We start from the raw sequence: 72,089 nt of genomic DNA, 5'->3' as shown, positions 1-72,089 counted from the left end.
ACGCCAATCCTACCAACATGTGAACGAAGGAAAAACAAAAACAGAACAACCAAATACGACAGAAACAAAACTCTACTGGAGTAACATATGGGAAGAACGACGATAACACAATAGAAATGCCGAATTGCTAAAAGACATGAAAGAAGAGTTACAACAAATCGATCGAAGAAGGAACAGTGAATGAAATCAGCAAGGAAACCCTAAAGAAAACTGTAGGAAAAATTGCAAACTTGAGAGCACCAGGGCACGACGGGATACATGCATACTGGTTCAAAAAATTCACAACCTTACACAAAAGGCTAGCCCAAAACCTCAGAAGATGTATACAGGAAGCAAACGTGCCAGACTGGATTACAAAAGGTAGAATCACAGGGCTACAGAAGGATACAGAGAAAGGAACCGTCCCCAGCAATTATAGATCAATCACGTGCCTACCCACCATGTGGAAAATACTGACAGCATGACTGAGGGAACAAATCTACCACTCACTAAATAACCGTGGACTCATCCCCGACGAACAGAAAGAATGCCAAAAAGGGAAAAGAGGAATACATGATCTGTTATATGTTGATCAAAAGATCCTAAAGGAGGTAAAAAGGAAGAGGAAACATTTAGCCATGGCATGGATCGACTACAAAAAAGCGTACGACAGGATCCCCCAAGCATTGATAATAGAATGCCTAAAAATGTATGAAATATTAAGCGAGATCTCCAATGTAATAGAAAATTCAATGAAAACATGGAGACTGGAACTGACAGCAGGTGGACAACACATAACAGAAATTAACATACAAAGAGGCATCTTCCAAGGAGCCTCATTATCACCATGACTGTTCATCATAGCCATGGTTCCCTTGAATAGTATTTTGAGAAAGTGCCAAGCCGGATACAAGTTCCCCAATACAGAGGAAAAAAATTAACCACCTGATGTACATGGACGATCTGAAACTTTTTGCAAGGACCGAAAAGGAGCTAGAGACACTAATAAACATTACCAGAATCTTCAGCCAAGATATCCAAATGGAATTTGGAATGGAAAAGTGCGCACTACTAGTTATAAGAAAGGGAAAACTGGAAACGACAGAAGGCCTGGAACTACCCAACCAAACAGAAATGAGGGCTCTAGGGGAACAAGACGACTATAAATACTTGGGAATTCTGGAAGCGGACACCATCAGAGCAATAGAAATGAAAGAGAAAATTGGAAAGGAATACATCAGGTGAACAAGAAAACTCCTGGAAACGAAATTATATAGCAGAAACCTAAGAAAAGGTATAAATACATGGGCAGTGTGACTAGTGGGATATCTGGAGCGTTTATAGGATGGACAAAAGAAGAACTGAAACAGCTCGACCAGAAAACCAGGAAACTCATGACCATACATAATGCACTACACTCAAAGGACAATATTGACAGACTCTACGTGAAAAGAAAAGACAGCGGGAGAGGACTGATCTGTATAGAAGACTGTGTGAAGGACACAAAAAAAGAACTAGAAAAATACATAATGCAATACACTGAAAGGATAATTATGGCAGTGAGCGATACGGAGAAAACCAACAAAAAAAGATTCATAAGAATGACAAAAGATGAGAATAACGAAAACACTTGGACATGGATATGAAAAGGACATATAAACCGAGAAACTGAATCCCTAATAACTGCAGCACAAGATAACTCGATAAGAACCAACCATATCAAAGCAAGGATCGATAAAACACAAGAAAACAGCAAATGCAGACTCAGTGAACAAAGAGACGAAACGATAAACCATATAGTAAGTGAATGCAGCAAACTGGCCCAAAAAGAATACAAAAACAGGCATGACAAAGTGGTGAGGGCGGTGCACTGGGAATTGTGCAAACGGCTGCATTTTGAGCGTACAGATAAATGGTACAAGCATAAACCCGCAACAGCACTCGAAAACGAGAACCACAAAATCCTATGGGACATGGACATACAGACGGACAAACCCATCCAAGCAAGAAGACCAGATGTCGTAATAATTAACAAGAAAGAGAAATCCTGTCAAATCGTAGACTTTGCTGTCCCAGCTGACCACAGGTTGAGTATGAAAGAAAAAGAGAAACGAAGCAAATACACAGAACTAGTCAGATAGTTAAAAGGAACTTGGATGATGAAGAAAATCAAAATAGTACCGATAATAGTAGGAGCACTAGGAACAATCCCGAAAAGCCTGGAAAAAAGAATGTCAGAAATTGGAATCAGAGGAAGAGCTGCAAAAATACAACGCCTAACGATAAGGAAAACGGCTGAAATATTAAGGAAAACCCTTGAATGCGGAGAATAACACAAGACAATATAACGAAGAAGCGTTACAGGGAATGAAGAACACCAAAGCTACAGATCTACATGTTCTACACCCCCCATCATGCATCTCTCCATTGTTTCACACCGCCCCCCCCCCAAAAAAAAAGTGAAACTAAAGAGCCGAGAAGGGTCAAGGAGGATGGAAAGACCGAGGAGGGAGCACTGGCCAGACCTCCGCTGGACAAATGCGAAGAGATCTGGGATCTTGGGGAGGCTTAGTGACACTCAAATTCCAGTATAAACCAATGGACACTGCCAGCGAGAAATCAATGGTAAGAGGTTGTTGCGATGATACAAATTTATTTGCAAATGCTACCAAAGGAGGAGGAGAGAGCTGGACATCTGGGGAGACTTGTTGTCACTCGGCTTCCAGAGAACTCCACAGGCTCCAATCAGATCGTTTGCTGACTTGTGTGAAAGCTCCATGTGAGCCAATAATAATAATAATAAATAAACAAAATTTATTATAATGGGATAATAAATTTAACCATAAGAATATCTCCTAATATAAAAAAATAATAACGAAATAAACAAAATTAATAATGATAAAATATAGCCAATAAATATTAATAACAAAAAAATTTTGTCACATCTTACTGCGGTTCTAACCTCTATTTACAGTCCTAGTCTCTTTCGCCATCCTGAATATACGCTTGTTTTCTTTTTGAAAAGGGAAGGCATTTTCTCCCAAAATTAATCAAGGTTCCATACCATCAATGTCTTTATATACACCGGACCTACCAATAACTTGGTTACAAATAGTTATGTAATGAGAGGAGGAGTGATAAATGAATAAATAATTATTTTATTCAAACATACCCGTCTATTTGTTTGTTTGTTTGTTTGTTTCTCCTTTCTTTCCTTTTGTGGCTCCGGTTCTTTCTGCATTGCTCTTGGCTTTTTAAAACTTTTATATATATATATATATATATATATATATATATATATATATATATATATATATATATACAGAGAGAGAGAGAGAGAGAGAGCAAGTTGTAAAAATATATATGGCAACATACTACCTAACTCTACCTATCTAATGGGCACTGTTTAAGTGAATACTTAAAGTTTACGCATAAAATTATACTTTTGTATATTAATTTATGTGATTAAATGAAGTAGTCATATATATATATATATATATATATATATATATATATATATATATATATATATATAATCACGGGTTCATGCCACCCACAAGTGATGCGTCTTTGCAAAAGATAAGCTATGGAATATCGAATATACTAATGGTATTTTTCCCAGAGCTTTGCTTGACTTCAACGAACAACTTATACGCCTCAGCGACAAAACAAATCCCGGCACTGTTTGTACAAAAATGCAATATTTATTTGCAGGGGAGGTAACTGTATAAAATACAAGTAAAAATAAAGATTAGAAGATATTAATCCAGGAAGAGTTATACTTAATGATGTTGGCAAAGAACAATCAATCAAATATAATAAAATGAAACGTAGTATTATCCGTGGTGGCTAGTGGCTACGTTTAATAGGAGTGCTGCTTCGAAACTCTTTTACCCATGTACAGTTCTATTTTCTTTTTTTTTTTTTTTTTTGTTTTTTAGATAGGGGATGATTGTGTGTATTATGTGGACTAATGTTCTCATCTTGAGTGTTATTTTCACAACGTTTCAGTTAATGTAACCTCCAACTTTCTCTAAGCGTATAAGTCACCATGTTCGATATTGGAAAAGGAGGATAACTCTATACTTCCGAGGTTTCGTATTTAGGTTCTAGTTACAAGTATAAATTAAAAAGAAAAACAAACATATAAAAAAATTATACATAAACCTACATTTAACGAAACATTAACTTATTAGAGTCTTAAATATAACAAACCATTTTTTATTTGAGACATTCATTTGGAAATAAACTTCATTCTTCCTGTGATATTTTGCGAGAGAAGATTAATGATTTTCTCCTTCGCGTCTGAATAACTGTCAAGCAATATACACAGGTAACTATCCGTTATATAATAAATAAATGATTATATTGAAACTTAGAACCGCGGCATAGCGACCGAATCTGACGTCACTTTGAAGCCAGTGTTAATCTGAAAAAAAGTACCAGGGCTAACTGATAAAGCGAAAAATTAACTGAAACAATGTTGTTATTATTATTATGTTTATTCAATTTCGAGGGGCATTACAACATTTGTTATTGCACCGTCATATTAAAAAAGCAATACTATGCATTGCTATGAGGTATAAATTTATTAAAAAAAAGTATTGACTTTATTATTTAAAACTTTTTAAAAAGTTCTTTATCAAATTCTAAATTTGTCCAAAATTTTAATCAAATCATAAAAAAACGCTACTGATTTTATTATTTGAAAAATGTTTGTTATATTTCCAGTCGATTTATTAAAACCACTGATATAATTTTGGCAAAAAGAAAAATGATATAATAAAATATTTTAACACGACTAAAACAAATTAGCAGCAAATGATGACGTTTATAGATTCCTTCTACTCTAACCGTTTCTTCGCTTAAACTTCTAGACTTTGAAATTTCCTCCCTGTTTCCTGTGTCACTTACTGTACTAACATGCAGGTTTAAATGTACTGTGAATAGACATCTTGCTGCTCAACTTCCCACGGTCCCTTGTTAGACATTATCCCAAATCTTACGTTGCAAGTGGTAATATGTCTTGTTTTAGGTGGAAAAGCCTAACAAAAAATAGGAATTTATTTTACGGTAGTTTGAAAACTAAAAAGACTCACTATCAAATGTGTCTATTAATAATTAAAATGGCTGACTTGTTTCCTACATCATGACGTTTCCGATTTTTTAAGTAATTTTGCAATCATCAGAAAACTCATTGAGACGCAGAAATTAGGAACTCGTGTTTTCTTGGAAATTTTATAATAGTATAGTAAATTACGAGTAATCAACAAGTTCTCCATTATTCACCAAACATGAGATCACTTAGCAAGCGGGTACACTCCAACTTCACCTTAGACCCCATAAACTACTCTCTCCTAAACTGCAAACGAAAGCTATACTCGTAGATTTGAAAATCCCCCCTTCTTATGTTCGGGACATCATAAAACTAGACACCTTAAACTGTGTGTGTCTGATCTCACACCTACTGTACCTATAAAAAAAAAAAATGCTCCGCTGAGCTAGTCACTTGTTCTCTCCAAAATGTACAACAAATGCCTTGTCGAATCTTGTTTCCTTTATAGCTGGAAAATTACCTCTGTGTTACCATTATTCTAATATTTAAAAATTATGGTGACCCGTTCATTTATTGCCCCATCAGTCTCGCCCTTTCTTCACTAAAATCTTTGAGTCATTAATGTATCAATCACTAGTCTACCAATACGTAAATGGCAAACTTCTTTCTGATCAACAGTATGGATTTAGGCAAGCCTGTTCTTTTTTTTACAGGGGGGGTCACCACTCATCAAGGCCCGGAGGCCACTCGAGGATAAAGGTTTATAAGTGTACAGTAGTCATTGGGATAATATTGTTTCTACCGCAGGTATTTTAAGCACCATATCCGAACGCATAGACCATGCAGTGGACAAGGCAGTAGAATCTAAACTGATTCCCTTGATATATTCAAAGCCTTTATCAAGGTCTAATATGAATGGCTTCTCATGAAAATTGTATCATGCAGTGTTTTTGGACAACTTTTAACATAATCAGATCCTTCTTAGACAAGAGAAAAAATTCAGATTGTTCTCGATGACCGTACGTTTAAACAACATTATGTTAATGCGGCGTGTTGATACACGCCGCATTAACATAATGTTGTTTAAACGTGGGGATCGAGCCTTGGACAGTTATTATTCCTGATATTTATCAATAAACACCTTTTGTCTGATATGGATATGTTTGCTGATGGCACCACGCTTAGTAATAAACATGAGGAGAAAAATGATGTACACATAATCAATGTAATAGCAGAAAACCTCATAAACGACCATCTATATTTGTTTATTGGTCCCCCGATTTATCGAAGAGGGACCTATGTTTTCAGTGACATCCGTGCGTCCGTTAGTCCGGACGATTGCCAGATAACCTTCCATTAGTTTTTCCTGAAATGTTGTCACAAATTGTATTTCATTAAATAGATGGGCACAGTAAAAAAAAAAAAAATTATGAAAATTCCCGTTGCGTCCCCAGGGGCTCAAAAGAGGTCAAAAATATCCCAAAATGGCCCAAAATAATAAATTTTGACCCATAATTTTTTATCCATTATATTAGATATTTTTAAAACTTAGCCAAAATGTGGAGCCCATTGTTCTTAATATAAATCTAGTATGGGTAGCCCTGGCAAAGTTCTGGTTCGCGTCCCCGGGAACTTTCAGTGCTAAAATCGCCCATTTTTTGTGGTTCTTTTTTCATATTTCTCAACAAAAACTTATATAGTGTTTTTTCACGGTGGTGAACTCAAATACACATGTGCTAAGGTCTAAAACTGCACTATTATTTATTTACACTGGGATTGGGCGTCCCCAGGGTCGAAAAAGTGGCAAAAAAATGCCCCAAAATGGCCAAAAATGACACTTTTTGTCCCATAGCGTTTGATCCATCCATTAGATTTTCTTTAAACCTGGCCAAAATATGGGAGCCATAGTTCTTAATATAAATTCATTATGGATTACTTTGGCAACATTCTGGTTTGCATCCCTCTGGAACTTTTAGGGCTAAAAAAAAAACGTTTCTTTGGGGCTTTTTTTCATATTACTCAAAAACTTGATATGTATGTCTATATAGTAGTTTTCCATAGTGCTGAATTCAAATATGCATGTATTAAGGTGTGAAACTGCATCGTTTGACCAATTTCACTGGGATTAGGCGTTCCCAGGAGCTCAAAAGGGGTCACAAATGCCCCCAAATTACAAAAACTGACACTTTTTACCCCATAACTTTTGCCCCATGCATTAGATTTTCTGAAACTTGGCAAAAATGTGAAGACAACGTTGGTCCTTCACATTCTCACATTCATCATTTCTTCACTTTTTTTTATTGGCGTCATCTTACATGCAACATCAGAGGAAACCACGCACGCATGGCTTGCTAATATATAAATGATCATTTTTTTTTTATTCATGTTCAACCCACACAATTCATTTGCCACTGAGATGTAAGGGTTACTATGAATTAGGTACCATGACTATAGATACATTCTAAGTAGTGAGTTGAGCAGCGAGATTTTTGTTCACGTTACATTTAAATTTCTGTATGAAATATTTATCTGTAAATGCCAAAAAGTTGCTAATAATTTTTATCATGTATTTTTATTTTTCAATATCTTTAATATTTACATGTATTATTTCAGAAATCAATTTTTTATCCTTCATTATAATTGGCAAGTTCGTACTGTAAGTTGTTCCCAACTGTCAGCAGAAGCTAGCGATGACATAATCCCCAACTGGCTGACTTTTTGCCATTACATCTCATAGTTTATTTTGAATGTAAACGCTTCCTTCTAATCAACTTCGCCCATGTTTGGAAAATGTTACTTTTTTAATTACTATAACAACAAAACGATAACACTAATACACTTTTGTTATAACAAATAATATTTGATCTAGAGCTCATACTCTGAGAACGTCAACATACACGAATGCGATGTGCTGTCGTGACTTGCCAAACATTTATCCTTATATATAAAGTGTGGAACGATAAAATTGTCACCCTAAAAAAAAAACAACATGATTCTATTTCCGTTTGATGAAAGCAAGTTTTTTTTGTTTTGTTTTTTGCAGACCATCTACTACTTGCCCAGTTGTGTGCAAATCCCAAGAGCGATAGAAGCATTCTCTCATGTCTAAAAGTGACACAATGTACAACGAGCGAGATCGGAGATGCGCCGCTGTACAACTCATGCTCTCTACTGATCCAAGTTATGACAACAAGACCATTGCCAGCCCCCTCAAAATGCAAATCCAGACGGTTTAACGCTTCAAGGCACAGCTCAACAAAGTTTCCGGCCACGGTTATAGTCTTTGATGTAGTTTCAAGTGAGAACCACATCATGCAACCTCACATCTTCGAAGTCGGCTTGAAAGTCAACACCAAAGTGTGTCTGGATGTGCTGAAGAGCGTGGTGATCCCCTGGTGTAATGAGGTGGTCGTTTGCAGATCCTGTGTGTGGCAGCAGGACACGTCGCCAGCTCACAAGTCCAAAGAGACCCAAGCTTGACTACAGGAGTGCTACAACTTTGTACCTTTCTCTCACTGCCCCCTCCTCCCACAACCTGAACCCGCGGGACTACATCGTTCGGTCTTACGTTGAGAACAATGGCAGCATGATCTCTCACAATACCAATCCGCCAAGTATTCGCCGAGCTCCTGCCGGCGCTTATAGAAAAGGTATGTTCCTAGTTCTGAACCCGTATCGAGGCGGTGATTGTGGTTGAAGGCGGCTACATTGAATAGATGTCAGCTCTACTACATAATCAAGTTACCTGAATTGATTTTTTCAATAAAAGTTTTATAATAAAGATGTAGTGTGTGTGTTTTTTTTTTCTTTAGGGCGACACTTTTATCGTCACGCCCTCTATAAACAATGACGCCGTCACTAGTGATTCAATGTGACCTACGACTGTTTTTTTTTAATCCGATATTCAGTAAATTGCGATTTGTTAAATTGAATTTAACTGTATTATGAATCAAAGATTCCTATCTTTGCATAAAAGTGCGTGCATTTTCTTTTATTAAACTGGTTGAAAAATTTTCGAAAATCTTTTTTTTATTACATTTTCACCCCAAACAAGGGATGTTGCCACTTTGATGTACTGGGCTACTATCAAGAACCTAAGTTGCAGGGGTACTATGTAGAGAGTTTTGCAGTAAGATGTCTGTTCACATTACACTTGAACTTCTGCACGTCAGTACAGTTGGGAAAGCAGGAAACTGGAAGGGAATTGCAGTTCTGAGGAAGAAGCTATTAGAGTAAAAGGGATCTCAACTGTGTAAGTGTGGGACTTCGCTGCTTGTCGGGTTTGTCGGGGGTATTTTCGTCGAGGGAGTACAAGGGCTTGTAGTTCGTCAGAGCATCCACCATTAAAATACTGGTAAAACAGGCAAAGGGGTGCAATATTTCGTCGGTGCGGCAGGGGCTGAAGTTTAGATGACAGTTCGTGACCTATTAGGTTGGCGACTCTCTTTTGGACCCCGTCCAGGAGCTAGAGACTAGTAGCAGATGCACCAGCACAAATGTGAATATTATTTATTGGGCGAATATTATTTGTAGAGGTACATGATCTTACTTGAACTAATGATCGATTTAGAAATCGCACGAGTAAACATGTGTTGTTGTTCAATCAATCGATCCATTTTATTGGCAACAAAACATAGCAAAGTGCAGCAGGCCATGTGAGGAGACAAAAATAGTGCATCTAAATTACGTTTAAATGTTTATCCACGACGACTTTAAACCCGAATATAAAAGGAATTATAACGACTTTCTCTCGCAGGCAGTTCGAGAGAGTAGAAATACGGACGGAAGATGCTTTCTTTCATCTGATAAGACAAAAGCGATGCTGGTTCATCTCTTCCGTGAATAGATGTTGGGCTTAAAAATGTTTTGAAGATGAATTTAAATCCCCATTGATGTTTATGTATGCTATAATAATCCCCCTTCTCATATCCTTCGATTCTCAAGTGAGGATAGAATTAGCTGTTGATACTGTTCTTTGAAGGGTGAGTGCAAAAAAAAACGCCATTATCATTATTATTAATCACAACGCATGCACACTAGTAAAGATGTGTTTAGTTAGAAAGTTTTATATAAAAAAATATTCTTTTAAAAATATAATGAAAATATTAAACTATTCGATGAAGCGGGTTGTTAGCGGCTGCTTGTCTTAATTTTCGATGAAAAATACGGCTAGCGAAAGTTTGCATAAATGTGACATTGTTTCGGTTACAGACAGACGATTCTCAAACCTCATTATAAGTATAAACTATTCAACAATAACAGCATTAAATAAAATAAGGAAAATAGGACGTTTATGCTTTTCCTTCATTCTTTCTTTTTTCATAGTATAGTATATTTTATATCACCATTTGAATGTCTTATTAGAATGTTGTTTCATCCAAAACTAACGATACGTCACGGTTTATTTGACCAATGAGATACTAGAGTATTATACCGAATAAAGAATTTCACATCTGTATTTAAAAATCAAGATTTTACACCATTTTTCTAAAGGATTATTTTTGTTTTGTTTTTTTCCTAACTTTTTACTGTTTACTATCGATACACCTATGAGTCTTTCTAAATCTATTTAAAAAAAACTAACATCTATTTTTTTTTCTGACAAAACTATAGTGTTTAATATTTTCATTTAAATACTGAAATTAACAACTCATATTGGTTGCAGGTTTATACGACGTCTAGATATTTTTCTCAATTCTTGATATAAAATATGCCTCAACTTTCAACGTAACAAAGTCTTCATCAGGATTGGGAAGTATCTTCCGGGTAGACTTGTACAATCTGAAGTTCTAATTAATATAAAATAAATTGAATATGGATGAAAAATATGACCAGATTAATGGAAAATTTGTGTACATGCCTTGCATTTTTAACGGAGGTATTATTGTGTATTTGTATTTTTGCAAGTCATCTTTATGGGCTTTATTTTCAAGATAGTCTTGTATACAAAGATTTGGCGTATTGTATGACTAAAAATGAGCACTGCCTTGAAACAGGTGTAAACAACTATAATATATCTGTATATACTCTTTATTTTGAGTTGTCACTTTTCGGCTTTAATATGACAATGTCAAATTTTACTGCTGCATTTTCTACGTATAATAGTTACAATAAGTAGTATAATATCATTGTCCACCGTTTTCTCTGGTAAGCGTTTCTAGGACATATGTTATACTGTATGTGAAGTTTTATCTTACAAATGCTCCAGTGAATGTACTGTTAAATACCGAGCGAGTAAACCCACTAGTATGTAAAATTGAGAAAAACAGGGAATCAGAGATGTTAGGATTACTAAACAGTGAGAATTAATGGAAACTCATATGACGTCAGATGTCTCAAAGTTATAGTAAGAGTAAACGTTAGTTTCTTGGAAATAAATTACATGTTAACGTGCGAAATTGAGATATGCTGACAAGATATGATTAATCGGTGATCGTCTATCTCTCTCTGTCTCCTATACTCTGCTGGTTAAGGATTTGAAACGAAGATCAAATTGAATACACATTTTTAGTCTTCTATCAGTTTTGGATTGACTTAGTTACTTTCGAAAATGCACTCAAGTGTTTATTCAAGGAGGAAAGCACTCAGTCTGGAACGATCATAGAAGGGTGTGTTAACAAAAGATGGGGAACAACTGTGAACGTGTCACTTCTTGTTATAACAATAACGTGAAATCGACCATTTTTCAATCAAATCGATTGATTGTCTGCTCTAGTTCAAAGACCCATCGCGTTGCACCGCGAGAAAGCTTCACATGCCTCCCCGCAGTGACTTAATCCACAATACATTGCAGTCTACATTGCACTGTAGAGAACCTACTGTTGATTTTATAAAATTATTTTCATATATAATAACTTTATTCAACGTTTATAATGCAACAGTCAAGCGCCATGCTTCAATTGTGCTCTAAACAAAAAATATTCATTTGATGAATGATTCTGTTGATTTTATATGTTGGGCATTTCTGCTTGTTCTAATAAAACTTTTAAAATGCACTTATGATATTAAGCTGTGTAAAGTGTAAATGTTGGTCAAAATCGCCTGTTCCTTCTTTATCGGATTATTTTGAATATCAGTTATCGATATTTATCGAAGTCATTTCGATATAAAACCTATCGAAGAACACTGCCTGGCACACAAAGTACCGTCATGTGAAATTGCATTAAAATTGGCCCAACTGTTTTCGAGTCCATAGGAAACGAACTTACACACGCATAGTCAGTCAACGTTTCTTTCAATAGATTTTGTAATCTTCTGCTAGATTCGACCGTGTGTTAGTAATAAGACGCCCTTATCTTGTCTCAGCTGAAGAACGCGGTTTCTGTAGATTTATGACTATTTGTGTTGAACGCTACAAAAACATTTAACTAGCGACTTTACGTTTTTGTTTATTCTCAATAATTGTTAAATTCTAATTTACTACTTGTAATCTACAGGGTGTTGGGATGTTGAGTGAATAACCCGTTCACTTTTCACACGTGGGACGAGGAGATAGCGAAGGAAATGGCACAGAATGGCAAAGATTCCACTGAGATGAAGCGGTAGATAAACGCAAGGGTTGAAATGCGTGAAGTAGTAGGCGCAACACGTGTAGATGTAAGGTAGATAGCGATGGCCGTTTGATAATTGACCAACACTCTCGAGCTCGAATAACATCGTAACAGACTGAAATAGATAAGGACGAACTGAAATCAATACTTAAGGATTGAGTAGTATATACGAAAATGGACAGTCGTGAGCACATAAAAAGAGGGCCATAGAAGCACGGATATATATATATATATATATATATATATATATATATATATATATATATATATATATATATTTATGACAAAAATTTATATTCCAAAATACATGATACATGATGTTGACAATTTTTATATTTTATTCCTTTACATCAATTGATCCTTACAGTTATTGACAGTGTCTGTTTCGTAGCGCAAAATCAATCGCTTAATAATTATATCAATTAGTGAATCTATCATGCCCTTAACTCATCAGAAGAAATAGCAATACTCAATCCACTAAAAGGAATTAAAATGAGATACAACATGGTGAGAATCCGAAAATTTGGAAAAGAAGCTGCAGTTACCTTTATATTTTACCATTACGCCATCTTGGATATATATATATATATATATATATATATATATATATATATATATATAGTGGGGGGGCTTGAAAATATGTTTCTTTAATTATATTTGAGCTTTTATTTATACCACTCATTTAATTTATGAAGCTCGATATAATTACAAAGCATATAACAAATAAATGAGGACAGTCTATATTCCAAATTTAAAGCCGTTGACCATCTTAACATTTATTCCTTTAAGTTGCCGTGTTCATCCTCCGTTCTATCTCTACTTGGATCTTCCGACCACTCTGTTGTATCAGTTAAGATAAAAATGAAATGTAATAGGTCCTCAGATGTACCTCTCCATCGTACAGTATATCGATACTCAATGGCTTACTGGGATAGCTCCCGCACATTTATATCAGATCTACCTCTGCGTTTTATGCTTAAAAAGGATGTGTCCTCTATGGTATCAGACCTGACGGAATGGTTAGTTGTAGGTATAGATCGTTTAATACTCTCGTAAAAGTTCCAGCAAAAACCTAACAGCAAGCCGTGGTTCTCTCCACAATGTGCTGCTGCCGTTGCACACAGAAATAGCTTTTTCCATTGCTTCCAACGTAATAGAGGTTTTGAGACTAAAGCCGCCTTCAGGTCCGCCAGCAACCTCTGTAAAAAAGCAATAAAGAATGAGAGATTTTTATTCTCAGTTCCTCAAGACCAACGTCCCTGAACAGCGGCTAGGGTCCCATCAGTTTTGGCAACTAGCAAACAGAATCATGAAAAGAAGCGCGTGCTCTATCCCAACTATCATCAATGGACCTGAGGTAATCTCGTCAGCATTAGACAAAGACAAACTTTTTGCCAAGATCTTTGCAGCTAATTCTACCCTTTATGACCAAGGCCGTCAACCCCCAGTATTTCCTCGTGTATCTGAAAACACACTATGCGACATACAAATATCTGTACGTGAGGTTGCCAAGCTAATCAGAAACCTTGATTTCAGTAAAGCAACTGACCCTTCGACCAGAACTAGCGCCCATACTTACAAAGTTATTTAAGCGTTGTCTTAAGGAGAAATACCTCCCAACACCTTGAAAAATATCATAAGTATGCCCTGTATTTAAAATTCAGGTGATAAATGATCTCCCTCTCAGTACAGACCAATAAGTCTCCTGTGCATCATGAGTAAGCTGCTGAAATCCGTGTTAAATAGAGAAGTAGTCAACCATCTCAGCAAAAACAGCCTTCTTAGTGACGTGCAATATATTTAGTGTTCTGCTAGATCTACAACAGACGTGCTTACGGTTATATCTCATAGGATTAGCCTCCTATCTTGATATATCAAAGGCCCTTGATAAGGTGTGGCATAATGGACTACTTCATACGAGGAGCGTGCAATAAGTAATGCCCCTGACCCACTTCCCATAGCAGTAGAGCAACAAAACTTGGTACAGTTATTAGTCTTTTTCTACATAAGAACCACCCAGAGTTATGCATTTCTCCCATCGTTTGATGCAGCTATGGAGACCGTTTTTGTAGAATACCCCAGGTTGGTCCTCCAACCACGACGTAACTTCAGAAATCAAGGCTGCATCATCTGGGAAACGCTTTCCTTTCAAAAACAACTTCATGGCTGGGAAGGGGTGAAAGTCAGAGGGTGCAAGGTCAGGAGAGTAGGGACGATGTGGGAGGATTTCATAACTACACGCTCGTGCTTCTGATCTGGCGACATAGGAGTTGTGGATCGGAGCGTTGTCCTGCAGTAAAATAATGATACCATAAAGGACACATACTTTTTGGCATCGGTTGAAATGAATGGCTCTTGTCTTGAGGAGGCGTTATGTTTTCATAAGATTCTGGGCTTGACCTTTACTCTTTACCTGAAATGGAACACATATATCAAATCCATTGCCAAGGTTGCTGGTAAAATGGCGGGGTCCTTCTTCCGCTCCAGTATAATATCTCACTCCTGATGCAATTCTCTACCTATATAAAAGCCAGGTAAGGCCAACGACGGAGGACTGTTGCCACATCTGGACAGAAGCTGCTAGAAGCAACATCCTGCCTTGACAGAAATCAAAATAGACTTTGTAGCTTAGTGGAGGATACTCTTTTCTCTTCCTTGCAACCTCTTTCCCACAGAAGAAACGTTGCGAGCCTGTCTCTACTTTATCGTTATTTAACCCTAACCCTAACCCTAACCTGTCTCTACTTTATCGTTATTTTCATGGTAAATGCTTAGCTGACCTTCAATTCATAACCAAACTTTCACGAAAAACACTCGTCCTGCCCAAACCACTATCAATAATTTCCCACACTCTGTGTCTAAACCTAAATGTAGAGTCCATGAACAAAGCTTTTTTCTTAGAACTGATTGCCTGCTTTCCAGCTGACTACAATCTGATTGTCTTCAAGTCCAATGTAAACAAGTTCTTGATAAACCGCCCCCTCTAAGTAATCCAATTTACAAAATTCCCACTACTTATGTTTACTACGCTATAATCACATTGACTAATATATACCCATTAACCCTTCTTCTCGAGTGGCCTACGGGCCTTGATAAGTGGTGATTCCTGTGTAAAAATAATAACAACAAAAATGTAAGTTGACATGCACAATTCTTGACATAACTGTTTCGTAGCGCAAAATTCAAAGATAGCGTAATAAAATAAAAAAAGGAATTGCAACTTCTCTGTAAATTTTCGGATTTTGTAGTCATATCCATGTGCCTTTTTCTTTTAAAATTGATGTGCTTTCTTCTGATGATTTAAGGGCGAAATAAATTCTGGATTGTTATAAATAATTAAATTAATAATTCTGCGCTACGAGACAAAGGCTGTCAAATTTGTGCATGTCAACTTACTTAAAGAAATAAATTGTAAGATGGTTAACATCTTGAAATTTTAAATATAGATTTTGGTCATTTATTTGTTATATGCTCTATAATTACATCGAGCTTCATATATTAAAGAGTTGATATAAATAAAAGATGTAATATAATGTAAGAAACATATATATATATATATATATATATATATATATATATATATATATATATATATATACTAGCAGGGTGACCAGATGTTACCCTGGATTGAATGATGATCAACGAATGTTACATATTCCAATATTTTTATTGCCATCTAAATCGATGAAATCGCTTGATTTTCAACAAATCGATTGAGTGCCTGTTCTAGTTGAGGACCCATCACGATGCGCCGAGAGGAAGCTTCACATGCCTCCCGCATTGACTTAGTTAACAATACATTGTAGTCTACATTGTACTGTATAGAACCTACTGTTGATTTTATACAGTTATTTTCATATAGAATGGTTTGCATTAAAGTTTAAAATGCAACAGCCAAGTATCCTGTTTCAATTGTTCTCTAAACAGAAACATTCATTTCAAACGCACTTTTGTCATATCAAAATACAGGGGCCCGACAATATCTTTCGGACATTTTAGTATTTGACTTTCCGAGTACCATAGAGTGGCGAAATTCCTTCAATAGAATAGCATAAACATATACAAGACAATACATGTAATAAAAATGGAAGAAAATGGATTAGGAAAGGAAAAATATTTACTTTTAATCATTTACAACAAAACACGCGACATTATTTTTCGGACATCGTTGAAAAACTGTTAATAGTCTTTAATATCATCTTTCTTCTCAATAACTTTTACCAATCTCTATTCATAATGATCAAACATATGCACAATAACATCTCTACGTGTTTCTATAAGTTGTTTTTGGCATCTAGTATTCGTTTCCATAGTTGCGCCTCTTTCGTTATTTCAGGTCCATCATAGACAAGTTGCGCAAGCATTTCCCAAACATTTTCAGTTAAATTTAGATCTAAGCTTTTTGATGGCCATTCCAAAGGAGTCATATTCACTTTAGCCATCCATTCCTTCATGAGTTTTGACACATGGATGCTGAAAATGTTTTGCTGTGGAACGAAATCATTCCCCATCTCTCCTTTTATCCTTGGTAGGGCTTTCTCGTCCAGCAACTGTTTGTAGCTTTCGCTATTCTGTTGTCCTTTCAGCCACTCCAACCATATATTTCCATTAGCAAAGATCATACTCCAAACCATAACTCCTCCTCCTCCTCCTCCTCCCATCTGTCGTTTGTTCAGTACAACAGGCTCACCCCTTTTCGACCAAGTACACCATCCATCGGGCCCATCAAACTTAAAACGCTTCTCATCAGTAAATATAACCTTCTTAAAGTCAACATGCTTTGTTAACCACCTTTTAGCACTCTCCAGTCTTGCTCCTTTGTGCTTGTTAGTGTAATTTTTTTCTTAGCCTTTGCATACTTCAAACCAATCCTATGCAGTGTTCTTTATACTGTTCGGACGTTTACATTCAACTGACATTTCTCCTTCACTTTTCTTGCTGTAACTTTTTCTCCCGCTGCCAAAGCCGTGTAACAGTATTCTTCATTCTCCTTTCAGTCCTCTTGCCAATTGATCTTTTCCGTCCTCTCTTCTTTTTCCGCTCGGAGTTTGTCTTCAGCATGTATTCGACCGTTGATTTCGACAGCTTCAAATCCATGGCGATCCTTCTGATGCTGAGGCTATCTTCCCGCTTCTTCCGTGCCAAACAAACGACTTCTTTTGGAATGCATTTTACCTTATTAAACTTAATTGTTTTGCTAGTAGAATAGAACAGATAATTGATTCTAATGATGATAGCTAAGTGTACAAGCTTAAAATTTGCATACAGCAACATATATATTAACATAGCTCTTAATAAAATAGAATTTTTGTCATGTCTGAAAAATAGTGTCGTGCAAGTTTTCGCAAAAATCACAAAAAACTAAAATTATCAAAGCCAAACACAAAAAACGATTACGCTAGTAGTGGATTTTCACTCCTCAACTCCGTACTTACAATCGCAAAAGTTTTTGGCACTAGTAACCACCTTGAAGTACTTTTTTTCAGTGTCCGAAAAATATTGTCCGGCCCCTGTACCTACCGTTGACTTTATATGTCTGGCATTACTGGTTGTGCGGTGATAATGTCTTGAATTTTAGTTTCAAATGAAAAAGACAAGTATCATTGTAAAAGTACTTTAAACAGAAACACTCATTTCGAACGCGCCGCTGTCATATCAAAGAACCTACTGTTGATTTTATATGTTCAGCCTTTCGGCATGTGTGGCAATAAGACTTCTTAAATGCACTTGTGATGTTAGGCTGTGTAAGATGTTAACTTTGGTCAAATTCGCCTGTTCCTTCTTTCATCAGATTATTTGGATTATCGATTATCGATACTTATCGAAGATATTCCGATACAAAACCTATCTAAGAACACTGCCGAGCTCACTAAGTACCTTGGCGTGAAATTTCATAAAAATCGACCGAACTGTTTTCGAGTCCGTAGGGAACGAACACACATACAAACAGAAATGCTCCTTTCATATAATAAATAGATAGATAGATAGATAGATAGATAGATAATGTACCCTTTTATCAAAAATAAACATTCACTGCTTATCAAGGCCCTAAGGCCACTCGAGGATATGGGTTAATGAGTGTACAGTAATCAATGGAATACTATCGTAGTAGTCGTTATAAATGGAAATTTGGTAGATTGGATTACTTAAGGGGGCGGTTCATCAAAAAAAAATTTATGTTTGACTTAAAGACAACCAAGTTGTAGTCACCTGGGAAACAGGCAAACGGAAGAGAGTTCCACAGGCGTGCAGTTAATTGCACTGAAATATTGTCTAAGCGATAATAATAAAAAAAATGTAAACTAGACTAAATACCCGCATGTACGTGCACCTGTGAGTAAGTTTGACGCAAGGTTGTTACACTGGCTTTTATATAATACATATTCGCAGTGGATAGGCGATAATGAATTCATCAACGAGAATCCATTGTGTGCAGTGATTCCATTAAACTGATCTGATGAAGTGAAATGGGGCGTTAGGAGAATTTAAACATAGGCCAGAACTGCAATTAGAATATTTCCCTGTATATACAAGCAATTTCTACCGAAAAGAATCTAGTTGATTTCGATCGAAAAATATGCATAATTCGGAAAACATCAATAATAATAATAATAATAATAATAATAATAATAATAATAATAATAATAATAATAATAATAAATTGCTCGATGAATGTTTATAAACGATCGATATGTCCCTGCTTTGATCTTGGTTGATTATTATTCATGGGAACGCCTAACTTGGGCCTCTTTGTAGAGAGAAGAAAGATCTCCGAATTGGCGCAGACATTTGACATCAAAACGAACGGTAAAAGCGTTTCAAGTCTTGTTATTGCGAGCTTTTTGGTTAGATTTGCCCCGCCCGCTACTTCTGCCAGACGCCTCCCTTCACCCGTTTCGGCTGAGTGTCGTGTAACACATTGACCCGATACAGCCTAATTCTCTCCACCTAACGTGATCAGCGCGTGATTCGCTATGGAATTTAGAATTTTTATTTTATATCTTATCTAACTTAATTGAAGATAACTAGTTTGGACTATTAAGGATATATTGTACTTTGTTGAGATCGGACAAGGCTACTCTTTAACCAATGCTCGTCGGTCAATCCCAATTAACCTTTTCCTTTATGGTTCCTTGAACTTTGACGAACCTCAGTTAATTTGCTGCTGCTGCTGTTGTTGTTGTTGCTCTTGTTATGTTGCTATTGTTATTATTAATAACTAGGGTTGTGACAACAGCATATTCCTTTCATTGTTTTGACTCTTGAGTATATATATATCCGTTAGTATTTTATATGTTTTTATTAGTGTTGGGACAATTAATCGGAATCAGGAATCGAAAAAATCGGAAGATTTGAAGGTAACGGAATCAGTATCGGAATCGGAAAAATTGATGCCTATTTTCCGATGCCAAAACGATTCTTTTAATTGCCTTTTTTATTTGATTTTGCTTAAAGTAAAATCTTCCATTGCTGGTGATAAAATAACAAGCATTTATTAATTTCATGATATTTATATTTCAATATTTCATTTATTGATTTTATAATATTTATTTCTATTCTATCTTCTATCTTCTTCTCTTCTTCTTCTATCTATCTTCTTCTATTCTATCTATTCTATATAAATAAAATGAACTCATTTTTTCCCGTCTGATTTTGACATTAATAGGATTAAAAATCAAGATATTTCATGCAAATATAATATGCACAAACGGCAGAACAATATCTGAGGTGTGTTATAGGCTTATTATTTCTCAAATTCCTCGATAATCTTAGATTTCTATACTTTTTCTGCTGAGAAGTCACGGCCAAAATCGGTTAAGATCAATGGAAGTGGTAAAATATTTTCTCTCTAATAAATTCCTCCTCCCCCTGCCACCACTTAACACCGTTTGGGGATCGTTCACAAGGAACAGTTGAGAAGCGAACACCGGTTTGGATTCGTAGTTCTTTCATGTGGAGTTATTTAAAATCACTAAACTAAGCTGCAGTGCTCTGTGGCGTAGTGGTTAGCGTGCTGGACAATTCACATTATATTTTCACGTTCGCGCCGACCTACCGTAGTCGTTTTTTGTTTTTTGTTTTTTTGTTTTTTTTCCTAAACAACTGGAATGGACTTTTCTTGGTGGCCGAACTGTTAACGTTGCAGATGTTTTTTTTTGTTTGTTTTTTTTTCACACTTTATTTTCCTACTTTTACTCATGACTCCGGGTTTGATCCTTCCTACTTACCTACCATAACATTTTTTAAAACTCCCCCCCCGTCCCGGAAACAAACACTCGGGCAACGCCGGGTACCCCCGCTAGTATTTCAATATTTCATTTATTGATTTCATAATATTTATAAAATCGATAGATCATTCTCCACAAGTGTAGTTTTACGTTTAGGAAAATATTTGCATATTTCGCATGTGTTTTTTTTTTTTACGAAGATCGAGGAAAATAACAAGCTTATAGTTAAATAATTACAGCTTTATAAAGAATCGGAATGCAGTAATTGTATTGGAATTGGGAATTTAGCACGGAATCGGTAATTGTATCGGAATCGGGAAAAATATTGGAATCGTCCCATCACTAGTTTTTATATAGGCTGATGTGGTTCTCGGTTGATTGACTGTGTCTTGCTGTGTCGGATATATACCAGAGACTCAAAAGAATTAAAAGAACATTCTGTTGTCACAGCCCTATTAACAACAACAACAACGGCATTCATTCTTCATTCTGTTTGAATGAGATGGTTTTTGTTGGCATTCATTTCCCCTATATATTTCTGATTGAAATTATTACTCGAAAGACATCGGGCACTTACGAGAGGGGCCACGTGAATGTTGTCAACATCCCTAAGCGAAAGTGTGGAACGAACTGGATTCGATCTTGGCACACACAGGGTATCAACTCGAGTCATTAACCACTTAGCCACCGTAAGATCCTTCTTGCTGAAGTTTTTGTCTTGTTCCGTTACAAACGAGTATGGCTGAATTTAGAAATAGTGTAGTTTCAGTATTGGGAAAGAGAAGTCATTTTTCTTGTCATACACTTACGCGCACACAAACATACGCGCGCATGTACACACATGTAGATATATTCACGTTCGCGTACATACACTCACATTCACGTGCATACACACACACGCTAACGCGCACACGTAGGCACACATGGGCAACGTCACTTCCCCTTTGAAGGAAATCCACACATGCGCAAAAGACCACCGGAAAAAAACTATAAAAGCAAGAGACCTTACCTGGTTTCCCCCTTTTCGACTCAACTCCCGAGCTGAGCGGCCGACGGACCATTTCGCTCCCTTTCGCCCCCGCGCCTCACGTCACCTGCTACTATGTGTGGGGGAAAGAGTCAACAGACACACTTTCTATCTCCAAACTGGATTGACTTTCTCTCTCTCTCTCTACAACAATAGACTTTCCCTCTCACCAGCTAACAGCGAGAGACGCACGCCAAACTGGATTGACTTTCTCACTCTTTCTCTCTCTCTCTCTCTCTCTCTCTCTCTCTCTCTCTCTCTCTCTCTCTCTCTTTCTCTCTCTCTCTCTCTCTCTCTCTCTCTCTCTACAACAATAGACTTTCCCTCTCACCAGCTAACAGCGAGAGACACACGCCAAACTGGATTGACTCTCTCTCGCTCTCTCTCTCTCTCTCTCTCTCTCTCTCTCTCTCTCTCTCTACAACAATAGACTTTCCCTCTCACCAGCTAACAGCGAGAGACGCACACCAAACTGGATTGACTTTCTCTCTCTCTCTCTCTCTCTCTCTCTCTCTCTCTCTCTCTCTCTCTCTCTCTTTCTCTCTCTTTCTCTCTCTCTCTCTCTCTCTCTCTCTCTACAACAATAGACTTTCCTTCTCACCAGCTAACAGCGAGAGATACACGCCAAACTGGATTGACTCTCTCTCTCTCTCTCTCTTTCTCTCTCTCTCTCTCTACAACAATAGACTTTCCCTCTCACCAGCTAACAGCGAGAGACGCACACCAAACTGGATTGACTTTCTCACTCTCTCTCTCTCTTTCTCTCTCTCTCTCTCTCTCTCTCTCTCTCTCTCTCTCTCTACAACAATAGACTTTCCCTCTCACCAGCTAACAGCGAGAGACGCACGCCAAACTGGATCGACTTTCTCATTCTCTTTCTCTCTCTCTCTCTCTCTCTCCCTCTCTCCAACAATAGACTTTCCTTCTCACCAGTTAACAGCGAGAGACGCACGCCAAACTAAACACGTGCTGTACCATTTTCTTTAATTTGTTTCGTCACGAAATAAATCCTAGTTCGTTTAATTCAATTTAATACATTGTTTGTTTCTTCCTCAAAACAATTCATTTTTCCCTATTTTGTACGACCAGGTTTATAAATCTTATATAATCTTAATTTATTTAGCTTGTTAAAAATTATCCCGTAATTAAAGTGGCCAAGAATACATTACCCGAAAGTACTTCATTTAAACTCCTCGGCCTAAGGTTTACAGGGAACATGAACTTTAATAGATACATTGAGAGCATTACTAAGGCTGCTGCAGAGAAGGTGTGCGCTCTCTCTCTCTCTCTCTCTCTCTCTCTCTCTCTCTCTACCGCGTTAGAAAACTACTTATGCCTGAAAGTATCCTGTACCTCCATAAGGCCACCATTCGCCCATGTATGGAGTATTGTTGTCACATTCGGGATGGTGCATCTGCTACTAGTCTTTCACTTCTGGACAGGCTTCAAAAGAGAGTCGTCAACCTGATAGGTCCTGAACTGTCATCTAAGCTTCAGTCTCTGTCCCATCGACGAAATGTTGCATCTCTCTGCCTGTTCTTTAATGGTGACTGCTCTGTCGAATTACAAGCACTTGTACCTCCTCGACGTGAATACCCCGACAAACCCGATAAACAGCTAAATACCACCCTTTCACAGTAGACATCCTTAGGTTTAAGAAAGCCTTCTACTCCAATAGTTTCTTCCCCAGAACTGCTAGACGTTGCTTTCCCAACTGTACTGACATGCAGAAGTTCAAGTGTAATATGAGCAGACATCTTGCTACTCATTCATCTCCCTTCATAATACCCTTGCAACATATGTCCCCGATAGTAGCCCCTTACTTTAAAGTGGCACTGTGCCTTGTTTGGGATGAAAATTGAATAAAAAAATTTTAAGTAAAATATTTAATTAACCTTCTCGATTTTTGTCATAATATTAAGATCAGACATATGTCGTCTCTAATATTTCGATAATATAAAATCAATAGAACATTTTGCTTTAACCAAGCAATTGCTTTAATACTAACAATCTGCTTCGTCGCTCTAATGATTTAAGTCATTTTTCTCGGTGAAAATAAACCGACTTCACAAGCTGGTTGAACATTATTTCTTCGTTTCTCTGCAGTCATTTATTCGCAGAATACACAGGAAGTGACGTTGCCCGCTGCTAGATTTTCCTCACTCTATCGGTGTTTTCATTGTAGGTACTCGACTGAGCTCCGAGCCCTGACGCCCCTCCTCTAAAGAAAGGACTCATGTTTGTTTCCAATACGGCAAAGAATTGTTTTTGCTTCCTCTGTGTACTTAAAAATCAAACAGAATATCTATGAACAAAGTTTCTTTCCATGAACTTTCTGCTTGTGTAAATCTAACGAATGTTTAACACTACCATATTTTTATTGTCATCGAAATCGGTGAAATCGATCATTTTTCAATCAAATCGATTGATTAGCTGCTCTGTTTCGGGTACCAATCGCAGTGCACCAGGGGGAAGCTTCACATGCCGCAGTGACTTAGTCAATAATATACTGTAGTCTATATTGCACTGTAGAGAAACTACTGTTTATTTTATAAACTTATTATATATATATATATATATATATATATATATATATATATATATATATATATATATACAGAGAGCGAGAGAGAGAGAGAGAGAAAGAATGGCTTGGATTAAAGTTTAAAACGCAAAAGTCAAGTATCATGCTTCAATTGTGTTCTAAACAGAAGCATTCATTTCGAACGCGCCCTTGTTATATCAAAGAACCTGCTGTGAATTTTATATGTCGGGCGTTTCATCGTGTGTTGTAATAATAATTCAAATGCACTTTTGGTGTTAGGCTGTGTAAGGTGTTAATTTTCGTCAAAATCGTCTGTTCCTTTTTTATCGGATTATTTCGATTACCAGTATTTATCGAGGACATTCCGATACAGAACATGTCTCACATAAAGTATTAGGTTGACAAGAAAGTTCATGCGGTTTTTTTACTTTTAAATTCAGAAGTACATATCTTGGCTCAAACAAAAGTTTATTCATCGAAATAAGCTCCTTAAGAATCAACACACTTTTGCCAATGCAAAACACGTAAAAATCTTGCGTTCTGCTGACGATGAAGTCGCCGACGGCGTTTTTGATATTTACGTAGACACGAGACGCTTGAAAACGTGGTAGTCAGTAGGTGAGAGGTGTGAAGAGTATGACGGATGAGCAGTATTTCGTAGTTCAATTCGTTCAACTTCTGCAGGGTCGGTGTAGCAACGTGCAGTTTCTTGTGTCGTGGGGGAGAATTGGGCCATTTCTGTTTACTAATGATGGTTGTTGTTGTCGAAGTTTCTGATGTATTTCATCCATTTGTTGACATTTGTTGTTCTCCACCATAATGGTTTCGCCTGCTTTAAAAAATTGTAATGAATGAGAATGGTCGCAGACTACCAAACAGTCAGCATGACCTTCTTTTGGTGCAACTCTGATTATGAGAATATCGTGGAGTTTCTTTGGCGTCTAACCACTGAGCTGAGCGTCGCCGGTTGTCTTAAAGAACCAACTTTTCATCGCAAGTCACAACCCGGCCGAGAAACGGGTCGTTCTTGTTGTGTAAAAGAATGAAAGATGATACTTCATAACGACGTTTCTTTTATTTGATCAATTTGTCAAGTTTTTTGTCTTTCCAATCTCTTTCAAATAGTTGGAAATCGTTGTATACGTTATGTTTAATTCAGAAGCAAGTTATTAAACATTAATGCGTGGATTGGTTTCGGCTAAGGCTCTTAATTAATCGTTGTCAACATCTGATAGCCGACCACTACTCTCATAATCTTCAAGAATCTCGTCGCCACCAAGAAATTTCTTCAAGCACCATTGTATTGTGCGTTTAGTCATGGTTCCTGGGCCAAACGCTTCGTTGATATCGCGAGTTGTTTCAGCAGCTTTTCAGCCTATCTTGAATTGAAATAAGAAAATTGAGTGAATTTGCTTTTTTCCATCTTGTGTTCAGCGTTCTGAAAAGAAGACTTAATTGTTTTAAACCGATTGTAATTGAAATTATTAGATAGAGCGAAAAACTCTATTTAAAATGATATATAAAGTAAAGGGATTATAAAGAAAACTAATTTGAAAATACATCATTTGAAATCAAAAGTCAAATTCCGCAAGAACCTTCTTCTCAAATTATTACTTACAATAATATCGTGTGTAATTTCATAAATATCGCCCAAACAGTTTTCGAGTCCATGGGGAACGAAAACACACACACACACACACGGACAAAATTTCTTTTATATAATAGTAGTGATTATAAGTTAATTACGTTTATCTTTTATTTATATGCTATAAAATTGCGTTCCGAATGTTTGTAAATGATCGATATGTCTCTTCTTTGAACTTGGTTAATCAGTATTCATGCAAACGCCTGACTTGAGACTCTTTGTAGAAAGAAGAAAGATCTCCGAATTGGCGCAGACATATTTCCGCGCATTTGTTTAGCTGTTTACGACGTCTGAATTATTTTCATTTTATTTTATATCGACCTACCATACATATTGCAACTAATTCATTGAACACAACTTTCCATTTACACATAGCATTACCAAATTGTACTAGAGCATAAATAAAATGCAATAGATTCGACCGGATTTGAACACGCCACAGCCGATTTGATCAACCGCTTTAAATATTCTTTACACTATTTGTGTAATGTTATGACCCTTTGGCTGTGATCATAGTGCAGTATCTGTATTAACTGTGGCAGGCAAGGCCAAGGGTCAAAACATTATTGTTATTATTAATTGTTTCGAGCGACGGCGGCTCGATGGATCGATTATTATGATGAAAAAAAAATAGACTGGGAAAACGTGATTGACAGCTGAAATAATAAACAGCTACGAAAGAATGTGAAAATAGAAAATAAGCGTAAACATAATTTTGGTTTGCATAAACAAATAACTAGATTACATCAGCTATCAGTCTTAGACACGTGATGTAGATTTGGAGAGATTCTTGTTTGTCGTTAGCTGAACATCAGAGAGAACGGACGACTCAAGGGGGAGTAGGTCTCTCCATTACGCAGGAAGCGGCGTTTTCTCAGGCAGTCAAGATGTGAAGACGTTGTAATCTCTGAAGATGCCGGCCGAAATTATGAAAATAAATGTTCGTATATAATCCAGGTATGCGTCGTGTTTATTTACAACTGTTAAAAAGAACTGTTTGTACACACAATATAGTTATACATTTCAATATAAATTTCAAACAAAATAAATATCTGTTTATTTTGTAATAATGCGTTGTTTTGGCTTCAAACGTATCCATGTATTTGTTTTATTCAAACTCAACCAGCACTTCTATCAAAGAACACAAATCCTAGCGTGAATTCCGCGTGACCAACGCACCATTTCGTAATTTGAAAAGACTACCGTAAAAACAACAAACGGACTTCTACTGATTCTATGCTACAACAACAGCGTGGCAAAAAAGAAAGACATACTGATGATGAAGTTTATCTTCGAAATGTATTTATAAATTTCAATATAAATTTCAAACAAAATAAATATCTGTTTATTTTGTAATAATGCGTTGTTTTGGCTTCAAACGTATCTAATGCGTATTTGTTTTATTCAAACTCAATTAACGCTTCTATGAAGGAACACAAACCTTAACATATATATATGTGTATGTGTGTGTATGTGTGTGAAGAGAGAGAGAGAGAGAGAGAGAGAGAGAGAGTAAGTTATGAAATATATATGGCAGTTAAGCTACACAGAGTGTTTCACGTTTAATCGTCAGGCTAACACGAGTTCCATGTATTTTAGTCTGACGATTCCATACAGAGATAAAACGCGGAACCTCTGTGTAGTATAAGGTTGGTGCAAAAATAATGTCGTTTTTTTACATGAAGTTGAACGTACAAAAAACATTATTTTTGTACCATTCTAATATAACTGCCAGAACTATATTTTCATAACTTACTATTTTGCTCTACTCCACGTATTGAGCGCTGTTGAAGTTAATACTCAAAATCGGCACGCAAATATATCTCATATTAATATTTTATGTTATGAAATAATAATAATAATAATAATAATAATAATAATAATAATAATAATAATAATAATAATTTTAATTTAGCACAAGAACCCTAAAAGAGGAAGCTTAACACGTGCGTCGAGGACAAACGCCTAAAAAGAAACCATCGAAATGTGAGTCTAAGTTTTAAAAAAGTTCAATTTTACTTCGAATTTATTTCAGGAAGCAATGTCTTTGTTACGATATAAGCATAGAATTCACTCTGTCAATTTAATTTTTACTAATGAAAATCCTCTAGAAACGAATGTAAAAATCACCAGACGGGGCGACTGGTTGATTATTTGATTTGATTTTTCTTTTTTGACAAAGTCAGATAGATTGTTGCGTATGTATATATGTATATATATGTATGTGTATATATATATATATATGTGTGTGTGTGTGTGTGTGTGCGTGTGTGTGTGTGTGTGTGTGTGTACTAAAAACAAGATTGTGACTCCCCCTATCTTGCCTACACCCTAACTGACCGACAGCGACCTGATATTTAATTTAGCACAAAACCCCTAAAAGTGAAAGCTTAACACGTGCGTCGAGGACAAACGCCTCAAATGGAACCATCGAATTGTGAGTCTAAGTTTTAAAAAAGTTAAATTTTACTCCGAATTTATTTCAGGAAGCAGTGTCTTTGTTGCGATATAAGCCCACAATTCTGCACTGTCCTAGAACGGGTGATGGAAGAACTAAATACCACATTGTTAATTGTCTAACCCCCCCCTTTTATCCCCGACAGTTCTAGCGACTAAGTAGTGAGGTGTAAGGTAGACCTATCTTCAAACGCCTATTTACAGAGCATTACTTCCGACTTTTACTAAGTAAAATACTTAGTTGAATTTTTTGTCTGTTCATGTCTTTTATATACGTGTGATAGTGTACGATACCTCCCGTATACACGAGAGCTATACCCTATCCCTGCGTCAGAACCACAGGTAAAATAATTCTGGGCCTGGTGTTGCCACAAACACCAAAATATGAAAAATATCAATTACAAATAATCCAAACCGTGGGACTCAGAAGAAAGATCTGGGTGTCATGATCGGCAAGTGCTCCTGCGAATGTTGCCAACTTTCTAATTTCAGAAACACAAATTACATGGACGCTGAACAGGTAAGTATAACCTCTAATTTCTGGGAACAAAATGATACCAAACAAACACAGCACAGCAATGATAACCATCAAAATAGAAAAAAAAACGAAGAAAGAAATGGACAACAAAAGAGAATAGACTCGTAATGGAATGCTATTATAGAAGTCATCCTAAATATAGATATGGAGGTTATCGGAAACGAATGAAAAAATTATAGAACCTGTCCAGTGACTACCATACGACAGAACAAAGAATTGTGGCCTCAATAAAGACTGGCTCTCTAAATTAGAACTAACAGAAAAACAGCGAAAAATAAATGATGAAAGTGAACAAGAAGCATCCCATAATGGAACTGAACGTAGAAACCCCTACAAGTTGAAGCCTCACAAGAAAAAGCACCAAAGGCGGAGGACCTACGAAAACCGAACTCTACAAACGTGGAAACCGAGATCAATGAAACAGAACTAACAGAGAATGAAGCAGATGAAATAAATAAAATAATAAAGTTTATGAACGAGAGAAAAACAAAGCTCCCATCGTTAAGGAACCAAGAGCAGAAGAAATTAAAAACAGAAACAAAGAAGATTAACAAGTTCCTCCCACATATCCTAACAAATACAATCACAGACTTAAACAACCTAATTTACGCAGGCGCCAAAATTGTAAGTATGAATTTCAAATCAGAAAAACAACCTTGCACAAGTAGACCGAAAAAACCTGGATGGGAAATGAGACTAGAAACTCAAATACACAAACATAAAAAAGGCCAAAATGATCAACAGGAAGAAAGCAATGTGGAGAAGATGAAATATTGGAAATGTGACTGGCAGGAAGAGGTTAAACAAAAAACATGAAGAACTGGACCAAAAATAAAAAAAGCGAGATTGAGACGATATAGATATAAATCTGAATAATGCAAACAAAACAGAACATTTGAAACTAATGAAAGCCAATTCTACCAAAATGTGGACGGAGGAAAAACAAAAACAGAACAACCAAATCCGACAGAAACAAAACTCTACTGGAGTAAAATATGGGAAGAACGACGAAATCACAATAGAAATGCCGAATGACTGAAAGACATGAAAAAAGAGTTACAACAAATAGAAAAAGGAACAGTGAATAACATCAACAAGGAAACCATAAAGAAAACCATAGGAAAAATTGCAAACTGGAGAGCACCAGGGCAGGACAGGATACATGCATACTAGTTCAAAAAATTCACAACATTACACGAAAGGCTAGCCCAAAACCTGAGAAGATGTATACAGGAAGCAAGCGTGCCAGACTGAAAGACAAAAGGTTGAACTACACTACTACAGAAGGATACAGAGAAAGGAACCGTCTCCAGCAACTATAGGCCGATCACGTGCTTACCCACTATGTGGAAGATACTGACAGCACAACTGAGGGAACAAATCTACCACTCACTGAATAATCGTGGATTCATCCCCGAGAAGCAGAAAGGACGCCAAAAAAGAAAAAGAGGAAAACATGAACTACTATATATAGATCAAAAGATCCTAAAGGAGGCAAAAAGAAGTAAAAAGAATTTAGCCATGGCATGGATCGACTACAAAAAAGCGTACGACAGGATCCGCCAAGCATGGATAATAGAATTCCTAAAAATGTATAAAATACCATGCGGGATCATCAACGTAATAGAAAATGCAATGAAAACATGGAGACTGGAATTGGCAGCTGACGGACAACACATAACAGAAATGAACATACAAAGAGGCATCTTCCAAGGAGACTCATTATCACCATTACTGTTCATCATAGCCATGATGCCTCTAAATAGTATTCTGAGAAAGTGCCAAGCCGGATACAAGTTCTCCAATACACATGAAAAAATGAACCACCTGATGTACATGGACGATCTGAAACTTTTTGCAAGGACCGAAAAGGAGCTAGAGACACTAATTAACACTACCATGATCTTCAGCCAAGATATCCAAATGGAATTTGGAATGGAAAAGTACGCACTACTAGTTATAAGAAATGTAAAACTGGAAACGACAGAAGGCATGGAACTACTCAACCAAACGGAGATGAGGGCACTAGGGGAACAGTTAGGAATTCTGGAAGCGGACACCATCAAAGCAACAGAAATGAAAGAGAGAATTGGAAAGGAATACCTCAAGAGAACAAGAAAACTCCTGGAAATGAAATTATATAGCCGAAACCTAATAAAAGGTATAAATACATGGGCAGTATCACTAGTAAGATGCTCTGAACCGTTTATAGGGTGGACAAAAGAAGAACTGAGACAACTCGACCAGAAGACCAGGAAACTCATGACCATGCATAATGCACTACAACCAAAGAACAATATTGACAGACTCTACGTGAAAAGGAAAGACGGTGGGAGAGGACTGGTCTGCATAGAAGACTGTGTGAATGACACAAAAAAAGAACTAGAAACATTAGACAATGGGAGTGGATGCGTGATGAGGATGTAGAACTTGTAGATATGCAGCTTCAGTGTTCTTCTTTATTATAGTGTATACTTGTATTATTCTCCGCATTCAAGGAGTTTCCTTAACGTTTTAATGCTTAAAATTGTATAAAATACCAAGCAGGATAATCAACATGATAGATAATTCAATGAAAATGTGGAGATTGGAACTGACATCTGATGGACAGCACATAACAGAAATTAATATACAAAGAGGCATCTTCCAGGGAGATTCACTATCACGATTATTGTTCATCATAGTACTGATGCCCCTAAACAATATACTGAGAAAGTGTCAAGCCGGATACAAGTTCTCTAACCCGGAGAAAAAATGAACCCCCTGATGTTCATGGATGATCTGAAACTTTTTGCAAGTACCAAAAATGAACTAGAGACATTAATAAATATCACCGGGATCTTCAGCCAGGATATCTAAATGGAATTTGGTATGGAAAAATGTGCACTACTCGTTATAACAAAGGGAAAACTGGAGACGACAGAAGGCATGAAACTACCCAACCAATCGGAGATGAGGGCATTAGGAGAACAAGACGCCTATAAATACTTGGAGGTTCTGGAAGCAGACAACATCAAAGCCATAGAAATGAAAGAGAGAATTGGAAAGGAATACCTCAGGAGCACAAGAAAACTTTTGGAAACGAAATTATATAGCAGAAACATAATAAAAGGTATAAATACATGGGCAGTATCACTAGTAAGATACTCTGGACCGTTCATAGGTTGTGACCAAAGAAGTGAGACAGCTCGATCGGAAGACCAGGAAACTCATGACCATGCACAAGGCACTACACCCGAAGGACGATGTGGACCGACTCTACGTGAAAGGGAAAGACGGCGGGAGGGGACTGGTATGTATATATGCGTGAATAACACCAAAAATAGCAAGAAAATTACATAACGCAAAACACTGAAAGGATAATTATGGCAGTGAGAGACACTGAAAAAAAACAACAAAAAAGAAAACAGAGAAACAAAGGATAAGACAAAAGAAAAATGGGAAAAGAAAAAACTACACGGAAGATTCGTAAGGATGACAAAAGATGAGAATAACGAAAACACTTGGACATGGATAAGAAAAGGGCATTTAAACAGAGAAACTGAATCCCTAATAACTGCAGCACAAGATAACTCGATAAGAAATAACCATATCAAAGCAAAGATCGACAAAAGAAAAGAAAACAGCAAATGCAGACTCAGTAGACAAAGAGACGAAACGATAAACCATATAGTAAGTGAATGTAGCAAACTAGCCCAAAAGGAATACAAGAACAGGCACGATCAAGTGGGAAAGGCAGTACACTGGGAATTGCGCAACTAACTGCATCTCAAACGTGCAGACAAATGGTACAAACATAAGCCAGCAACAGTAACTGAAAACGAGAATCACAAAATCCTATGGGGCATGGACATACAAACGGATAAACCCATCCAAGCAAGAAGACCGGATGTCGTAATAATTAACAATAAAGAAAAGCCCTGACAAATCGTAGGCTTTGCTGTTCCAGCTGACCACGTGATAAATATCAAAGAAAAGAAGAAACGGAACAAATACACAGAGCTAGCGAGAGAATTGAAAGAGATGTGGATGATAAAGTAAAATCAAGATAGTACCTATAATAGTATGAGCACTGGGAACAATTCCGAAAAATTTTGAAAAACGAATGAGAGAAATTGGAATCAGAGGAATTACTGGAACGATACAACGAATAACAATAATGAAAACAGCTGCAACATTAAGGAAACCCCTTGACTGCGAGGACTATTACACATGAGCCACGCGCGCGGACCAGACAAACTGGTGCAGAGGCGAAACAGAAGCGTTACATGGAACTAAGAATATAGAATATATATATCTATAATTTCTCTATCTCTCCCCCATCCCTTCCTCCATTCCCTACTTGATTCTCTCCCATTACCCAATCACCGCCTACCACAAAATAATGATGCCAAATAGCCGAGAAGGGTCAAAGAGGATGGAAAGACCAAGGAAAGAGCACTAACCAGACCTCCGCTGGACAAGTGCGAAAAGAACTGGAACCTTGAGGGGGCTTATTGCCACTCAAATTCCAGTGGAGACCAATGGCCGCTGCTAGCGAGAGTTTGATGATAGGCGGCTGTTGCGATAATGCAAATTTATTTGCAAATGTTAGCAGAAGAGTTGGAGAGTCCTGGAAAACAGGGAAACTCAGCTTCCAGAGAACACCACAGGCTTTTTTCAAAGAGAGATTGTTTATGACTTTTGGGAAAGCTCCTTATGGGCCAATAATAATGATAAATATGTGTATATGTGTGCAAAAGTGTGTGTGTGTGTGTGTGTGTGTGTGTGTGTGTGTGTGTGTGTGTGTGTGTGTTATGCGTGAGTGTATACATGGGTGCATGATTGTGTGTGTGCTTAAGAGAAAGACAGCAAAGCGGAACAGACGCCAAGGAAAATGTGATTGAAATACGTATTGTCGTCCGCCCGGCATTGCTGGGATGCCTTTCATTGGATTCAGTCACGTGATATCGTCTTTCATTTTCGCCGGTCGAAACATGTTATGCAATTTGAAACGGTTATTTCTTTTGCTTTTCTCAATCAGATATACGGGCCCGTGAAATTCAATAACCTCAACTTATTCTCTACGCCTTTTCAAGGTGGACAAAAAAAAAAAATGAAACAATACATGTCAGGTGTACGATTGTCCAAATGACACAAAAGATTCGGAGAAGGTCGAGAAGTTGTTAAAGATGATGAAACTATTTTTGTTTGTATCTAGTGACGTCTTCTTCGCCATTTTAACGACATGTGAGGAAGGTATTTTGAGGAATTTCACAAAAAAAAAAAAAAATTCAGACTGACTTAGTGGTTCTCTATTTCTGACAGATCGTATTTGTGCCAGGTTAAAAAAAAATAGAAAAGTGAATACAAAATATCTGCTCAATGTCAGGAGGTTTCTCACCACGGATAATTGTCATTGACTTGGGAGGAATATGAGGGGTTCAACACAGATATGGGCACCACCGATTGCAAGGTTTAAATTGTTGGAATGTTAGTCTGATCACCCATCAACCACTTATTTGCACACCTTTTATATATATAATTATTTACTATAGTAATTATTTACTATAGTAATTATTTACTATAATAATTATTAAATACCTACAGATACTCGTATTTCATCCTTTCGAGAATCATCAGTGCATGGTGTCACGATTAACATCGGTCGATAGATTCGAACCCGGCAACAGAAGCAATCTCTGGCATTATTAACAAGGACCTAATCCATTCGACCACCGTAAACCGCGAGAAATACTGTTGAAATTTAACATATATTTTTAAATTTTTTTAACGTCTGTCAGAGTTATCAAATTATTATATGATGATCTGCGCATAAGAGCTAAATTGACCGACTTTATTTCAACTGGAAAGTACTCAACGATCTAGAAAAGTGCATAGTTGAAGGGGAAGATATTAATGTTTTTAGCCAATTTTTCGATATTTATCGTATGAAAGGTCGAACTTTAAAACGATACTGATCTTGGTAAAATCCGTCGCCTCTATTGGAAGTTTAAGGCAGACACGCAAACATACATACATACATACATTTATATATTGGTAACTAAAAAATTTCGACCTAAACTGATGAAAAAGCTTGCCCTATCTCTGAATAACCTTTATGTAAAATTTCAAATATTTAGACCAGAAATTGTCTGAGTAATTTGGAAGAGACCGTAGAGGACATTTTTTTTTTATTTGACTCTTATCATGACCCCTTAAAATTTATTGTTTTGGGTTCAAATCAAGTTATTATGTTAGATCCATGTCCAAGAAACCTATATCTAAAATTTCAAGTGTGTAGACCCAAAATTGTCGGAGGAGTTTGGTAGAGTTCTCAAAGGACAAATCGTTGAACTTTGACCCCTTGATCGCCAAATTTCTGGCCAAAAACGATCACATCGATTTTCACAAAGCTCAGTACCCTATATGTCAACTTTCGAGTCTGTAGACTAAAAATTGACAGAGTTATTGCGTAGGGAAATGTACACAGACACACACACAGACACGTTCACTTATATATATATATATATATATATATATATATATATATATATATATACAGTCCTGGTCAAAATCATAAGACCACTTAAGAAAGTAAGCGTTTACGCATATTATCGAATTTTTAATCAAACAAATGGTTGAAACCATTGCCAAAAGGGGGGAAATGATGGGAAAAATGAAATCTGCTTCATTCGAAACCTTAACTCTGATCTAATAATTATTTTTTTAAAAAAACACACATTTTCACTTGGTCAAACTGATAAGACCACTTTAATAAAATCGGCTATGTTTGACAAAATGAATACGAAAAGCTTTCTATGTTACTTTCTATGTTAGTGGATAAAAAACATCGTTCTAAATTATAAATGGCAAAAGGAAAACCATTATCAGAGTTTGAAAGAGGAAGGATCTTTGAGCTTAAATAGGGGTGGACTCTCCCATAGATCCATTGCAAACGAAGTGAATCGTGGCAAAAAGGTCATCACAATTTTTTTAAGAAATCCAGATCAATATGGGCACAAAAAGTGTCCAGGTCGACCAAAAAGAAATAACCCCACCACTGGATCGCCGTATCAGAAGTATTAAAAAAAATCCAGTATACGCTCAAGTCAATTGAAAAGCCAAACAGCAGCAGAATGTAGTCCTAAAACCATCAGAAGGCATCTGAAAATGAAAGTTTTCAATCATTTAAAGCGACTGCAGAAACCACGTCTTCTTGAACAGCACAAAACTAACCGACTTAAATATGCCGCCAAATACCAGACTTGGGATGAAGAGAAGTGGGAAAATATAATTTTCTCCGATGAGAAAAAGTTTAATCTAGATGGTCCAGATGGATTTCAACACTATTGGCATGATAAAAATTTGCCCAAAGAGACTTTTTCAACTCGGCATAGTGGAGGAGGGTATTTAATGATCTGGGGTGCTTTCTCGTCAGCTGGTACCCTAAAGTTGCAAGTCGTGAAAGGCCGGCAAACATTATTGAAGTACATTTCAATGTTTGAAAATGCTTCTATCAGGACTGAAGGTCCACGTCTGTGTGGAAGAAATTGGAGTTTTCAGCAAGACAACGCTGCGATACACACTACTCGACAAGCACGAGAATACTTTTCTTCAAATAATATAGAATTGTTGGATTATCCAGCATGTTCTCCGGACCTCAATTTCATTGAAAATCTTTGGGGATGGGTGGCAAAAGAAGTGTTCAAGGATGGAACCCAGTATGGTTCGATAAAGGAACTTTCTGGTTCAGTTTTCAATACATGGGATAAAATTTCTTCGCAACTGATAAAAAACATAGTTGCAAGCATGCCAAAGAGATTTTTTGAAGTAATTCGTAATAATGGAGGCTATACTAAATACTGAGACCCTTTTTAGTAATTTATAATTGCCTTTTGTTTGATAAATGTACATTGGTCTTATTATTTTGACCAGGTGACAATGTTTGTTATTTTTTTTAATAATTATTAAATCAGGGTTAAAGTTTCGAATAAAGCAGATTTCATTTTTTTCCATCATATTTTCCCTTTTGGCAATGGTTTCAACCATTTGTTTGATTAAAAATTCGATATTATGCGTAAACGCTTACTTTCTTTAAGTGGTCTTATGATTTTAACCAGGACTGTATATATATATATATATATATATATATATATATATATATATATTAAAATTATGGAGCACCTTTAAAAGGCAATAGTTTAAACCTACGCATTTAAGGATTAAGAATTGTACAATGAACAGTTAAGAGCAAATGTAAAATATTTAACAGTAGATTGTAGTATTTATTTGCTTTAAAGCCTCTTTCATGGGTTTTGATTGAGTTTTATACTAAATTCATTCCAATATTCAAAATGATTCATTATCATACTAAAAGTTGTTTTTGTAAGGTAATATCTGATTCTTGCCAGTGCTATAATAGTATATTTAATTGAAAATGTCCCCAAAGAAAAAGCTTTCAGAGATTAAAAAGGCACAAATTGTTGCTTTATTGTTGAAAGATATTCTCAGGTAGGATTGCCAAGAATATGAAATGTTCAAGGAAGGGGGTTCAAACAAGGATTTAGTACAAAGTAAAAGGAAACAAAGTCTTTCAAGAACAGAAATAGACGAGGTCATAAACAGTTTACAATCAACAGGGAAGACAGAATTTTGAAAAGGGCATCCCTTATAGATAGGAAGAAAAGTTCTTCAGAACTTGGGGGGGGTGCAAACAAAAAACATATCAGCTCGAACAGTGAGAAGAAGATTATTAGAAGCGGCATTAAAAGGGTGCAAATAAGAAAGAAGCCATACTTGTCTCAGGCCAACAAGAAAAAATGATGGGATTTGCAAAAAAAAAAAAATGTAAGTTGGACACCTGATGATTGGGCCAATATTGTTTTATCTGCAAAAATAACTGGGTTAAGTCAGCAGCTTCTATTTCCTAAACTTTGAAAAGAACAACTTTTTCATCCGAATACACACCCATAACATTTTTTTCATCAGATATTTTGAAATCCCTGGGGCGGTTTATGTTCACCATAGAGAAAGAGGGGCATTTCATCCTGATTTTGTGGTTCCAACTGTCAAATTTGGAGCAGGGAGCGTAATAGTTTGAGGCTGCATGGCTTTTTCAGGTACTGGAATGTTGTCCACATGTGAGGGCAGAATGAACACCGCAATTTATACTAACATGCTGGACCAGGTTTACCAAACCTCTTTGACTAAAATATTTTATAATAGCATTCCAAGTGATGTAATATTCTAACAAGACAATGCCCTATGCCATACCTCAAAAGTTTCAATGAGTTGGTTTAAGAAAAAAAGGATTACAGTGAGGAAGTGGCCCGCTCGATCCCCAGACTTAAATCTCTTAAAACTTTGTGTCCCCGTCTAGGGAAAAGAGTGAGAATGCACAAATGTTGATTAAAAGAAGAATTAGAGGCCAAACACTATGAAGTATCAGAAAATAGATTTTACCACCTGCAACAATTTAAGCAATAATGTGCAAAAACGAATAAAAGCTGTTACAAAGGCAAAAATAGGACATGAGAAATATTGATTGTTGTTGAAATATATGTTTAAATCATACTTTTGATTTTTCATTGCTGCTCCATAATTTTGACCTTAGTTATATATATATATATATATATATATATATATATATATATATATATATATATATATATATATATATATATATATATACTAGCATTTAAGCCCGGCGTGGCCCGGGAGTTTGGATGTGTATGTTGAGCAAAGAAAAAAAGTAGTAGAAGGAAGGCAGGCACCAACCCGTACCGCAAAGGAGGAAACAACGAGGTAAAACCTAACGTTTATGCTGTTACAGCCACCGCCAACCGGGAAGCTACATGTTTTTAAATTAAGGCTAGACAATCTAAAGGAGAGGATAACTTTCAAAAATATCGGCGAAAAAAGTGACCCCCCCCCCGCCTGTAGATAAGTGCATAGTTGAAGGGGAAGATATTAATGTTTTTAGCCAATTTGTCTATATTTGTCGTATGAAAGATCGAACTTTAAAACGATACTGATCTTGGTAAAATCCGTCGCATCTATTGAAAGTGTAAGGCAGACATGCAAACAGACATACATACATACATACATACATTTATATATTGGTAACTAAAAATTTTCGACCCAAACTGATGAAAAAGCTTGCCCTATCTCTGAATAACTTTTATGTAAAATTTCAAATATTTAGACCAGAAATTGTCTGAGTAATTTGGAAGAGACCGCAGAGGTCAATTTTTTTAACTTTGACCCCTATTATGACCCCTTAAAATTTATTGTTTTGGGTTCAAATCAAGTTATTAAGTTAGATCCATGTCCAAGGAATCTATATCTAAAATTTCAAGTGCGTAGACCCAAAATTGTCGGAGGAGTTTGGTAGAGTTCTCAAAGGTCAAATCGTTGAACTTTGACCCCTTAATCGCCAAATTTCTGGCCAAAAACCGTCACATCGATTTTCCCAAATCTCAGTACGCTATATATCAAATTTTGAGTCTGTAGACTAAAAATTGACAGAGTTATTGCGTAGGGAAAAGTACAGACACACAGACACAGACACACACAAACACATTAACTTTTATGGATGTATAGATAGATATGTGTGTGCGCGCGCGTGCGTGCGTGTGTGATGGACTCTCTCTGTTATATGCATTTTCAATTTTCATAACTTACTATATATATATATATATATATATATATATATATATATATACTTTAATTTTAATGTGCTTTAATTTGTACTAGGAAAGAATGAACATTTATTTTTGTATTTATTTATAAAGGTGTGAAACTAGAATTATATCGAATAAAAATTGATTAAAACCAATGAAATACATAGATACAAATAGTATTTCTACAGAACTCACCGTCATAGCTCATTATGCAAATTAGCAAGAATAGAATTATTAAAATATACATCAATAAGATTATAATCTGGTCTAAGATAAAATATATCAAAATTGTGTTTTCAAAACAATTTGTCTGAGGCGTAGAAGATAACTTCATGACTTAAATCTGTCAATTTTTTAATTTGGCTCATTTCTTTCACTCGTACGCGTGTCTCTTTACTTCCTGAGATTTTCATTGATGGCTCAGGTCTTGAGGGGAAATCGACTCGACACTCAATCGTCTTTCTTTCTCGTCAAATCTTCTTGGAGTATATATATAAATAGTTCTCTTTAGGAATGTTGTTTTATTTTGTTGCCAATTATTTAGCAATTGTATTCAAATGTTCTTTTCCGAGCTTTTTTTTTTCAGGGAGACTAACCTACTCTTAAACAAGTTATGTCCTATTTCGAAATTGTAAGTCCTCCACCCCACGTACACACACGAACATGAATAAATCGCACAGGCAAAATTGGTTTCTATTCTTTCTTGTCCTTTCTTTACAGTGATATTGAACAGATAAATAAATTCACATAGAAATCTCACAGAATTATTGTTTATCTATGTGCATAATTATGAATGTCTTGCATCATGTTAAAACAAAATTATTAATGAAGTAATTTTATTATTTTGGTTTAAAAAATTGATATGAAGTAATTCAAATTGAAAACGGTATTGGTGCATTGTACGAACCAGATGTCGTTACTGTTGCATATTAGGAACCAGATTCCTCGTAAATGTCAGAGTATGGCTGGATCAACAATGGAAGGTATCTGTGCATTTCACTAATTCCACTGAAATAATAACGTTATTATTAGAAAGTCATTCATAACACGATGAGAGGAGAGTGTTTTGTAACTATTTTGTACTTTTGTGACACCAAGTAGCCTCACCGACCGCTCGCCGTCCCAACGTTGTGTGCCATGGCTTTGTTTTCCATCTTTTGTAGTTCTAGTTCTGGCCGTGTCGTCGTTTTGTACACTCTGGCGATGGCGTGCGCACATGTTCACGAGTAGAAAAATAAAATAAAACACAATACAAAGAAAAAGCAGACTACCATGCTTCAGATATACATCGACTGGATTCTGGGAAGACCTCTCATCAACTCTATATGCGCTAAAGTCCGCATGTAGGTTCTGTCGAGGCTGTCTCTCAGTCGGTTGATCAATTCGTTTCGGTCTATTCAAGGGCTCTCGATCCGTCTCCAATTGTCCAAGCCACGATCCATCTTCAATTGTCTTCATCCCTGACCTGTCCAACTCAACTCTTATTGTCGTTAAACTGGACTGTCGCCAACTGGATTATCGTAAAATGTACCGCCGTAAAAGCCTAACTTACTACTGTCGTAAAACTCTCCCAACCGGATACTGTCGTTAAGTTCAACTTTGTCGCAATGAATTGTTTCTATTGTCGCTTACTCATAGCCACTCCAAAATGTCATAAAACTAAATATATCAATATTCATCGTTCAGTCTCATCATTTGTCACACCTGAATCGAAAACCTCATTTCAAGTTTCCTTTGTCTAACTTCCTTTTCTTTTTATCCTTTAGTCGTTTTTTTTTTCACTTCCTAGCACTTGACGGGAATCGATTATAGTATCAAACTTTTACCTAACAATTTTTTTGTTTTTAATGGCGCTCAGCATATTCCGGGAGTGATGTCAGGTGCCAGTCGATTCTTAACGGACATTTATGAGAAACCCGGTTCGTAATATACACAATTACTGACTTCCGGTTCGTACAATACACAAGCACCGTCATTTATACATTAATACGATAGCGTGTGTGTGTGTGTGTGTGTGTGTGTGTGTGTGTGTTACATCCGGGTCGTTTAATTGTTTGTCCTTTCATTTCTTATCATAAATAATTTTACCAAGAATTCTTCATAAGTTTTGGTTTAGGTTTCGATTATAACTGACGGCACTTAAGTTATCTATTTTTTTTTTATAAGTTTTATTTCGGTTTCGATTAAAGCTAATGCACCCAAGTCATATGGATATATTTTTTTTAATCGCAACTTTATAATATATAAAAATCGATAGAACATTAACTCTATAATAATATATACAAAATCTATAATATATACAACATCTACAAGAATTAAAATATCATATTTACGACCGGGTTTCGCCGGGTGTTCGTGCAGTTTTAACAAAAAAGCTACAATAATATCAGAGCGTCTCCATTTACACTGAACATCTACAGAATGCCAACATCAATATATTACATATGAATGAGTCCCCTGTGGAATTTCGACAGGTCCCGCTAGTTTTTAATTAATGTTTCAAGCATTCTAAGTAGCTAACATTATGCTGTCGGAGCGAGCTAGTATACATATGTAGTCATTCTTATAACCACCATTTTGAATAGCTCCTTGGCTTTATCAAGCTTATTCAATTTGCTGTTTACTATTTTAAGCCCCAGTCCTATTTCCTGTCACGTCTTGGTTCATTACAGAGACATTGAAAATCTTCCAGTCTTCTCGCAGATGTTTGTTTTTTTTTTTGAATATGTTCTTTTTCGTTTCTTATCGCGAAAAACCGCCAAAATCGTATGAAAAGAAAAAGTCATAAAAAAATCAATCTTTCTTTTATTACTATTTGTTCGTTAGTGTTTTCCATCTTATGTGCCTGCCTGTTTGTCTTACTATTTAGGAGCAATAGTTCCCAAATAATCAAAGACGAAAAAAATGTTAGAAATTGTCCCCTGCTTATACAGATTGTCGTAAGGGGTCAACCTTTTCCCTACTAATGTGAGTGGAAAGAGGCTCACATAGATTATTTTGATGAGAGAAAAAAAATTTCATTTGAGAAAAGTTCGATCCTTTTTAGACCCTGCAATGATTGTAACAGAGCGCGAACGCGCGTATGGCAGCAGCAGACTGGTTGCGCTATGTGATACAAGGATAAAATGTATACACATGTTCAGAGAAAAGGTATTCGAGCCGTGTTCGAGATACGAGAGGGCGCTGTACAATTCATGCTCTCTACCGATCAAAGTTATGACAACAGCACCATTGCCAGCACCCTCAAAATGTAAATCCGGACGATTCAACGCTTGAGGGCACAGCTCAACAAAGTTTCCGGCCACGGTAATGGTCTTTGGTGTTGTTTGGAAGTGAGGACCACATCATACAACCTCACATCTTCCAAGTCGGCTTGGAAGTAAACACCAAAGTGTCCCTGGGTGTGCTAAAAAGTGTGGTGATCCCCTGGTGCAATCAGGTGGCGCTGACAGGCCCTGGGTGTTGCAGCAGGACTCGGCACCGGCCCACAAGTCCAAAGAGACCCAGGCTTGGCTTCAGAAGGGGTGCTACAACTTTGTACCCTTCTCTTACTATCCCCTCCTTCCACGACTGGAATCCGCTGGATTACATCGTTTGGTCATACCTCGAGAACATCAGCAACATTACCTCCTACAACACCAAGGTCAGCCTGATTGCCGCTATCTGCCAAGTATCTACCGAGCTCCTACCGGCGCTTGTGGAAAGGGCATGCTCTCAGTTCAGGACGGGTTAGGGTTTTGAGGCGGTGATTTAGGCTGAAGGCGACTACATTGAATAGATGTTAGCTTTATAACCTATTCAAGTTACCTGAATTGATTTTCTCAATAAAAGTGTTTAAATAAAGCAGTAGTGTTATTTTTTAAGGCAACAAATTTACCGTTCCACCCTGTAAACTGGCTTTGTAAATTAACTTCATCTTTCTTATATAACTGGAGCATAATAGACGACATAAGGGTTCATAATCTCTTTTGAATGAACCAACATTATCTGGAGACCGGAATAGAACACCCTATAAGGGAAACTCAGCCGATAAACTGGATTATATACAAGTCTAAAGGAGACGGTGGGCACCGAAACAGTTCGTATTCTTTCTTGATGACCAGACATTATTTGGAGACCTGAATGAAACACTCCACAAAAAAATAATCGATAAACATGGTTATAGATATGCGTCATTGAATTACACTGGTTTGCGTTTATCTATTTATTTATTTATTTATTTTTTCAATGCCAAAGGTTTTCAAGTGATTTATAGTTTTTTGTTTTTTGGGTTTTCTTTTTTTTGTTTTCTTTTTGTTTTTTTGTTTTTTTGTTTTGTTTTGTTGTTTTTTTTGTTTTTTTTTTTGGGGGGGGTTGTGCGCTGAATCCAAAAAATTCCACTCTTCTCCTTGGATAAGGTGTGGTTTTTGAGATATGAGAAGTGCGACTTTTGGGCCTTGTATAGTACTAAGTATAAGGAAAACGAGGCTACAGGCCTATTCTTCTTCTTTTTTTATACGACCAGTCCCTCATGGTCCAGAGCTGCCCGTTTTCGAGCCAGCTGTTGCAATGGAATCTAGCTCTGAATCGGAATCTGATAACGCATTAGACAGGCCAGAGGGTGAGGAATACAAGCCAAAAGAGAATGACCGGCGTGTGCCTTTAACACAAGCAGATCTCAATGACACGGGATCTAAATCTATCAAAGAGATTAGCACAGCTTCTGGATTCTCCTCTTCGTGAGAAAAATTTGCTAGCACGTGAGACAACATTCTTTTGGTGCCGAGAGCGTGAAAGAGAATTTAGAGTTCTTCACAACCAAGAAGGACTCGTCATTAATTTACTGCAACAACATTGCTGGTTGGATTCAATCAATGTAGCTGGACTATGTTGCTACTGAATCGAGACTGTTCATCGAATCTCACAGCAGAAGTCTCAAGGTGGTCCTCCTTCACAACGGAAATAAATATTTTTTTAATTCTAATCGGTCATTCGGTCCAAACGAAAAAAAACTCATGACAACATGGATCAGTTACTGTCTGCTTTGAACTACAATGATTATGGTTGGTTGGTATGTAGATATCTTAAGGTAGTTCGATTGGTTTTAAGACTACAGGATAGATACACAAAATATCCCTGCTTTTTATGATTGTGGAATAGTCGGGCTGATGACTACATTTTGACAGACAAGAATATCCACCACGACAACGTTTGGAACCTGGTTCACAAAATGTTCAGGCTCGTTCACTTGTTGAACCAAACAAGGTCTTACTCCGACCTTTACATATCAAACTGGGACTGATGAAGAACTTTGTGAAGACAATGGACAAGGACGGCATGGGATTTATTTTTCTTCAGCAGAAGTTTCCTCGGATCAGTTTGGAAAAGCTTAAGGCTTGCATCTTTGATGGGTCTCAGATAAGGAAACTTATAAAGGGCTCAATGTTTTATGATGCACTGAATGCAGCTGAGCTGTCCGTTTGGTGGTCGCGTAATCAGTGATAAGAAACTTTCTAGGAAATAACCGAAGTGCAGAATACGAGAAAGAAGTCGATGAGCTCTTGAACAGCTATCAAAAATTAGGGGCTCGCATGTCAATCAAAATGCACTTTCTATGGTTCCATTTCTCTCAAAACTGTGGTGACTTCAGTAAGGAACAGGGAGAACGTTTTCACCAAGATATTCGTGTTATGGAAGAACGCTAGCAAGGCCGGAGGGATGTGAACTTTCTTGTGGACTGCTGTTGGTATTTGAAACAAGACGTGGTAGCTGCCCAACACAGGAAAAAAAACCTAACCCGGTAATAACTAATAATTCCTCCCCTTCCCCTGAGTTTGTTGATAGGACAAACTTAGTTTATGAATTCAAATGCCCTTTGCGAGACTGTGTCTCCGACAATGAAAGTGAAAACAGATACATAGGTTTGACTACCATCACTTTGTAAAGGTTAACTATGCATCGCTCCAAAAGCAGTGCTATATTTAACAACTTGACTAATCAACATTCTTGTCCTCTGTGCCAATTTATTACATCTATACTTGAACAGACCAATGATAAACGAAAACTTGAAATACTAGAAGCATTGCTCACTAAACTAAACTCACTAAGCATTACTAAACTAAACTAAACTCACTAAACTAAACTCAGTAAGCATTACTCACTAAGCCAAACTAAAAAAAAATACTATTAATAAAATAAAATTTACCATCCTGAAATGTTTGTAAAGTTATTATAATAATTAACCAATGGAAAAAATGTACGAAGTAAAACAAAAATATATATATATAAAGTGTTCAAAACCAGTTCTATCCCCATCGACGCATTCAGAAGGATTGAAAAGTACCGGAGGTTATAATAAATATGACGAATACATCCACTAGTTCCTGCCAGAAGTGAAGACCGTTATTCGGACTTACGAAAAATTTAGCGATTATATCAACCAGTTCTTACCAGCACTGCAATCCATTATTCGGAAGTTGGAAAAGATCCAAAATAGAACTAATAGACAAAAAGCGTCTATTTTATGTAGTGAAAATATAGTGAAAAACTGTGTGTATATATATATATATATATATATATATATATATATATATATATATATATATATATATATATATATATATACAGGGCCATCAATATTTAGCGTTACAGTCTATAATAAACTATAATTTTAATCATTTTCCGCGGTATTCCTCTATTTTTGACACTTATTCATAAATCTTTATACTTTCAGATACCAGATTATAACCATGAGTAGTATTTTAGACAAGCGGTCTGCAATTGTTAAGCTGTTTAAAGCAGGAAACTCCAGAAAGGATATCTGTAAGAACCTGAAAGTGAACAGAAAAGTTTTGAGGAGACTGGAGACATTCAGAATAGGCCAGGGTAAGGTCGCCCTCCCTAAACTTGTTAAATCCATCTGAGAAAAGATCAGGAGGAATCCTAAGAGATCCATCCAGAATCTGGCTAAAGAGTCGCGAGTGTCGTATGGGATCATGTCAACTGTACTCCGAAAGGACCTGAAGATGTTTCCATTCAAGCATGTCTAGAAACAACACCTTTCTGCTCAAGTTGTTGATAAACGACTCCAAAGACCCCAGATTCTTCTTTCCCGCATTCAGGATGGCACGCCACCACATCTCGTTTTCAGTGATGAGAAGAAACTTTATGTTGACCACCCCTTTAACACGCAAAACGATCGGGTTTGGTTGGAGGATGGGGACGGAGGATCCCGAGATGTGAAAAGGAAACAATGTGCAGCGACAGTGATGGTCTGGGCAGCCGTGACAGAGTCCGGTAAAAGTTCCCTCTCTTTTGTTTACCAGGGGGTGAAATTAAACCACCAAAACTATCAAGATGACATCCTCGTTGGCGCATTGTTGATCTGGGCACTTCAAAGACGTCCATGATCTTTTTAGCACGACGCCGCACTATCACATGGGGCAAAAAAAAACTGGCTTTCCAAAAATGTCCCGCCCTTCATTCCCAAAGAGGAATGTCCCTCATCTTCCCCCGATCTGAATCCCCTTGATTTTGGGATCTGATCATACCTTGAGAGCAAGGTCTCTGCCACTCACCATCAAAGTTTGGAAGCTCTCAAGGTAAAACTGCAGAAGGAGTGGGCCAAAGTCCCCCAGAATGTAATTCGTGGCACATGTTAGGCTTTTCCTAAACGTCTTCAACTAGTTATTGATGCAGATGGTGAACATATCGAATGTTATTTGGTGTATTAACTTTCTATTGCTATTTTTACAATAATACATTTGCGAAAATTCTAAATTTTTTTTAATTTCCTGAATATAACCACTTTAAGTTGTAACGATAAATACTGATGACCGTGTATATATATATATATATATATATATATATATATATATATATATTTATATATATATATATATATATGTGTATGTATATATATATATATTAGTAATAGGATGATTCCAATATTTCCTAATATTAACTAAATAAAAGGCGTCTATTTTATTTAGTGAAATACGCCTAAGAGAAAAACTATATATATATATATATATATATATATATATATATATATATATATATATATATATGTATATATATATATATATATATATATATATATATATATATATATATATATATATTAGTGATGGGATGATTCCAATATTTTCTTAATTCCGATACAATTACCGATTCCGTACTAAACTCTCGATTCCGATACAATTACTGATTTCGATTCTTTATAAATCTCGTAATATATATTCTTATTTTTCCTGATTACCGTAAAACATGTGAAATGTGCATATATTTAATCTTTTAAATATATATATATATATATATATATATATATATATATATATATATATATATATAATGATTAAATAACTACAGACACTAGTGTTTCATCCTTTCGGGAATCATTAGTGCAAAGTATCACGATTAACACCAGTCGAAAGATTCGTACCCTAGCAACAGAATCATGTTTCTCTCTTTCTTCCTCTCTTTTTCTCTCTCTCTCTCTCTCTCTCTCTCTCTCTCTCTTTATATATATATATATATATATATAATTTAAAAGATGAAGAATGGGAGTTACATAAAACTTTATTAAATCATCAAGTCAATCAGGACGAAAATGAGATTAAAAAGAAAACGGACATGTTTAGGCCATGACATTTCGAAGCTGAATGCTTCTCATCAGAAGAGGAGAAAAGCAAGCCTTATAACACTATACGGCTACACAAAGATAAAACCGGCTTCGGACATTTTGTTTAGAAATACAAAATCAAAAAAAGATATGGCTGAATTTTAATAAGGACTATTAGAGAAGATGGGAATGAGAAACGAGAAGTGTCGATATGGAAGGTGGGTTAAACAACGGGGGAATAGAGAAGAAAAGATGAAAGAGGAATAAAACAGAGAAACATAGGTTAAAATAGTTGGAGATAAAGGGAAAAAAGATAAATTCAAGCAAAATTTGATATAAAAATATAAAACAAGAAAAAATAGTCCAACCAAAGTCCTCGGAAAAAAATAATTCAGATGTGACAACAGTTGTCCAATAGAGGTTGAATCGGAAAAAAAAACTCCAAAGAAATGGATTGTCGGTAAAAGGTAATCTTTAATAGAAATCCAGGTAAAGCGATATTAGTCGAATATGAATCAGTTCGAAAATAAACTCCAATGGAAAGAAATATATATATATATATATATATATATATATATATATATATATATATATATATATATATATATATATATATATATATATATATAATTTAAAGGTTATGTGGGTTTTTTGAAGCATGAAAATCGATGTTACTTTTTGTACCTATTTACTATGCCTCCCCACGTGACAGAGTTAGACACCAGGGTCGTTTTTTAACGTGGAGAAAAGATACAAAAATAAAAATTGTCTCAGTCGTGAAGGATTTCCCCTCCACCGAAAGAGAACAAGAAAATGAAGTGCAGCATCTGAAGAACAGATACTACACTTGACCATATTTTTATTGTTATTTTTTATATTTCAATCGGACCTCCGCTATTGGTCATAAAAAAGTATCGCAATGAAAAAGAAAAAAAATCGTTGAAAGAACTGAAGATTTGTAGCGTGGACAGCGTTCATTCCTAGCAATCATATTCGAAAAAGTTCACGTTAATTATTTTAGCCGTTTGTGGAAGAATATTGTGTTTTTTAATATTTTTTTAATGTTGCAACGTAAAGGCGTTCAATTTAAACGGCAAAATTGGGACGCAATTAATTTCAATATGTACAATGGGATAGAAATGAAATTGTTAAACGGTAAAAATAATGTAATTATTAGTTATGAATAATAATAATAATAATAATAATAATAATAATAATAATAATAATAATAATTATGAATAATAATAATAATAATAATAATAATAATAATAAAACTACTGAAGAGGGCGGAGTTAGAGACAATGTCGGCTTTTTTAATGATGAGTAATAGATAAAACTAATAATAATAATAATAATAATAATAATAATAATAATAATAATAATAATAATAATAATAAAATCAATAAAATTAATATTAGTTAATAATTAAATGAGAATACAAATAGTCTCGGTCCTGAAGGAAAATTTTCTCAGTCCCGAAGGTATTCTCATACACAGACCGAGGATAATATCAGAGCAGGTACTTAAATGTATGTGCTTTTGGCTTGAAAGTCACTCTGTGTGTATTAATAATAATGACAATATTTATAAAATATTAATAATAATAATAATAATAATAACATTAATAATAATAATAATAATAATAATAATAATAATGTCACTCAAATTCCAGTATAAACCAATGGCCACTGCCAGCGAGAAATCAATGGTAAAAGGCTGTTGCGATGATGCAAATCTATTTGCAAATGCTATCGAAGGAGGAGGAGAGAGCTGGGAGTCTGGGGAGACTTGTTGTCAATCAGCTTCCAGAAAACACCACAGGTCTGCAATCACATCGTTTGCTGACTTGTGTGAAAGCTCCATGTGAGCCCATAATAATAATAATAATAATAATAATAATAATAATAATAATAATAATAATAATATTTATATTTAAACCATAGACCAATAGTAGCTTTTACATAAAAAAAAACATGTGCATAAGGGTACAGATATATATATGCATGCACAATTAACACCCATATATACGCATACATACCAATACTCATTCATATTCAATGACCACATATATATAATATATGCACCCCTCATACATATAATGCATATATAAATAATAATATGCATAAACAAATATGCACGCATGCATACACATACACACATATATATCCATACACATGTATATGCATATAATGACATGTACAGGTACAGGCATGCATACGTGCACCCATATGCATACATACATGCATACACATACCCATATGCACACATGTACACACATACCATATATAAACATAAGCACATACACATGAATATATATATACATGTACATACATATAGAATATATAAATACATACACATATATACATATACATACATATACAAATATATAAGCATAAAACAAAATGCAAGAGAATGTAAGGCAGCACAAAGATGGCATCAACATAATCAACATCAGCATAATTATGCATTATATGGACAGGAACGTACATACACGTATATATACACAGATATATATATATAAATAATATAAACCCATATATGTACAGATATATATATATATACACATCCCCATATAAACACATACATACATATATAGGCGCATATGCACGTACTTATATAGTCAAACACAAATATCAATTACGATTTAATGACATGTATAACATAAAGTGAGTGAATAAGTAGAGATATGAAGTTAACGATGTAAACATAGATGTAAACATATATATATATATATATTACTATAAATATATATATATATATTTATATATTTATATATATATATATATTTATATATATATATATATATATAGGAAAATTGTGTATATATATAGGAAAATGGTGTATATATAGGAAAATGGTGCAGAGAGAACGTTAGGAATAACGAAAATAATAGTAGCAATAATAATAATAATAATAATAATAATAATAATAATAATAATAATAATAATAAAAATAATAATAAAAAAAGTTAAATGTTACTTCGAACTCATTTCAGAAAACAGTCTTTGTTTCGATATAAACGTATAATTCTGTTTGTCAATTCCAACTTAATGCAAATCCTCTAAAAATGAACGAAAAAAAAGCTAGATGGGCGGCTAGCGAAATTTGTTACGAGGCGGAAAAAAAGAGGAATTCTATATTCTTTGTGGCAACGACAGGCAGAATGTGTGCGTTTGCGTATGTGGATATGTGTATATATATATACATATTCGTATGTGTGGACTAGAAAGGACGGTTTCCATCCTCCACCCCTCCTACCCTTACCCTCTACTGACCAACGACCTGGCATTTAACTCCAGACTGGATCCCATAGAGGATAGGTATTAATACATTCGTGACAGAAAACTATACTAAAGAACCCAAAGAAATGTGAGTTATGTCCTTTTTTGTTTAAAAAAAAAAAAGAAAGTTAAATGTTACTTCGAACTCATTTCAGAAAACAGTCTTTGTTTCGATATAAACGTATAATTCTGTTTGTCAATTCCAACTTAATGCAAATCCTCTAAAAATTGATGCAAAAATACCCAAACGGGGGACAGGCGAACTATCTAGTTAAATGTTTGTCCGAATTTATAACAGAAACCAGACGTTTTCCGATATTGACATAGAAATTTGCCCCGCCTTTGAACGAGGGAATTAAATACTACCAAAGCGGCGGTGAAAATTGCCCTCCTCCTCTTTTCCCATACATTTCCAGCGCCTAAACCGTATGGTGTAAGGTAGACCTATCTTCAAACGCCCTCTTTCAGAGCATGACTTTCGACTTTTACTAAGTAGAATACTTAGTTAATTACTTTATCTATCTATTTTATTTATTTTTATTTTTTTATCTTATTTTTTTATTTTCTTATTTATTTACTTTTCTTTGTCCCATATGTATGTGTGATAGTGCACGATACCTCTTGGATACACAGGAGCTTTACACTATCCCTGCATCAGAACCACAGGTAAAACAATTCTGGGCTCGGTGTTGCCACAAACACCAAATCATGAAAAATGTCAATTACAAATAATCCAAATCTTGGGACCCAGAAGAAAAATCTGGGTGTCATGATCAGCAAGTGCTCCTTCGGTAGCCAGCATGAGGGGCCCGGTCGTCATCCTGCGAATGTTGGCCAACCTTCTAGTTTCAGAAACTGAAATGACATGGACGCTGAACAGGTTAGAATAACCTCTAATTTCAGGGAACAAAATGATACCGAACAAACACAACACAGTCATGATAACCATCAAAAGAAAAACAACCGACGAAAGAAATGGACAACAAAGGAGAACAGACTCGTAATGGAATGCTACTATAGAAGCCATCCTAAATATAGATATGGAGGTTACCGGAAACGAATGAAAGAACTATGGGACCTATCCAGTGACTACCATACGACAGAACAACGACTTGCGGATTAAGCAAGACTGATACTCAATAAAGGCTGGTTCTCTAAACTAGAACTAACAGAAATCCAGCGAAAAATAAATGATGGAACTGAACAAGAAGCATCCCCCAACGGAACCACACGTAGAGCAACCCCACAAGTTAAAGCTTCACAAGTAAAAACAGCAAAGGCCGAGGACCAACAAAGAACGACGCCTACAAATGTGGAAACCGAGAACAATGAAACAGAACTAACAGGAATGAAATGAAATAAACAAAATAATACAGCTGATGAACGAAGAAAAAACAAAGCTCCCATTGTTAAAGAACCAAGAGCATAAGAAATTAAAAACTGAAACAGAGAATGTTACCAAACTCCTCCCACATATCCCAACAAACACAATCACAGACTTAAACAACCTGATTTACGCAGGCGCCAAAATGGTAAGTATGAAACTTAAATCAGAAAAACAACCGGGGACAAGCGGACAAACAAAACCTGGAGGGGAAATAAGACTAGAAACCCAAATACACAAGCATATAAAAGAAGCCAAAATAATCAACAGGAAGAAAGCAATGTGGAGAAAACGGAATATTGGAAATGTAACTGACAGGGAGAGGCTAAACAAGAAACATGAAGAACTGGACCAAAAAATAAAAGCAAAAGAAGCGAGATTGAGACGATATAGATATAAATCTGAACAATGCAAACAAAACAGAACATTTGAAACTAATGAAAGCCAATTCTACTAAAATGTGAACGGAGGAAAAACAAAAACAGAACAACCAAATCCGACAGAAACAAAACTCTACTGGAGTAATATATGGGAAGAGCGACGAGATCACAATAGAAATGCCGAGTGGGTGAAAGACATGAAAGAAGAGTTACAACAAATAGAAGGAACAGTGAATGAAATCAACAAGGAAACCCTAAAGAAAACCATAGGAAAAATGTCAAACTGGAGAACACCAGGGTACGACGGGATACATGCATACTGGTTCAAAAAATTCACAACCTTACACGAAAGGCTAGCCCAAAACATGAGAAGATGTATACAGGAAGCAAGCGTACCAGACTGGATGACAAAAGGTAGAACCACACTGCTACAGAAGGACACGGAGAAAGGAACCGTCCCTAGCAACTATAAGCCAATCACGTGCTTACCAACTATGTGGAAGATACTGACAGCACAACTGAGGGAACAAATCTACCACTTCCTGAATAACCGTGGACTCATCCCCGAGGAGCAGAAAGGATGCCAAAAAGGAAAAAGAGCATGACCTGTTATATATAGATCAAAAGATCCTAAAGGAGGTAAAAAGGAGAAGAAAGAATTTAGCCATAGCATGGATCGACTACAAAAAAGCGTACGACAGGATTCCCCAAGCATGGATAATAGAATGCCTAAAAATGTATAAAATACCAAGCAGGATCATCAACGTTATAGAAAATGCAATGAAAACATGGAGACTGGAATTGACAGCCGACGGACAAGACATAACAGAAATTAACATACAAAGAGGCATCTTCCAAGGAGACTCGCTATCACCACTACTGTTCATCATATTCATGATGCCCTTGAACAGTATTCTGAGAAAGTGCCAAGCCGGATACAAGTTCTCCAATACAGAGGAAAAAATGAACCACCTGATGTACATGGACGATCTGAAACTTTTTGCAAGGACCGAAATGGAGCTAGAGACACTAATTAACACTACCAGAATCTTCAGCCAAGATATCCAAATGGAATTTGGAATGGAAAAGTGCGCACAACGAGTTATAAGAAAGGGAAAACTGGAAATGACAGAAGGCATGGAACTACTCAACCAAACAGAAATGAGGGCACTAGGGAAACAAGACGACTATAAATACTTGGGAATTCTGGAAGCGGACACCATCAGAGCAATAGAAATGAAAGAGAAAGTTGGAAAGGAATACCTCAGGAGAACAAGAAAACTCCTGGAAACTAAATTATATAATAGAAACCTAATAAAACGTATTAATACATGGGCAGTATCACTAGTAAGATACTCTGGACCGTTTATAGGGTGGACAAAAGAAGAACTAAGACAACTCGACCAGAAAACCAGGAAACTCATGACCATGCATAATGTACTACACCCAAAGGACGATATTGACAGACTCTACGTGAAAAGGAAAGACGGTGGGAGGGGACTGATCTCTATAGAAGACTGTGTGAAGGACACGAGAAAAGAACTAGAAAAATACATAATGCAAAACACTGAAAGAATAATTATGGCAGCGAGAGACACAGAAAAAAAAAACAGAAAACAGAGAGACAAACGACAAAACGAGAAAAGAGAAGTGGGAAGAGAAACAACTCCACGGAAGATTCATAAGAATGACACAAGATGAGAATAACGAAAACACCTGGACATGGATGCGAAAAGGACATATAAACCGAGAAACTGAATCTCTAATAACTGCAGCACAAAATAACTCGATAAGAACCAACCATATCAAAGCAAGGATCGATAAAACACAAGAAAACAGCAAATGCAGACTCTGTGGACAAAGAGACGAATCGATAAACCATATAGTAAGCGAGTGCAGCAAACTTGCCCAAAAGGAATACAAAAACAGGCATGACCAAGTGGAGAGGGTGGTGCACTGGGAATTGTGTAAACGACTGCATTTTAAGCGTACAGACAAATGGTACAAGCATAAACCTGCAACAGCACTCGAAAACGAGAACCACAAAATCCTATGGGACATGGACATATAGACGGACAAACCCATCCAAGCAAGAAGACCAGATGTCGTAATAATTAACAAGAAAGAAAAATCCTGTCAAATCGTGTACTTGGCAGTCCCATCTGATCACAGGGTGAGTATGAAAGAAAAGGAGAAACGAAGCAAATACATATAGCTAGCCAGAGAGTTAAAGGGGATTTGAATGATGAAGAAAGTCCAAATAGTACCGATAATAGTAGGAGCACTAGGAACAATCCCGAAAAACTTCGAAAAAAGAATGTCAGAAATTGGAATCAGAGGAATAACTGCAAAATTACAACGACTAACGATAATGAAAACGACTGAAATATTAAGGAAAACCCTTGAATGCGGAGAATAATACAAGACAATATAACGAATAAGCGTGACAGGGAATGAAGAACACCGAAACTGCATATTTACAAGTTCTACACTCCCCATCATGCATTCCCCCCATTGTTTCATCACCGACCCCCCCCCCAAAAAAAAAATGATACCAAAGGGCCGAGAAGGGTCAATAAGGACGGAAAGACCGAGAAGTGAGCGCTAACCAGACCTCGGCTGGACAAGCGCAAAGAGAACTGGGACCTTGGGGAGGCTGAGTGCCACTCAAATTCCAGTATAAACCAATGGCCACTACCAGCGAGAAATCAATTGTAAGCGGCTGTTGCGATGATGCAAATACATTTGCAAATGCTATCGAAGGAGGTGGAGAGTGCTGGACGTCTGGGGAGACTTGTTGTCACTCAGTTTCCAGAGAATACACCAGGTTCCCAATAAGATCGTTTGTTGACTTGTGTGAAAGCTCCATGTGAGCCAATAATAATAATGAAGATAAATAAAGTAATAATAAGAATAACAAGAGAATAATGCATGTGTTAGCTATAAAACGAAAAGATCTAATATACATATTGAAATCAATATAGAACAAGAACAGGTTAATACATACGTATAAGTATATATGTATGAGTAGATGATTGTGTTACTTTTATTGTTTATTATTTTTTTAAGTATTTGTAGAATTTTAGTTGGCCAAGGCCTGTGTTTAGGCCTGTCTTATGAGTGTTTAGTCGGATGATCCATTGTATTTCTTTTATTTTCGTATTTTTGTTGGTGGGAAATTTGAGTCTATTAGAAGGCATCTAATGTGCCCAGGTAAATTGAAGTGGTTAGCTAGTAGGGTGGGGGATTTTTGTCTGATTGTCGTCTTATGATTGTTTCGACGGATTCGAAAACGTGTCAGAGTTTCGCCAATATATCCTCTATTGTTGCAAATGGAGCAGTATATGTAATATATCACATTAGAACTGTCACATGTTAGATGCGGCGGTTTTATGTGAATGTTACATTCAGGTATATTGAATAGTGGTGTAGTATTGAGGTGTATGCATATAAGGCATCGCGGTTTATTGCATCTATAATTACCATTTTGTTGTGTGTCCTGTGTGTGTTTGCAGGTGAGTATGGTTGAGACATGGGGTGGTTGATTGATCGCATTAATTGGTGGAAGGTGAAAGTTATGTTTTAGGTTGTTATAAGTTTTTTTTTTAGGTGCGTTGTAATTTTATGCGTGTGTTGGCCGTGGTAGAAAACCATTGTGATGCGTTTGTTAATGTGTTTTTGTTTGTTCTGGAGAAGACGGGTTCTGTCAATTTTATTAGTTTTTTATGGTTTTTGTTTAATATACTTAATGGGATATTGATTATTGATGAATTTTTGCGTAAGCTTTATGATATGGTGTATGTAATCTAGGAGCAGATGCGTTTTATTCGTATGCATGAACTGTAAATGATAGATATTTTTAGGTTTAATGGATGGTTGCTATAGAAATTTAGGAATGTCTGATTGTCAGTGGGTTTAATATAGAGGGACGTAGATAATCTATTGTTATGGGATATGATAGTGACGTCCAAGAATGGGATGGAGTTGTATGAGTGTTCCATGGTAAATTTTATATTGTTATGTGAATTATTGATGTATTCGTGGAAATTCTTTAGGTTGTGAAAGATTGTCGATTTGTCCAATAGTGTTGAGGAAATGTGTGGTGTCCTTAATATAGCTAGGGGTGTTGGGTAATAAGGGGGTTAGAATTTTATCTATATATCCGAAGATATATTCTGTTAGGGTGCCAACACCTGATATTATGGGTCTACCAGAGAGTGAGATGTTAAGGGATTTCGCTAGTTCAGATGTATTCTAGCTGTTTTAGCATATTGATCGATGTCCAGGTTTCGTCCACTGGGTGGAGTCTACATAATAGAGTCGTTAGGTTTTTCGAATTGCTTAGTATCTTACATATATATACTAGTGTATCTCACCCGTCGAAATTGCGGGGAAAAAAGACGCTTCGCACAAGTGTTCGCACGATATTCATATAATATTATAGAATTACGTCAGTTAAAAGTGAATTCATTGCAGGGGGTGTGGGTTGTCTTACTTGCGATTTACTTTCTCGTTTCTCCTTGTTATTATAACTGGTTTCGACCGAGACTAAAAACGCCATCGCGTTTTTCTTGTTAACTTTTGTGTGGTGATACGGATTTACATTTGGTTATATTATTTATATACAAATATATACACATTGGTTCTTATTATAGAGCGTAGGATGTGCAGCTTTGTGTGTGTGTGTGTGTGTGTGTGTGTGTGTGTGTGTGTGTGTGTGTGTGTGTGTGTGTGTGTGTGTCTGAAGCAACGTTACTCTGGCAATTTTTTTTGTCTACCTTTGAGTCCATTTTGAAAACATTTTATTTGATACAGTCTTATCTCATTTAACAACCGACGCGTTTTTTTTTCAGACTCGTTTCATGTAGATAAAGGACCTAACAAGAAAAAAGCCTCAGTGAAAGAAGTTTAATATCAATAGAAAGAGAAGGAAGAAAGACGGAGAGCCTCCCTTCAGCCTAAGCTACCATCTTGTCTCCCAATCAGTCATTCTTTCCGCATAGATTCATTTCTAAACGTCAACTCGTATCTCTCTTGTGACTTTACTTGAGCGAATAATTCTTTTCAATTAGCAAAATGGACGAACGTAAAAGCCCCCACTGTTTATCAACGAACTTTGCAATACGCTTCTAAGGACATAGAATTCGTCTATTCTTTTTGTTTTCCAATCAGATAGATGCGCACTCTTTCTCTTAAACGCGCGCACATACACAACCATATGTATGGTTGTATGTATATATATATATATATATATATATATATATATATATATGTATATATATATATATATACTTCTGTATATATATACTACTGTATATATATACTACTGTATATATATATACTACTGTATATATATATACTACTATATATATATATATACTACTGTATATATATACTATTATATATATATATATATACTACTGTATATATATATATGTATATATATACAACTGTATGTATATATATATATATATATATATATATATATATATATATATATATATATATATATATATATATATATATATAGTAGCGTCCAAAAGTTAAGGAACGATCGATCATTTGGGGGGGCTTTCTAATTTTGTCTATGAAAAAGGAAATAAAATTGGTGAATTTTCCAATGTTTAAGAATAGTAGTTGAATAAAAAATACTTGTTTTATTTTTGGTTTTGAATGCATATTTGTTTTTACGTCCAAAAGTTAAGGAACGGGGGACATTATTCATGAAAAAATAAAGAATCCTTTCAGTATTTAGTGAAAAGCGCCTTATTTTCAATCGCACTATGACATCTTTTGCTGCAAGACAGAACCAATTGTTCACATGTTATATAGGTGAGATACTTAAATCAGGATCCCGGAGACAGGTGTCTTACGCTCTATCACAGAGCTTGCTTCATAACGCTCTTTCGCTTGAATAATTGAATTCGTTCAAAAGTATCGCCAAAATGAATTTCATTAAATCTATTTCATTAAATCTATTAAAATGCGGTACATTCTAGCACTAGCACGGTTTAGCTCAGTGGTAGAGCTCTAGGATTCTGACTCTGGGATTCTTGTTTCGAATCTCGCTAGGTAGAGCCACGCTGATGAGTTGTAAACGATCGAACAGGTGAAATACTCTTTCATATACATAACTGAATTTGTTCAAATGTTACTCAAACAAAAATAAGCTCTTCATCCGCTGTGAGTACTTTGTAAATATATCGTTTTTTAGTTCAATACATTGAAACTCATTTAATATATATTAAATGAGTTCCAATGAGTTTCATATATATATATATATATATATATATATATATATATATATATATGGTGGTATATAATATATTTTCAGTAAATATGAACAATTTTATACCTACAATCACAAGTATTTCATGCTTATGCTATCATCAGTGTAGGAAATTATAATTACTGTTGGTCGAGAGATTTCAACCTAGTCTGAAAACTGTTTTTCTGTTTCCGTAGACTATCGTCTTTCCTACATTACTTATGAAGTCAATCTCGAAAAGTGTTTACAGTTGACAGTTAGACAAGACATTCAGCTACAGGAAATGTTATATATATATATATATATATATATATATATATATATATATATATATATATATATATATATATATAAAGAGAAAGGTAGACAAAGTATGGAAAGGCCTTCGATGTAGAGTATTTGTTCCGCTTAGAAGAAATACGGGCTGTCATCTCTTCTCTTCTCTATATAAATAAAACGAACTCATTTTTCTTGTCTGATTTTGACATTAATAGGATTAAAAATCAAGATATTTCATGCAAATATAATATGCACAAACGGCAGAACAATATCTGAGATGTGTTATAGGCTTATTATTTCTCAAATTCCTTGATAATCTTAGATTTCTATACTTTTTCTGCTGAGAAGTCACGGCCAAAATCGGTTAAGATCAATGGAAGTGGTAAAATATTTTTTCTCTAATAAATTCCTCCTCCCCCTGCCACCACTTAACACCGTTTGGGGATCGTTCACAAGGAACAGTTGAGAAGAGAACACCGGTTTGGCTTCGTAGTTCTTTCATGTGAAGTTATTTAAAATCACTAAACTAAGCTGCAGTGCTCTGTGGCGTAGTGGTTAGCATGCTGGACAATTCACATTATATTTTCACGTTCGCGCCGACCTACCGTAGTCGTTTTTTTTTTTTTTTTCCTAAACAACTGGAATGGACTTTTCTTGGTGGCCGAACTGTTAACGTTGCAGATTTTTTTTTTTGTTTTTTTTCACACTTTATTTTCCAATTTTTACTCATGACTCCGGGTTTGATCCTTCCTACTTACCTACCATAACATTTTTTTAAACTCCCCCCCCGTCCCGGAAACAAACACTCGGGCAACGCCGGGTACCCCCGCTAGTCATTTCAATATACTGGAGAGGAAACCTCTTAAATAGTTATAAAAGAGAACAGTAGACGCGTATAAAAAACGCTTACATGCTAAAAATTAAAGTATATATGTTGTGTTAAGCTGGGTCTCCCACTCTTCAGGACACCATGGAGTCCTCGAGCGGGGCAAAGGTTTTTCATGGAGCCCTAACAAGATAATTTCTAAAATAAATATGGAAAACATTAATTTCAAATTTTGGCTTATACTTGTTAATTAGTTATACCTTGTCGTGATTTTACTATATTTTCGTGTTTACAACAATTTTTTTTTTTATCTATCAAAAATTGTTGCATTTTTTTATTAATTTATTTTATTTACTTTTACACCCTGAAACTTTTTACACCTTAGTTAAGTATCATATCTCTCCAGTAAAAATAGTCAATTATTAAATGCCGGCCGCCATTTAATTTTTCCATATTAAGCATTTGATCTTCTTTACGAAATGGCTCCGGAGCACCTCAGCTTCACTCACAGAGTCCCAGGACTCTGTAGAGCCCACTTCTTGGAAACCCTTGTGTGTTCCATAGGGGTATTATTATTACAACATACCAATTGTGTGCGTATGTTACGGGAGTTCTTATTTAGTGTTCTTGTTTGTGAGAGTCTTAATGAGAGATTAGAGTCTTAGGAGTGTTTATGGTGTCGTGATCATGTGTTGTAAGAGATAGCATATTGGTGACATAAACAGATATATATAAAGAGAGAGAGACAGTTCTGTATATATATAATAGAAAGGTGCATGTTACTACAAGATAACCAATTCAATGAGAGGAGATTTATGAATACCTTGATAGATAGACCGAGAGATAGTGCGTTTGACATTTACGTTTTGACAGTTGTGCATATAATATAAACACTTTACTTTTCTCGTTGTAATGATGAACACAGAAGACGCAGATACACAAAGATGATGACGTCCTTTATTCATGATCGGTCCATGATTTCGTGTGAGGAATTCAAAGTTTCTTTACATGGTTATTTCTAAAATCCTCCTCGCTTCCAGAGGGTGCCGAGAATCGGTCTGAACCTCTCTGCTCCCCTGATCTGACTGATCTAACTCTACCTAACTAACTTCGAACTCTTTCCTATATTGAGAACTCGTCACGTCATCGCATGATTAAGCATGTGCTCATAAAGCACGTTGGTTGACATACATCACGTTGCCAAACTTGACATGACCCCGAGTTCAGTAACCTATTTTTCAAATAACATTTTTGCAAAATATGTTTACAATTCCAATTGACGATTAAATTCTTTATTTAAATTTTCACAGAAACAAATTTCATTATTACATTCCTTTCCCATATACAGATATGTAAGCTAAACAATTGCAATTCCTTATTTCAATAACATTCTGTATTTATTTTAGCTTATGATTGGAATTTTCAATTCCAAATCTAGCTTCGCAAGTTCGAATCCTTGACTATCCTTTTTCATATTTACATTTAACTAATCCCCTATTTTTTACTTACATGAAAAGGGGCCAACCCTTTATCATGTAAAAGCGTGCAGAGTATGAGAAATCTCTCAAGAATAGGGTCACCCTCTCGACTTTGTAGACAAAATGGTCGGAACCAGTAGGATTCATTTTCGATATTAAGTCCTATTGATTATGTGGGTTCATTTTCTGGAACTTAAAAAATATGTTCAATATGTTTGAATTTGATAAAATTTTAAATCGTGTTGCGGTTAGTTTTAAAAAGAATATGAGCGTGTATATCGCTCATGTTTTTCTTTTGTTTCTGTAACTTGATTATTTGGGTTATCAGAAAAAACTCAACAAATAGTAAAAAAAGAAAAAGAAGATATACTAAACAAGACATACAACGTGCTAGGTGGACACATAATTTACTCTAACAACATTAAATATTTCTATATTTAAAGAGAGAAAAATTCTTTTGTACCCTAAAACTATCTCCCTTGCCAAAAGACATTTTGAAGCATGATTGATCTTTTCAGGGTAATCTGCCTTTTCATGTATGAGACGATATAAAAAAAGAAAAACAGCGAAATTAAATTTACTGTAATCGGCTTAGCAAGGGACATTTAAATTGGTCCCATCCATTATTTCGGTCGTAAAATTGTTAATGAATTATTTTATGTTACTGAGCTTCATAGAATCATTTTCATCCATTTCTTTCTTCATATTCGTGTCGTACCACTTTCCAATAGAACGCATTCTTAAAATTCATGAACACATATTAAAATTGAAGCTCTGCTCTGTGTTGCTGCGCCCTTCTCTGCTTGCTCTTCAACGATAATCTTTTATGTCTGTGGTTTTAATCTGATAAGGCAAATGATGTAGGTCGCGCACAGCTGTAGATTGCCTTCTTTTGAAGAGATAAATGGTTGGATTTTTACTTCTTTCCCATCACAAGAACTCTGACACTAGGGTTCGAAAATGGAATTGAAAATATTTGTGTACCAGAGGAGAAGCTCTCTGACAAAAGATGCCTGTGCATCCCCATCGGCATTCCCGGCAGGGCACGTCGGGCGAATAACAATAAACTAACCCCTTTTCAAAAGAGAAGGTAAAGTCTGGAAAAGTGGACTTCTTAGAATTACACTGGGTCAGCATGACACCGAACATGGAACAGGCCATTACAACACCGAACAGGGGACATGTCATATACTTGACACTTGTCGGCACGCTTCTGCAGGGCACGGCTCAAGATGAAGCATTGTATTTTTGAACTGTCACAGCCATTATAGAGTACTATCGGCAAATCGATAACTTTGAAGCCATCGTCTCCTAGTTCTTTGCATTTATGTTAAAAGTTATCAGGTTTTCTTTGACGGCATCTTTAAAATGTCTTCTTGGCTTGTGTTTTGGATGTTCCCTATTGAAACAATTGATTTTGGGGCCGAGGAATGGTTGAGTCAATGGTGCTGGCTGTTCTCTTATCTGTCAAATCTTATTCAAGCGCGTTTATCATCACTTCTCTCCTGGCTGTCCTAGCTCTGTTGGTATATTGTTTACAACATAGACAAATTCTTGATGAGCCATCCCCTTAAGTAATCAAATTCACCAAATTTCCACTACTAACGATTACCACGATATTTCCCCATTGACTACTGTACACTCATTACCTATATCCTCGAGTAGCCTCCGGGTCTTGATATGCAGTGACTCCTTTGTAAAAAAAAAAAGAGTGTCTGTGCGACTGAAAAAAAAATAGCCGCAGCAGGCACGCTCGAACCTGAAACATGAAAGAGGGAGAGAAAGGAAAAATGTTATTGGTAAATGCTTTTGCCGATCGGACCACAACGACTTATGACGTCATAACCCTGCAAAATAACATTTTTAAACATTTTTAAACAATTTGCTAAACGTGTGTGACTTGCAAATATGCTGTCGTGAAAAGTTACATTTTTGCAAGACATTTACCACCACAGAATTCTTCAAGGATTTAATTGCTGGTTCCACGGAGGATTGTATGTCATTAGTGTTGGTTGCTCGATAGACATTCAATACCGCTGGGTGTATTCTGTCTCTCTGACTGTAATGATGTCTGTTTTGACCTATTGCTTATTGACTGGTCAAGGATTGCCAAGAGTTTCGTTGCTGTTTCCATCAATGTTGTGTTGAAGGTGTCGATCAACTTGTCCATGTCGTGTCAGATCAACTTGTCCATGTCGTGTCATCCGCATCTATGACGGTAAGGAGAGCACGATTCCTCTGCTGGGAAGACCTCTCTTAGAGCAGCCCTCGACAAGCAAATCCTGCCACAAACATCACACATCACATATGGCTTGGTTGAAAGGTGTTTGAAATACTTGATACTTATCGGCACGCTTCCGTAGAGCACGGCTCAAGATAAAGCATTGTATTTTTTAACTGCCATAACCATTATAGAGTACTATCGCCAAATCGATCACATTGAAGCCATCGTCTCCTAGTTCTCCAAATTTATGTTAAGAGTTACCAATTTTCTTTAAAATATCTTCTTGGCTTGTGTTTTGGAAGTTCCCTATTAAAAAAAATTTTGTTGGGGTTCTGCCATTTTTCATCCTAATCAAGTGCTTAGCTCATTTGAAGAGACGGCAGTTATTGTAGAGTAAAAATGTCGAATTTGAATGAGATTGCCAATTAATGTTTAAGATTTTCCTGTGGCATGTTCTAGAAAACGTTTCTAGTGCGTGATGTGTCGGCAATACGTAGGAATTCAGGAGTATAGATAATATGCGCGACTTATGCTTATCTTCGTTTTGTTGTTACTATATGAATTTCGCAAGGCTGTTGAAAGCTTGGCTGGATATTTTGATTCATAAGTGTCTCAAAATTGATGAGTCCGTCTCGGGAGAGAGTACTGCCAACGTCGATTATTACTTATAAACATGAGAAAAACATACTTTCGCACTTCACTAAAAATATTCCGAGTGCCAATAAATAACATTATCTTCTTATATTTAACATGAAAATGGAGTTACTAGCTTTATAAAAACATGTTTTTATAGATAAATGAAAAGTGTATATATACAATTTTTTATTTATATAATATATATATTATAAATAAAATAGTTATCCACATACCTGTGTTTAGCCGTTACTCGGGTTCATCAGTGTGGCTGACGATAATGTAAGGAAGAAAACTGTACAATACTCAGGGTAACTCTCAAATGCACAACTGTTTCTTGTAAACGATAAAAATAAAAATGACGACATAAAATTATAAGTGATACATGCAATAAAATTCTGTTTTAAAAATGCCACAGAAACGTATGGAATGTTTCAAACTGCATCTTACCTGAATCGGTCATCAGTTTTTGTGTGGCATAAGAGATTCAAGGAATGCAGGGAGTCTCTAAGGGATAATGAGAGGTATAGGAGGAGTAAGTAAGTAAGTCAGAACACAAGAGTTGATTCGCCAAATAAAGAATTTCATGGATAAGAACCGCCGTGTCTATAGAGAAAATAAGTGCACAGTTTGATGCCAGTGTGGGAACTGAACACACAGCTATTCGCGAGGAACAGAAGATGCGGAAAATGTGTGCGAAGTTTATTACGAGTGTGCTCAGAAAAGATAAAAAAGAAAGACGTTGTTATCACCAAGTTGGGCATCATGACAGTTCTTCGCTCTTCCTATAGTCCAAACCTTGCCCCCTGTAACTTTTGGTTATTCCCTAAGCTCAAAGAAAATCTTAGTGACTGTCGGTATAAGACACTTGAGGAGATGAAAGAGGCTGTAACGAGGGTCATTGACACGCTCACACAAACGGACTTCCATGGGGCCTTCCAGAAGTTGGTAGAATGGTACAAGTGCATTGCAGCCGGGGAAGATTACTTTGAATAGGACGAGACTTTCAAGAAATAGTCTGGAAACTTTTTTAAGACACCCCCTATCTCCACAATTCTTTGTTCAGACGTTTTATTTCGCGCTCTAATTTACATAGTGCTCGTGGTTTATAACGACACTATGAAAATTTATGAAGCAAAATTTCTTTGAATTTCAATTTCTTTATAAGAATATCAGGGATTTTAATCAAACTTGTGATAAGTATTCTTGGTAAAATCTCTGGTAGCATTGGACGTTAGTTTTAATCTTCATGATGAGACATAAAATTCGTGTGAAATTAGTCTATTCGAGGAATTCATTTTATCTGTGATGGGATGAGTATTATTCTTGCACACCGAGTCTAAGAATAGTGCATAACTTCTAAAAAGACTTATAAGGATATAAGCTCATTGTTTTGCGAAACGGTTTATCGTAGGGAGTCACTTGGTGTTTATCTATTGTAACTCAAGTTTCACAAGAAAACTCATGTTTATGTTTATGATATGGAGTATTATATATATATATATATATATATATATATATATATATATATATATATATATATATACAGGCGGCAAAAAGAAGTCTGTACTTCTTCAAAAACTGCAAATTTAAGCTTTTTATTCTTCTATAATTTTATCTGTTCATATTTGACTTTTCATTGAAATATTCTAGTGTTCACGTCAATTAAAAAAAAAAAGACTTCACATTGAGGAGGCAAAATAAAAATCCACACAAGGGAACAATGGGGTTTAAATGCAAATTTAGGACATTAATGCATCACAACAATGAACTAGTTAATATTTAGTAGCATCGCCCTTCTGCAATTTGACAGCCTGTAATCTTTTGGGAATTCCTTGAATTAGACTGCAGCAATACTCCGGGGAAGGGGCATCCTACTTTTTTTAAGTTCTTCCAAATTTGAAATTTTATTATTGCGTAGCTGTTGCTTGATGTAATGCCATACGTTTTCGATGGGATTGAGGTCTGGAGATTGTGCAGGCTAATCCAAACACCGAATATCATGCTCTTCCGGGAACCTCTTGACATTGCCAGCTGTGTGAATGGGAGCATTATCCTGCATGAAGATGGGATTATCATCCAAATCCCGACCAAAGAAGGGTAGAAAATGGTCAATCAACATATTAATGTACTTGGTAGAATTAATTCGATCTTGCAAGCGAACTATAGGCCCTGGACTATTTGTACTAATAATGCCCCACACCAAAACTGAGCCTCCACCACCTTGCAGCGTTGAACTGAGCACCTAGGATTAAATTATTTGTCTTTTTCTCGACGGACGAACTGCCTACCATCACTGCCTAGCCTATTGAACTTGCTTTCGTCGCTAAAAAGCACTTTTGACCAATATGAAGAGTCATGGTTTTCATTGCATCTGACGAAGACCAGACGGCGCTTTCTGTTCTTTACAGAAATCATTGGCTTGTGTTTTGCAATATATTCTCGCAAATTAAATTCCTTTAATCTGTTCTTGGTAGTAGAAAGAGAGCACTTTTTAACAAGATTGCACTGTTGTTGGATTTGGGGAGCCGTTTCGAATCTGCTTCTTAGGCATTGTCTTCCCTGTCAGAAGTAACTATAGTGCGACCATATTTAGGGGCATCACGAACACTGCCGGTGTTTTGGTGCTTTTGCACAGTCTTTCGAATCGTTTTCTCATCACATTTCAATCTGCGGCCGATTCTCGATTAGATAAACCAAAAAGTTGGAGATTGATGAACTCCTGACAATCACTAAGATAAAGTCGTGGCATATGGACTAAATGTTACGTTGTATAACAGCAATTACGATTAGAGATGCTTTGATATTTTAAACTGATTTGGGAGCGATAATTTTCAACTGGTTTTAAGCGAATTTATTGCTGCGGATTTTCTTTTTGCCTCCCCAATTTAAAATTATTTTTTTAAATTGACGTGAACACTAGAATATTTCAAGTAAAAGTCAAATATGAACAGGTAAAATTAAAGAGGAATAAAAGGCGAATCAAATGAGGAATAGGTTGTTTAAATTCAGCTTAAATTTGAAGTTTTTTAAAAAAATTACAAGTACAGATTTTCTTTTTGTCGGCACTATATATATATATATATATATATATATATATATATATATATATATATAATATTCTATATAATAAAGTAAACTTAATTTTTCTAGTGAAACTTGTGTTACAATAAATACATCACACATGACTTCCTACGATTGGGACCGTTAATCAGAATTGGAAAAATCGGAATATTTAGGGGGTATCTGAATCGGTATCGGAATCAGAAAAAAATTGTGCCTATTTTCCGATGCCAAAACGATTCTTTTAATTGTCTTTTTTAATTTGAATATGTTTAAAGAAAAAATCTTCCTTTGCCGGTAGTAATTATAAAATAATAAATATTTATTGCTTTTAACTACTAGGAAAACTTAAATCGATGGAGTATTACCACAAGTGTATTTGGTTTTCGTTTAGGAAGATATCTGCACATTTAGCTTGTGTTTTTACGGCAATCGGGGGAAAATAACAACGCTATATATATATATATATATATATATATATATATATATATATATATATATATATATATATATATATTTAAAGAATCGGAATCGGAATCGGTAATTGTATCGGAATCAGAAAAATCTTCAGATCGTCCCATCACTAATATATATATATATATATATATATATACATATATATATACATATATATATAATCTATCAATGCCTATATAACAAAGTAAACGCGATTTTTCTCGTGAAACGTCAGTAACTATTCATAAATAACAAATCACTTCTTACGATATATTGTTTCGCAAAACAATGAGCTTTCATCTTTATGACTCTTTTTAAAAGTTATGCAGTATTCTTAGATCCATTGAATATTTATTAGATTTTATCCAGGAAAACGTGCCCCACAAAAAAGTAGCTAAGTATTTTACTCTGTCCTATTTATCTTCCCCATATGAGAAATATTTTATAAGAGAAATATTTGGAATCAAGTTAACACTTGCACTTATTTCAGATCATGTGAAACCATAAACAGCAAGTTTTATTCTCCTTTTCACCAAGGCCAGAGGGTTTGAGGGAATATCAGATATTTTGTAATTCATATGCAAAACAAGGAAAACAAATGACTGTAATTATATTATAGCTGTAAAAAAGTGCCAAAAAATAGGTTCTAGATGATGGATGATCACCTTAATGTGTGATTTTAAGGGCAAATATCACATAGCACACTACACAATTCCGGTCATTAGCTTTCCAACGAGTCTTCATTTGTTAAATGTTCAATAGTCGCTAAGATTTGGAACTAATAAAATTGCATAAAAATGAGGTGTATATATATATATATATATATATATATATATATATATATATATATATATATATAGTCATCCACATACAGTACTGTTTCGCTGTTTCACAACTCATCAGTTCAGCTAGGCAAGCAACTACCTCAAGCCAGGATCGAAACCCGACCGCCCAAATAACAGTAGGAGCTCCTAACCTTTGCGCTATTCGGCTGCTGCTATGCGGGCAGAGAATTAATAATTTTTTGCTCAGCTCAATTTGTGTACACAATTTGCTTAGCTCAATTTGTGTACATAGCGAGCATCGCTTCATATGCTAATGGTAAAGAATCGGAATCGGAATCGGTAATTGTAACGGAATCGGAAAAAAACTTGAGATCGTCCCACCACTAATATATATATATATATATATATATATATATATATATATATATATATATATATATATATATATATATATATAATCTATCATATCCTATATAACAAAGTAAACGCCATTTTCTCGTGAAACGTCAGTAACTATTGATAAATATGCGATGTTTTATATATATATTTTTTTTTACTTTGGCTCCATAATAATATATACGAAAATTGGATGAATCAAAATATTATATTTATGACTATTTTCGCCCGGGAAAAGGTATATATATTCGTAGCAAAAACGTGGTATATCCAATATAAGTGCATAATTTTTGTTCTGTAAATGTCATATAATCCATTACACAATTTTTATGGGCGGATTTTTGCAAGCTTTTATAAGATTATAATACTATTTTATGGTGAAAATTGTTAAAAAAAGAATTTATATTTTTAAGCCAATAAAATATGCCCAAATTTGTATATCACTTCCCAATATGCTCAACCCAATATATATATATATATATATATATATATATATATATATATATATATATATATATATATATATATATAATTACTTCATTTACTCACATAAAATTAATATACGAAAGTATAAATTTACTTAAAAAGTGCTCAATACGTAGACAGAGCTAGTTAGTAAGTTATACAATATATATGGCGATTAAGCTACACTGAATATTCCGCGTTTCATCCATTCTAGGACTCTTCAGGCTGGATGAAACGCGGAATATTCAGTGTAGCTTAATCGCCATATATATTTTATAACTTACTATGTATATATATATATATATATATATATATATATATATATATATATATATATATATATATATATTCGTGGCCTGGCAAGACCAGAGGGGAAACAACTGAAGCAGCAAAACCGACAAATGTAGAAGAGACAACCGACATTTTGTAATTCATATAAAAACTAAAAAAAAAATGATTATGACTGAAACATTTTATGGCTGTAAAAAAGTGTTAAATATTGGCTCTGGATGATAGATGACACCTTTAAGATACGACCTTAAGGGCAAATTTCATATAATCCATTACACAATTCAGGTTATAACCTTTCCAACAATCTTTATCTGTTAAATTCTGATCAATAGTTGCTGAGATTTTGAACTTATAAAATTGCCAAAAACGTGTCTTTCTGTCTGTCTCCATATTTTTAAACTCTATCTCCTTCGAAACTAAAAGTTGCCGTACGGCGCTAGGGGCCTCAAATGATTGGATTTTTTTATGGACGGATCTTTTATGGGTCTTTAGCCGGTAAAAATAGTTCTTAACTAATCAAAAATGGGTCATAATTGAAAAAATCCTTATGCACTTTGTTCATTCATCTTCTTCGGTTTCGATACTAGCTGATGGCACCTAATTTTTTTTTTTTTTTTTTTTACTTTGAAAATCACGGCTCTATAATAATATATACGAAATTTGGATGAATTGAAATATCATATTTATGACTATTTTACGCCCGGGTAAAGATATATATATATATATATATATATATATATATATATATATATATATATATATATATATATATATATATATATATATATATATATATATATATATATATATATTCGTAGCAAATTTGTACATGTAAATTATCATATCCTGGGTTCTATAGGACGAAACTACATGAAAATTTGCAAGCTTTTTGAAGATACTATTTTATGGTGAAAATTGTTAAAAAAAAAAAAGAATCTATATTTTTAAACCAATAAAATATGCCCAAATTGCCTACATTTGTATACATAGTGTCTTGGCAGGCCAGCTTCAGTTTTGTTGCTTCGGTTTTCTCCCCAGTAGCCTTGCCAGGCCACCAATATATATATATATATATATATATATATATATAGGGGGGAGCAGAGAAAGTATGGCGTGTATATGAACGTGTGTGTGTGTGTGCGTGCGAGTGAAAGTGTGGCGTGTATATGAACGTGTGTGTGTTTGTGTATTAAACCACTTGTTAAAAGGCTAAAGTAGTCGAACAGCGCGTAAGTCAGTTGTCTGCTCACATTAACCATTCCTACTCAACACCTACCGACGACTCCCTTCTTATATTACCCGCCATTTCTAATCCACTATAAAAATAAAGATTCGAAGCCATTCTGTTCATCACGGTGAATTAACGCTGACACGATAGAATCCGAAAACGGGCAAACGCAATATTATAGGTTTTCGTTTCTCGAGATTTTTCTGCTGTCTACGCGCGAATTTCGGTTGACTAGACTTTCTTATTCGAATCAGATTCATGGGCTTAGTAAAATAGTATTGTCAACAGTTTGCATTAGTAGAGACTAGTTGAAATACCGAGGTTCCACGTTCTTGTTAACACTACTATTTTACCGATAGCT

The sequence above is a fragment of the Euprymna scolopes genome, chromosome 1 (genome assembly GCF_053919585.1).
Source record: "Euprymna scolopes isolate OS-2025 chromosome 1, ASM5391958v1, whole genome shotgun sequence".
In the NCBI taxonomy this organism is placed as follows: domain Eukaryota; kingdom Metazoa; phylum Mollusca; class Cephalopoda; order Sepiida; family Sepiolidae; genus Euprymna; species Euprymna scolopes.
Note: the sequence above shows the minus strand (reverse complement) of the source record.